The sequence below is a fragment of the Dromiciops gliroides genome, chromosome 5 (assembly GCF_019393635.1).
Source record: "Dromiciops gliroides isolate mDroGli1 chromosome 5, mDroGli1.pri, whole genome shotgun sequence".
Classification (NCBI taxonomy): domain Eukaryota; kingdom Metazoa; phylum Chordata; class Mammalia; order Microbiotheria; family Microbiotheriidae; genus Dromiciops; species Dromiciops gliroides.
Genome location: NC_057865.1, coordinates 137,347,432 through 137,419,520, shown reverse-complemented (window position 1 = coordinate 137,419,520; position 72,089 = coordinate 137,347,432).

The following is a 72,089-nucleotide window of genomic DNA, read 5'->3' as shown; positions in this document are numbered from 1 at the left end:
GATTACTATGGTCATTCACTTTTATGTACCTTGTAAATCATATATTCCACTTATTCACCACTCAATTTCTTAGTACCAGGTTATTTTGATGATTACCACTTTAAAATACAGTTTGAGATCTGGTACTGCTAAGCCACCTTACTTGAAATATTTTCATTGATTTCCTTGATATTCTTGATCTTCTGTTCTTCCAGATTAATTCGTTATTTTTCTAGCTTTATAAAATAATTTTTGGTAGTTTGATTGGAATGATATTGAATAAGTAAATAAATTTCTATAGAATTATCATTTTTATTATACTCAGACTACCCATTAATATTTTTTCAATTGTTCAGAGCTGACTTTATTTGTGTGAAAAATATTTTGCAGTTGTGTTCATATAGTTCCTGGGTTTGTCATAGCAGGTAGACTCCCAAGTATTTTATATTGTCTGCAATTATTTTAGATAAAATTTCTCTATCTTTTCCTGATGGATTTTGTTGGCAATATCAAGAAATGCTGATGATTTATGTGGGTTTATTTTATATACTGCAACTTTGCTGAAGTTGTTCATTATTTTTTTTTAAGTGAGGCAATTGGGGTTAAGTGAGTTGTCCAGCATCACACAGCTAGTAAGTGTTAAGTGTCTGAGGCCGGATTTGAACTCAGGTACTCCTGACTCCAGGGCTGGTGCTCTATCTACTGCGCCATCTAGCTGCCCCAAAGCTGTTCATTATTTCAACTTGTTTTTTTGGTCAGTTCTCTAAGTATATCATCATATCTGCAAAGAGTGATAGTTTTGTTCCCTCATCGACTATCCTAATTCCTTTAATTTCTTTTTATTTTCTAATTGCTGTAGTTAGCATTTCTAGTATAATACTGAATAATATTGGTGAAAATGGGCTTCCTTGCTTCATCCCTGATTTTACTGTGAAGGCTACTAGTTTATCCCCTTACAGATAATGCTTGATGATGGTTTTAGATAGATACTACTTATAGTTTTAAGGAAAGCTCCATTTATTTCTATGCTTTCCAGTGTTTTTAAAAATAGGAGTCTTCTATTTTCTTAAAAGCTTTTTCTGCATCTATTCAGATAATCTAGCTAGAGGGTTTTTGCTGCAAAAGTAATGAAATTAAGATCCTGCTGTCAGGAATATGAAAAAAAAACACCACAAGTGCTGTGGAGGAGAATGTCAACACCTTTGTCTTACTGAATACAAATTAAATCAGAATGCTGTTGACTGACAGTGTTGTATGTGCTTGTTTCTTTCCTTTGGCATTCAACACTCATTTAAGTTCTGACTGGGAGCATAACATGATACTAGACACTTCCATAGCACCCTTGCTCTTAGTTTCTGATGTAGCTTGGGAAACAACATGTCCCCCTGAAATAATGAAGAAACATTAACAAGCAGTAAAGGGGTACTATAAGAATACCCTCACCATCAAACACATACTGAATCCCTACTATATGGAAAGTTGTCCCTCCACAAAAGTTATTCCCTAATCAAATAAATGAGTTGATGTTCTATCTACAACAGAGATTCCTGTTTCTCAAGATGTATCCAACCCTGTAGCAAGGGTTACCATTTGTCCCGACACAAAGTTATTTGAATGAAAAGCCTGAATAGATCTTGAGGATTTCTTACTCTGTCAGATTCAGGACAAAGGATTGGAATAATATAGATAGCTACATAGTTAAATAGGTGTTAGAAGAAAATTTTAATCTTGTTCTGGGGCTATGTTCCTTGGCTTTTTGCTACCTGGGGTTGGTAGCTCATGGTTTATGGCTATGAATAAAAAGCTGTGAGCCTGACATTGTCAAGAAGAGGCTTTCTAGTACCCTAGAGGACTAAGTAGAACTGATATGGCCTTCAGGCAGCAATGTCCAGCAGTGACCACAAGATCAGAAAAGCCCAGAAATGCAAGAGAGAAGTGGAGCAGTGGAGATACAACAGTAGACGTGGTACATGTCCAGGTAGAGATAAAGGTACAGGTTCAACAGAGGACAGCACCTAGCAGGGAACAGACCCAGAGAAAGTATATGAGGGAGAGTAATGGGCTAGAAAGGTAAGGTAGGGCCAGGTTATGAAAGGCTTTAAATGACAGGAGTTTGTACTTGAGCCTAGAGACAATAGTGACCCCTTGGGGTTTGAATAGAAGAGTGACATGGTCAAAGCTGAGCTTTAGGAAAATTACTTTGGCAACTGTGTGTGTGTGTGTGGGGGGAAGGGTTGCTTGATCCTGACCTTTCTCTAGTCTGCATCCTATGCTTCTGCCATTCTGGATGCAGTAGCTAGAAATGGACCCTGCCTTTTGTAGAAACCACTGGATTTTGACTCAAAATCTCTGTGGCCCGACTTAAGTTTTGACTCCAATCCCTTCCTGTACCATTGTCCAACCAGAAGTTGGTCCCTTCCCTTGCTGTGGCCTTGACAGGCCTTCATTAGATGGCTCTGTATCAGATTAGGCTGGTGACAGGCCTCTCACAAGATGTCTGGGGCTTGCTGCTCAGGTGCTGTGCTAGTCCTAGCTCCTGCTGTGGCTCCAGAACCATCTGTCTGGATGCTGTGGCTTCCATCTGCCCTGACTTGTCTCCTCTCTAAGCACCGGCAGGCTCCTGGCACAGTCTTTGTGCAGTCCTGGAGTGGATGGAACGACTCGTAGCCACATATTTTCCATTGGTTTATTGTTGTATCTGGTGGTACATTCTTAGAACTTTACTGAAGCCTTTATGGGGTGAAATAGACTCCTTTAGGACCGTTCATGTCACTATCTTCTAATAAGAGCTAACATTTATATAGCATCTACTATGTGCTTCGCACTGTGCTGAACACTTTGTAACTATCTTATTTGATTCTCACAACAATCCTGGGAGGAAGGTGCTGTTATTATCCCCATTATACACATGAGGAAACTGAAGCAAAGCAGTTAAATGGATTGTTCAAGGTCATATAACAAGTAATTGTCTGAAGTCATATTTGAACCCAGGTCTTCCTGACTCCAGGTCAAAGGCTGTCTCTACTGTACCACCTAACCATCTCTTCTAAGCCCCCTGTAACAAATCTCACCCAGTTAAAAAAAAATAGAAACACTTTTGATTGAAGTTCCCCACTGCCATTTCTACTTCCTAATATCATTCCCATTCCCATACATTCAGATACTGAGATACAGCCTCACTATTTAACCTAGACTTGCTCCTAAACTAAGCTTATAACCCACCTTGTCACCCCTACCCCATCCCTGCCCCAAAACCGTCATCCTCAGAAATGCCCTGGACATTTGAACTTCTACTATTTTTCCTACCAATCTTCCGCTGTTCCTATATCTCTGTTGATGTATTTATAGCAATGCTTTCCATTCTTTTTCTTTTAAATGCAATTTGAAAACCACTGAAATTACAAAGCTGAGCACAGGAGCAAGGACGATATGCTGTTTGTGGAAGATCTTGTTATCACAATGAAAAATTGATTAAAATATCTATCTATGGTTTCCAGAAATGTTGTTTTAAAAAATAAAAAAAAGAATCTGCTCTTAGCAAGATGAAAAACATAAAAGAGAGAAAAAGCAAGAAAAGGAAAGCTGTCAACTGTCTTGCTGAGCATGAATTAAATTGGGTGAGTGATAATTCAAACTCCTCTATTTTCTTCATGCTTTCTAGAGACAACTTTTAGGTTCTTTCCTTGATGGTTCGAATAATGTGGATCTCTGACAGTCCCAAAGTATAGCCCAAGATATGGAAGAGAGAAGATAAATATGTGGGTATAAACAATTTTTTTTTTAATTGTAGGAATGCTTCTGATATTTCTCTGTTGCATATTGTATTAGTTTTAGGAGTAAGGTAGATGCTTTTAATTGTGCTTAGAAAAATTCCCTCTATACTTATACTTTTAACATTTTTTTAAAACCATAAATGAATGTTGAATTTTATCAAAGTATATTTCTGCTTCTATTGATATAATATATATTTTTAAAGTTTGTTATATTTTTAACGTATTGTTAATTTTACCCATGTTGAACAAACTTGTATTCCTGATATAAACTCTGCTTGGTTGTCATTAATAATTTTGTCAATGTAATACAATATTCTCTGGCTAATATCTTATTTAGCATTTGTCTGGATTCCACCTCCCAAATTTTTCATCTTTTTTAATTAAGGAAAATTGTCTGTCATTCTCATTGTAATGGTATATTTATCTGATTTTAAAATGAGCACCATATTTGCTTTGGGTCATTTCCATCTTTCACTCTATTTGTGAATAATTTGTGTAATAGGGATTTTTTTTTAATTCTTAGAAAGTTTGAAAAAATGACGTGGAACAAATTTGGGGTTTTGACAAGGAGACAAGAAGAGGGTAGTGAGCGTGGTATTCTTTGATAATTCATCCCATTTCTATTTAAATTATTAATTTCCTGTGGTGTTAATTTTGGAAATTTGTCTTATAGAAGTAGTGGTGGCTCTTTGTTGAGCTGGAATATAGGTAGTCAAGACTATTAGATGCTCTTATTCTCCCTCTACCCCAACTTCTTTATGACTGGGCTACCTTCTCATGGGCTGTGACTTTCTACTCCCTTGGTCTACTGCCCTCTGGAAGACTGGTTTTCCTTTGAAACCAGACCAAAATAAAGGCAGATACTTGCTTCATTGACAGCCTAGACAGATAACTGCCCAAGTACTGTTGCTGACTTATTTTCCCAATGGAACCCAAGTAAATATATTTTCTCTGTATTGATGAATAAGCCCAGAGGACCCTCAAGTTCCAGATTCAGCTTGGAATGGATATTCTATCAGACCAGAATAATGATAATTTGACTCATCTTCGAATCAACAAGGATACACAGTACACAATTGAGCCCAATAACAGTTGCAGTCAGCAGATGGACACCACTATCAGACCTCTCTGCCCCAACAGTCAGGTTTATTCCAAGTCCTAATAACAATTTGCATGAGGTGAGGGTGTCACCTGGTGGAGAAACAATGCTGCCCCTTCCTGTGATTGCCAATTTTCCCCAAGAGGCTCAATATTTCAGTCTTGAAGTCATTCAAGCAATTTTCAAAATTATGTCTGTGTGACTTGGAGCTGCTCTCTTCCAGATTCAGTTCCCTTTCCCTATTTAATAACATTGTTTTTCTGAATTTTTCCCCAGGCAGCCTTGTTTTTCTTCTTTGGTTAAATTCTTACTCTGCCAATGCTCTTAGTGTACTCATTCTAATTTTATATATAGTAATTGTATCTTAGTGAGGGTCAAAGAAGGACCTAGCCAAGGTTTAGTATACCTGGGAAGTTGTAAAAATGAACTAATGAACTCACTTTTTCAGTTCTGAGCCCCCGGGGGAGCCAGAAATTTCACTCTGACAAGTACCAGAATTTTAAATCTTTCTCTCCCTTCCCCAGAAGTTTCTAATCACCTTCACTCAGTGCTACACATTCAAGCAATAGCAATTCATTGATCAGCATTTTATCACATTTTCTGATTTAAGAAAAGAACTTCTAGCTATTTCTTTTTTATTTTATTTATTATTTTTCTTCTTGCACATTTTAAAAAATTGACGGAAATGTTTGTGAAAGAGTTGGGTTCTTCCAGGACCTACGTGTTAAATTTTGAAGACCACAAAATTCTCAAGTGCTGCTAAATCAGATTAAAATGTAATTGGGAAATGCTTAACAAAATAGAAATATAATGCAACATAAAAATATTAATATGTGGTTTTCTAAGTCAACATGAGCCCACAGGGATTCTTATGGCTCAGTGGCATCCTTTTCTGTATAAGCTTGACACCACCCCTATAGGACCTTTCATGTAGACATTTTCAAAGCTGTCTCTCATAACAAATCTCACTTCATCTGTTTTTTGTTTTTTTGTTTTTTTTGCGGGGCAATGGGGGTTAAGTGACTTGCCCAGGGTCACACAGCTGGTAAGTGTCAAGTGTCTGAGGCCGGATTTGAACTCAGGTCCTCCTGAATCCAGGGCCAGTGCTTTATCCACTGCGCCACCTAGCCGCCCCCTTGTTTTTCTAAAATTATATTACTATATAATAATTTAGGCCAGTTATTTCTACCTTCTTTCATTGCTTACTTTATATTTTCATGTTGCCTATTTGACATTCTGTTATCTTTAGAATACAGATGAAAACTAATGTTTGAAATGAAATGGATTCTCTACAAAAGGGAGGAAGTGTGGTATAGTAGATCAACTGCTGAATTTTGAGGCAAGAGATTTGGTTCAAATGCCATCACCCCTCCCCAGACTCTTAATATGCCTGTGACTCTGGGCAAGTTATGTGATTGCTCTGTTTTATCTACAGAATAGGGATACCTACCTGATAAAGTAGTTGTGAGCCTCACAGGGGATAATGTATATAAAGTACTCTGAAAAACGCATTGTCATATGAATGTCAGTTACCATTTTTTACTTTAGACCAGGTCTAAACCCTGGTCTAAGCAAAATGATTTTTTTAAAGTTAGTTTTATTGTTCTAGGACATGCTGTACCAAAGAATTTTCCTAGATCTGTTGTGGACAACCTAGAGGTCATCATGTGTGCTTCTCATCATGTAAATCATCAAGTAAATAGATGGTTGAAATCTAGAAACAATCTGTTGTTCTGTTGTTGTCATTCAGTAATTTCAGTCATGTCTGATTCTTTGCGGCCCTGTTTGAGGTTTTCTTGACAAAGATACTGGAGTGGTTGACCATTTCTTCTCCGTATCATTTTACAGGTGAGGAGACTGAGGCAAACAGAGTTAAATTACTTGCTTAAGGTCACACAGCTAGTAAGTGTCTGAGGCCAGATTTGAACTTAGGAAGATGAATCTGATTTCCTCTCTCCACTTTGTCACCTAGTTGCTCATAGAAACACCTTGGCTAGTCAATAGTTGTTATTAGGAATGAAAGGAGAGATGGGAACTAATCGACAAGTGTTTATTACACATCTACTATGTGCCGGGAACTTTACAAGGCATTGATGATATAAATGCAAATAATTAAACAATCCCTACTTGCAATGAGCTTACATTCTAATGGAGATGGAATAGAAAAGAATAAGATCTGCATAAGATTTTTGGCAGTGTTGGGTTACACAAGAAAGGGATCAAACATTTAACTGGTTTTCTATAGGGTTAACTGAGATCATTACTGTTGCCCAGATTGCTGGGTGTGGTTATCCAAATATTGCGGCAAGATAAGGAACAGTATAATATAGTAAAGAGAGCATCAAATGTCCTGGGTTCTAGTCCTAGTCTGTCAATAGCTAGGTAACCTTGGGCAAGTCAATTAACCTCTTTGGCCCTCAGATTATTTATTGGAAAAATTAAGCATTTGGCCAGATGACTTCTCAAGTCCCTTCTCACCCTGAATCCATAAACTTGCCATTTGAGGACACAAGAAATGGAGTGGATAGCCTAGAACTATTCTTGTCCCCTTTCAAATACTAAAATTCAGCTCCAGGATTTCTCTTCCTAGTTATAATTTTATATTTCATAGATCTTGACACCTGACTGAAATAGTTTTTTAAAGGCACCAGGTTCCATCTCACACATTTCTAGGGTAGTATCTTTTATAATCTTGAATGTATTTTTTGTTTATTAATTTTTTGGTTATATATATATATGTATATATGTATATATACATATATATATATATATATAATCATTGTAAACATATTCCCACATTAGTTATGTTGTGAAAGAAGAATCGGAACAAAAGGGGAAAACCTCAAGAAAGAAAAAAAGTGAAAATAGTATGACTTGATCTGCATCCAGATTTCACAGTTCTTTTTCTGGATGTGGAGAGCATTTTCCATCATGAGTCCCTTGGGATTACATTGGATCATTGTATTGCTGAGAAGAGCCAAGTCTATCACAGGTAATCATCACACAATGTTGCTGTCTCTATGTACAATTTTCTCCTGGTTCTGCTCTGCTCACTTCACTTGGCATCAGTCCACTTGTCTTTCCAGGTTTTTCTGAAATCTGCCTGATCATCATTTTTTATAGCACAATAGAATTTCATTACACTCATATACCACAACTTGTTCAGCTATTCCCCAATTGATGGGCATCCCCTCAATTTCCAATTCTTTGCTGCCACAAAGAGAGCTACTATAAATATTTTTGTACATATGGGTCTTTTCCCTTTTTTAATGATCTCTTTGGAATACAGACCTACTAGTGGTATTGCTGGGTCAAAGAGTATGCACAGTTTTAAAGCCCTTTGGGCATAGTTCTAAATTGTTCTCCAGAATGGTTGGATCAGTTCACAACTCCACCAACAATGCATTAGTGTTCCAGTTTTTCCACAGCTTCTCCAACATTCTTTATTTTTCTTTTTGATCATATCAGCCAATCTGATAAGTGAGGTGGTACCTCAGAGTTGTTTTAATTTGCATTTCTCTAATCAATAGTTATTTAGAGCATTTTTTCATATGGCAATAGATAGCTTTGATTTCTTCATCTTAAAACTGCCTGTTCAAATCCTTTTGACCATTTCTCAATTGCAGACTGACTTGTATTCTTATAAATTTGATTCAGTTCTCTATATATATTAGAAATTTGAATGTTATTTTTAATTACAAATGAAAGAATAGTTTTCCCTACCCTGAACATTTGAAAATTACAATGCCTAAAATGACTCATTAAGACAAGTTCAGGAAAAAAATAATGATATAATATGAACTGTGTACTTAGGAGCTAGTTTTCAGATATCTCAGGAGAAGAATAATTCATAATCTAAGAAAATCCAGCCAACTTTTCATACTTTACCTAACAGTTACCAAATATCAGGCAATAGTACTGGGCTTGATTTTTATCTCAAACTAATTCTAGCACTAGGTGGAAGAACTTAGCCTCATTTATTAATTGCTATAATTATTAGGCTGCAGGTAGATGAGGAACCATATCTGATTGAAGAATAAAAATGTCAATCAATTAGAATATCCAATAGGTGGCTTTGCTGTCATCTGTCTGCATTGACATTATTGTCGTCAGTCATTTATAGCACTTCTTATTTAAGTTATGCTGTGTGATTCTGGGGTCCAGAGATCCTAGGATTCTAGATATAGATCTAGAGAGGACATTATAGGTCATAGAGTCTGATCTCTTCATATTTAAGAATTTTCCACTTGATAGTATTTTATTTTTTCCAATTAGATGTGAAGATAGTTGTCAACACTTATTCTCATGGGATTTTTAGTTCCAAATTTTTCTTCCTCCCTCCCTTCCCTCCCCCCTCCCCAAGACAGCAAGCAATCTGATATAAGTTATACATGTACAATCATGTTGACATATTTCCACATTAGTCATGTTGTGAAGGAAGAATCAGAACAAAAGGGGAAAACCACAAGAAAGAAAAAACAAAAAATAAAAAAAAAACAAGATTGCATAATTCTGTCTCTGGATGTGGATAGCCTTTTCCATAATGAGTCTTTTGGAATTATCTTTGATCATTGTATTGCTGAGACAATCTCTTAAGTTTTAGATGAGGAAACTGAAGCCCCAAAGAGGTTAAATGATTTGCCCAGTGTCACACTAGGCTGCTAGACATCTAACTGAAGAATTTGAAACCAGGCAACTTCCTGACCCTTAAGTCTAGCACTCTGTTCTCTCTAGTACTTTGTCTTTTGAAATAGATAGATAGATAGAGATAGACAGATAGACAGATGACAGTCAGACAGACAGACCTTTGCTCTCACATATATCATCATCTATTAAGGAGTTCTTGCTCACAAAATCACAGAAGATTCTCCCAATTAGAAAGGACCTCAGAAGCCATCTAACTCAACCAGAACCTAAATAACAATATCCTCTATAATATCCCTAGTGTACCTTGGTCTGTCCTTTGATTGGAGTCCTACCTCCATTACTCAGTAACCTATACTCCTTTGAGGTTCATGCAATTTACATATACCACCTAATCAAAATTCTGGTCGCTATTGTTTACAGACTCCCAGCTCACTCCCTTTCCTTCCTCAAGTTCAGTACCTGGATTGCAATTTTTCTCTCTTCCCCATACCTTGCCTTCATTCCTGAGGACTTCATTCCTATTGATTAACTGTAAAATATACAAACTACTCAGTTCCTCAAACTACTTACTTCCCATGACCTATTTCTTCATTCCACCTAAGCCACACACAAAGATGTGCCTTCATCCACATATACATCAATCACCTCCATTAGTTAGTGATGATGTCTAAAATCACTTAACTGAACATAATCTATTGGCATTCTACCTCTCTCTTTGCATTCCCATTCCAAACCTTACTCTTTGTCCATACCATGAATGCCAATCCCTCAACACCCGATTCTTTCCCAGGCCATCTCCCTATGCACTTGCCATTCTCTCTTCCTTTCCCTAACTTTATGCCTTGGAGATCCAGTTCAATTCCACACTCTCCTCTTCTCTTGGGTCCCTAACCCCCTTAACAAATCTCTGATTATGCCCTGCCAAGTCTCAGCCTTGGATCACTCCCACTATCCACTGCCTTCACTCCTACACATAAGCTGCTATACAAAGGTGAGAAAATCACATAATCATTCTGACTGGGTTAATGTTACACATTTTCAACCCATCTCTCTCTGCTGCTAAGCAACCCTACTATACTTCTCTTATCAACTTACTATTTCATTTTCCACAGTGGTTCTTCCTCACCCTCCTCATGCTTACTCAAATCTTCCATGGCTCCCTCTTCTGCCACCTACTAGGCTGACAACCTTGCCTCATATTTTACACAAAAAAAATTGAGTCAATTTTCTTTTCTCGCATCTTCTCCATCTCCCATCACTCAGCAATCTACCACTATCTTTTCTTTCTCCCCTATCTCACATGAAGAGGTGGCCTTACTCCTTACTAGGGCTAATCCCTCTACCTGCACAAGTGATCCCATTCTATCCCATCTATTCCAATAGATTGCACACTCTGTCAACCCTACTCTCACTTATCTTCAAATTGTCTCCTTCCCTGCTGCCTACAAACATGCCTAAGATCCCCCAACGTGAAATAATCCTCATTTCATCCTTCAATAGTCCTATATCTCTTCTGTCCTATGTGGCTAAACTCCTTGAAAAGACCATCTACAATGGGTGCCTCCAATTTCTATCCTCTGTATCTCTTTGTAACCCCTACAATCCAGCTTCTGACATCATCATTACACCAAAACTGCTGTCTCCAAAAATTACCAGTGATCTCCTAACTGCCAAATCCAATGGCCTTTTCTCAATCCTCATTCTTTTCAATGTCTCTATGGCCTTTGGCACTGGTGATCACCCTCATTCCCTTGATAATCTTTTTTCCTCTGGATTTTTAGGACAACACGGTCTCCTGGTTCTCCTTCTACCTATCAGACCACTCCTTCGCAGTCTCTTTTGCTGGATCCTTATCTAGCTCATACTCTCTAACTGTATGTGTTTCACAGGACTCTGTCCTGAGCCGTCTTCTCATTCTTTACTATTTCACTTGGTAATCTCATAAGCTCCTATGTATTTAATTACCATCTCTAGGCTGATGATTCTCAAATCTACCTATACTACCCTAATCTCCCTATTGACCTCCAATATCATATCTCCAATCACCTTTCAGACATCTTGAACCAGATGTTCAGTAGAGTTCTTAAGCTCAACATATCCAAAATTGAACAAATTATTTTTCCTCCTAAACCCTCCCTCTATCTCCTAACTTCCCTCTTATTGTCAAGGTCAATTCCCAGGCCCTCATGCTCATAATCTAGTTGTCATTCTGGATTCCTCACTATCTCTTACCACCACCAGCCCATCCAATCTGTTGTCAAGGCCTACTGATTTCCCCTTTGCAACATTTCTCAAATACAACCCCTTTTCTCCTCTGATACTTTCACTACCTGATGATTCATGGCCTCATCACCTCGTGCCTGGACAATATAGCAATAGCCTGCTGGTAAATGTACCTACCTTAAATCTCTCCTAACTTCAATCCATCCTCCATTCAGCGAGCAAAAGGTCCAACCATTTCACCCCCTTACTCAATAAACTCCAATGACTCCCTATTGCCTCCGGGATCAAATATAGAATCCTCTGTTTGTCATTCAAAGCCCTCCATAACCCAGTCCCTTCCTACCTTTCTAGTTTTCTTACCCCTTACACTGCCCCTCACATGCTCTTGATTTAGTGACACTGGCTTCCTGGCTGTTCCACAAACAAGACATTCCATCTCTTAGCTCTAGGCATTTTCTCTGGTTATCCTCCATACCTAGAATGCTGTCCCCTCTCATCTTCACCTACTGATGTCCCTGGCCTCCTTTAAGTCTCAACTAAAATCCCCTCTTCTATAGGAAGCCTTTTCCAACCCATCTTAATTCTAGTGCTTTCTTTCTTTTAATTATTTCCTATTTATCTTGTATATGGCTTTTTTGAACATATTTGTTTGTTTGTTATCTTCCCTCATTAGATTGTGAACTGCTTGAGGTCAGGGACTACCTTTTGCCTCTTTTTGTATCCTCAGTGCTTAGCACAGTGCCTATATCTACTAGGCACCTAGTAGGTATTTTTTGGACTGACTAACTAATTGAAGACTTGTAGTAAGAGGGAACCTGATAACTCCTGAGTCAGCCAGTTGTACTTTTGGAGAGTTCTAATTTCTATTTTATTTTTAATTTTTTTTTTGTGGGGCAATGAGGGTTAAGTGACTTGCCCAGGGTCACACAGCTAGTAAGTGTCAAGTGTCTGAGGCTAGATTTGAACTCAGGTCCTCCTGAATCCAGAGCCAGAGCTTTATCCACTGCACCACCTAGCTGCCCCTCCATTTTATTTTTTTAAAAAAAGACATCTCCCTATCTCACTCATGCTGAGAGTATAGTGGCCACTCATGACCTTGATTCCACTACCTGAAACTTTGCCCTGCTCCATTTCTGGCCTGGGTTGGTTTGCCTCTCCTTAGGGAACCTAGTGCCCCTATGCCTATTTCCAAGGTTTCACCATATTGAATTTTGGCCAAGACCCAAATTAGTGCAGATACCCAATTGGCTTAGCTCACTGTAGCTGAGAACTGCTGAGCACAAGAGATCCACCAGCCTCCACCTTTTTGGAGCTAGTCTTATGGGAATTCTCAGCTCTAATTTTAATGAATTTTTTTCCTCAAAATCTACCCATCTCTAACTTGCATTGATTCCTCCCAGTTCTACCCTGTGGTGCAAAGCAGAACAGACCTATTCCCCTATAACCAGCTATCACCATATAATAGTATAGGTGAACCCAACCTTAGACTTCAACTGAGATCCTAGATACTGGCAATAAATTTGTGATTGCTATGAAATCTCTAGAATTATTCTATCCTGGTTATAATACTTTAATTTATGTCTAACTCCCTCAAGTTATTTATGTGGTTCAACTTCTAAGGATTGCTCCATAGACATCTATTAATAGCTGTGCCCTGCTTACTATTTTAATCACTAGGTGGGGCATTGATTGTCATTCACCAGATTCTGATTAGCAAACAAAAGGATGTGAGCTAGGTATTCCCACCTATGCTCAGCTTGGCAGTAATGCAACTCCCCTATTGAATGGAAAGAATGAGTAAGGCTCAACATCCATACAGTTTCTTTGAGAATCAGTGACCTCAGCCCTGCTTCTCTCTATTTGGGGGAACATCAGCCTGTTTTCAAGGGCTGGCTGGATTTATAGATTTATCCAATCTGAAGTCAATTTTGAGCTTCCAACTGCTGGCAAACCCTGATTACTTCTTGAACTTGCTATATTTCCATGAGTCCTAGTTGCATGACCTGGGAACGGTAGAATCAATACTCCTCAGAAGCAGATGAGCATGCTTGGATACTTATCATATATCATGTTTACTCTAAGCATAGAATCAATAAGCAAATAAATAATACATGAAAATGACAAAACAGTTCAGAATAAAACACTCTCCTAGATCTTCTACATCTCTCAGCGAACACAGAAGCTGTTGTGAATTCAGTTGTAAGAAATACATTTGTTTATTTACTCCCCTATGAATAGGTAACATAGTGAGGACAATACCACATAGTTTTTAAACAAAGTGTGACTCACATTTCCAGTAAGACTTGTGTTTAGATGATAACACAGAGATTCTGGGCTAGGTATGTTGGCTCAGCTGAAGGTGTGGCTCTCAGGAGCTGATGTAAGCTAGAACTTATAAAGATTAGTATTTTTTATAGTCTCAGATGTCTAGTTACTGGCAGGACATTCTGACTCTTTCTGGCCTTTGCTAACCATTCGTAGAACAGTGTGAATGGACTTAGAAGACAGGCTAAACAAGGAGTAACCCTTCCATCATATTTCTCTCTGACATTTGAACATGGTGCACCATTTTGTGTCACTTTTCTGTTATCTCACCCCCATACTAGGGCAAAAGGCCCATCAATCTCTGATAACAGATAGGATGGTGACTGCAACATTTGAGAGTGATCATTTAAGAACATAAACAAGTGATATGAATCTGACTAGAGTCAATGACAGTTACCTTCTCTCCATACCTAGTTATTAGAGCTCTAACAAAGAGCAGATGAATAATAAAATAATCACTCCTCATAAATTCACTTTACACAATTTTGAACTTCAAGAATTGATGACATAGATAAATATTTTCCTTCATAGAAATCACTGAACTGAATCCATTTTCCATCTGAAACACATTAGGGAAAGCAGTGATGCCCAGCTCTTTCAAGAATTGTAAATAACCACATACCACTTCTCTATGTGTATATATATATATATATATATATATATATATATATATATATATATATATATATACATATTTTTTTTCAGGGCAATGAGGGTTAAGTGACTTGCCCAGGATCACACAGCTAGTAAGTGTCAAGTGTCTGAGGCCGGATTTGAACTCAGGTCCTCCTGAATCCAGGGCCGGTAATTTATCCACTGTGCCACCTAGCTGCCCCCCCCATTTTTTTTGCCATATGTATATATATGTATATGTGTATATATGTGTATATATATGTATGTATATATATATATATATATATATATATTTTTTTTTTTAGTGAGACAATTGGGGTTAAGTGACTTGCCCAGGGTCACACAGCTAGTAAGTGTTAAGTATCTGAGGCCGGATTTGAACTCAGGTACTCCTGACTCCAGGACCGGTGCTCTATCCACTGCGCCACCTAGCTTCCCCTATATGTATATATTTTTAAAAGGAACAGGAATCTAAGTCTGGAAGCTGTGAGAGAGGAGCCAGGGATATGAAATATTTCAATGCCTTAAAGAACAATGGGAAAGTAAGCAAAGGTCATAATACAGGAGAGATGTTATTGTCTAAAAAGTGACTCAAAATTCAAAAAGTACTACCATAGTTATAACAACCACAACACCTGGAATTGACCTCATGTTTGCAAAGCACCTTAGATATCGTATTTGATACTTATAACAAATCTGTGATATGTGTGCTATCATCTCTCCCTCCAGTTTTCAGATAAGGAAGTTGAGACTAAGGAAGGTTAAGTGATTTGCCCAAAGTCACAAAGTATCCAATGAAGGATTTGAAGTCAAGTCTTCCCGAGTCCTGATTCATAAGTTGGTCACAGTCTTAGGCACCTCTTTGCTGAAAGTTGTAAACTTGCTTTTTAGCATATTCTTCCCCTTTGTAGGAAAAAAAGAAACTCTTCAGTATTATTATAGCTGGTATTTGTATAACACTTTAATGTTTGCAAAGAACTTTACATACTTGATCACTTTACTGTGATTATTACTAACCCCATTTTTCACAGAAGCTCTGAAAAGGCCACACAGCTAATAAATGTTGAAGGTGTGATTCAAATCCCACTTCCTCCTGACTCCTTGCCTGATACTCTTTCTACTGCATCATGCTTCCTCTCAATAATGGAAGCCAGTTGATCAGTCAGTGAGTTACCCAGCATTTATTAATTATTTATTATGTACCCTGTAGGTACTGTGCTAAGCACTGGAGATGCAAAGAAAAGCAAAAATATGGCCCCTTCCATCAAGGAGAAGACACTGAAACGAGGCAACGTGCAAAGAACTAGGTACATACAAGATATACACAGAATAGATGAATGTATCTAAAAGGAAAAGGCATTAGGGGATAGAGGGACCAGAAAAGGCTTACCACATAAGGTAGGATTTGATTTGAATTTTGAAGATAGCTAAGGAAACTAAGAGGCAGAGGTAAGAGGGTACAAGCATAGGAAATAACCAATGCAACTGCATAAAGATGGAAGATAGAGTGTCAAATGTTCAAGGAACTGCAAGTAGGCCATTATATCTGAATCCTAGAGTTCATGGAAGAAAGCAAAGTTTAGGAAAGCTGGAAAGATAGAAAGAGTGTTTTAGAAAAGCGTTAAATGCTAAACAGAAGAGTTTATATTTGATCCTGGAGATAATAGGGAACCACTGGAACTCTGAGCATTGAGTTTCAAGGTCAGAACTGCACTGTGGAAAAATCACCATGGCAGCTTAATGGAGGATAGATTAGAGTGGGGAGAGATATGAGGCAGGAAAACCAATTAGAAACCTATTTGTGGCTATATGAGTAGAGCAAAGAGGAGATGTAGGAGATGTCATAAAAATAGAAATGACCAGATTTGGCAAGGAATCTGGTATGTAAACTGAGTGACAACTGAGAATGGACACTGAGGTTTCAGGCTTGAGTGATTGGGATACTTGTGGAGCCCTCAATAGTTATAGGAAAGTTCATAAGGAAGGGAGTGCATAGGAGAAAGACATTCAGTTCTGTTTTACATATGTTGAGTTTTAGATGCTTATAGGACATCCAGTTTGAGGTATCCAAGGAGCAGTTGTAGTTGTATAGCTATAGCTCAGCAAAGAGACTAGGGCTGGATATGCTGATCTCGGAATTGTCTGAGATGATAAGTAGACCCATGAAACCTGATGAGTTCACTATATATGTTGTATAGAGTGAAAAGAGAAGGAGGCCCAGGACGAGTCTTGGGGTACCCATGTATAATGGGCATGAAATGGATGAGTCACCAGCAAAGAAGACTGAAAAAGAGAGCTCAGACAGCTAACTGGATAACCAAGAGAGAGGAGTAGTATGAAAGTGTAGAGAGAAGAACTTATCTAGAAGAAGAGGGTGATTGACTGTATCATTTGTTGCAGAAATTCCAAGAAGGGTCAGAGTTGAGAAAAGGCTATTAGATATAGTCATTGTAAGATTATAATTTATTATGTGTATAGATGTATACACATAGAGACACACATACATATATGTGTATGTAGCATTATAGTAATTATGAAATCATTGGTAACTTTGGAGACGGCAGTTTCAGTTAAATGATGAGGTCAGAAGTAAGGCTTACAAAGGGTTTATAAGAGGAGAGGAAGTAGAGGCACCTGTTGTAGATAGCTTTTAGCCACAAAGGGGAGGAGACATATAAACCAATGGGAAAATATAATTATTTTTATAAAAAGCTGTTTTCTGGCCATGGATATCAATTTTTAAAGGAAGAATACTGATAGACATGGTGTTAGATATAAACCATTACTTTAAAATGTCATAGTCTGTGTGGCTATTATGGCTACTGTTTCCATACCCATACGATTTTCCTACATCACAAAATACAATGAAGTTTTGTTTTGTTTTGGGTTTTATTTGGCAGGGAAATGAAGGTTAAGTGACTTGCCCAGGGTCACACAGCTATTAAGTGTCTGAGGCTGGATTTGAACTCAGGTTTTCCTGAATCCAGGACTGCTGCTTTATCCACTGTGCCACCTAGCTGCCCCCAACAAAATACAATGAAGAGTGGTTCCACATGTTTCTAAAGTTCCAAAAAAAAATGTGAGCCCTCATAGGGAAAAATTACTGCTGTTATCATACATGGTGATAAACTACCCACAACTCTTGCATATTTAATTTGTTCAGGAGAAGTCTATTGGTTTTATTCTCTATCTAATTAGACTTTATTCATTTTGAAAAATCACCCTTGACAACTTTACCATTTCGAAAGACTGGCTTCATGTTAATCATTTGTGAATAGTGATAGATATTCTTCATTCCTTTATTCCACTATATGACATCTTCCTCTATGAGAAGCGGCACAGTATAATGGATAGAGAGCTGGCCTTGGAGTTACAAAGGCTGGGGTTCAAGTTTTGCTTTAAGCACATCTTGGCTGTGTGACAAGTCACTGAACTTCTCAATGTCTCAGGTATATCTCTAGGATTATAAATTGCAGGGCATGAATTAATCTTCATTGATAGAGGAAATTCTTCACCATGAAGTTACTACACTGATGAAAGCAAAGGTCCTATTTAAAAAAAATAAATGTTTTTATTTAAAGTTTTGAGTTCCAAATTTTATCCCTCCTTCCCTCCCTCTCCTATCCCCTTCTTGAGGCGGTAAACAATCAGATATAGGCCATATATGTGCAATCATGTAAAACATTATCATATTAGTCATTTTGCATAAGAAAACTTGAATAAAAGAAAAAATGAAAGAAAGTGAAAAACAACGTGCTTCAGTCTGTGTTCAATCAATATCAGTTCTTTGGTGGTGGATAGTATGCTTCATTATTAGTCCTTTAGGATTGTCTTGGATCATTCTACTGCTGAGAATAGTTAAGTCATTCTCAGTTCTTCAATGAACAATATTTCTGTCACTGTGCACAACATTCTCCTGGTTCTGCTTACTACACTATACATCAGTTGATACAAGTCTTTCCAGGCCTTTCTCAAATAATACTGTTTGTCATTTCTTATAGCACAATAATATCCTATCACAATCATATACCACAGCTTGTTTAGCCATTCCCCAATTTATGGGCATTCCTTTGATTTACAATTCTTAGCCACCACAAAAAGAGCTACTATAAATATTTTTGTATAAATAGGTATTTTTCTCTTTTTGGAGATATCTTTGGGATATAAACCTAGCAGTGGTATTGCTGGATCCATAGTCCCAAATTGCTCTCCAGAATGATTGGATCCATTCACAACTCCACCAACAGTAGATTAGTGTCCCAGTTTTCCCACATCCCCTCCAACATCCAATATTTTCCTTTTTAGTTATATTTGCAAAGGTCCTATTTTTAAAAAAATGTTCTTCCAAGAAGGCTGTGATAAGTGAAAACTATCTCCATAGGGAGCCATTGATTGAATCCATGATTGATCTACCCCATAACTCAGAAAGTTCCTAAAACCAGATGTGGTAAAAATTATTTGTGGTGAAAATTATTGGAGTTTTAGCTGACTCATTTGGGAGGGGCCACACCTGGCCTACCCTGAAGTTATGTATGCTACTGAGGTCAGAAGGAGAACTCTCCATAGGAAGTTTTTGAAGGACCTCCCCTTTTTTGGGGAGAAAGATTGAACACTCCCTGAAGGGAGACGGAGGCTCTTCCAGAATGCTAGCACTTCTGGAATTGCGCGAGCTGTAGACTTTCCAGGTTTTGGTGAGTGAACACAGAAAACCCTAAATTCCTTTGAATTAGCTTAATTGGAAATGATGTCAGAATTGCATAGGCTAAGTTTAGTTAAGAGAATGTATCTGTATTTCTTTTTCCTATTTTCATATCTTTGATTTTTATTAGTTTCACCTTTGTTGTTTAATTAATTCCCAAGTAATAAAATCTGACCCTTTTGTGAATTAAAGCTGTAAGGCTCCTTCCTTATTGGCCTGGGAGAAATATCTAAAAGGGCAGTTCAGAGGGGAGGGTGAACCTAAAGGTCCCTCATATTTCCGGGACCCCAATATTTTGAGGAATCACCCAATTAATGCTCCGTATATCAAATTTTGGGCCTCACACAGACCTCTGAGCAGTTTCCTTTAGAATTTGTCTTCTGGGACTAATGGTGTCATGTCACTTGTGGGTAAACCAGACATGGAGCTTGCTAATCTATGGAATCTGTATCTGGCTCTTTTCCCTTCTAAATTATACTGATTATTTTATCAAAATCTCAGATATGGCCATAACAGAGGGCAAATGACTTGACCTTTGTTAGAATAGAAAAGTTGGTTAATGTTCATTCCATAATATGATTTACCAATAAACTTCTTCATGGTGATTTTGTACAATGGATGAAAAGCCTCCAAATGCCTTTCCCAATGCATTTATTTTAATAAGAATATATTGTTGCTAGGTGTAGTTGGTGATAACAAACATTAATGGCACTGTACAATAATGGATAAATGAGCTGATTTTCCCAGTTGGTCTTTTTTCCTGAATTTGTTTTTTGGCCCGATTTCCAATAGCATGGTTTTTGTTGTTGTTGTTGTTATTGTTTTGTTTTGTTTGCGGGGCAATGGGGGTTAAGTGACTTGCCCAGGGTCACACAGCTAGTAAGTATCAAGTGTCTAGGGTTGGATTTGAACTCAGGTCCTCCTGAATCCAGGGCCAGTACTCTATCCACTGTGCCACCTAGCTGCTCCCATTTTGTTTTGTTTTTTATGGGACAATGAGGGTTAAGTGACTTTCCCAGGGTCACACAGCTAGTAAGTATCAAGTGTCTGAGGCCAGATTTGAACTCAGGTCCTCCTGAATCCAGGGCTGGTGCTTTATCCACTGTACCATCTAGCTGCCCTTCTGATAGCATGTTGATATCATTATGACATAATAGCACAGGCTATAAAGTCGAAGTACCTGGGCTTAAATCCTATTTCTAATGCTTACCACTTATGGGACCTTGGACACAACACTAAAACTCTTAGTTTCCTTATCTATATGATAGATTGTCTCTGAAGATCCTTCTGACTCCAGATCTATGATCCTATGAGATTAAGAACAGGAAGAATATGGGGCAAAAAGACATTTTCCCCTTTGAAATGGTCCATAACTATGATTTCATTGTTTTAGAGAAGTCTCAGTGAGGAAACTCCCTCTACCAATTTTGATCAGCAGCCAATCTGTGGATTATTATCTCAGAAAAGTTGCCTGGGACCCTAAGAGATCAAATGGCAAGCTTAAGCTGCTACCAGTACATGTCAAAGGTAGGATATAAAACCAGGTCTTCCTGACTCTGAGGCCAGCTCTCTATTGCACCATGCAAGCCCCTTCTTGTAGTACTTAGAAAAATATTTTTGTGTCCTCACAACCACTGGTAGAGTACAGATATTATTATCCCCATTTTATAGATAAAGAAACAAAATCAGTGGTTATTTAACTTTTCCAGATTCACAGAGTCAGTGTCAGGGAGGTCCAGGATGCTTGTGAATGGCTAATGTGGAGTGGGAGGCAAAGGTCAGTAGGACTGAGGAGAGTAAAGGACTTTGACTAGGTAATAGTAAGTATTCTTGTCTGTAACAATGGACACTGAACTAATAGGAAGTATGTGCTTTGCTGTGAGGAGCTGACACTTTATATTAAAAACAATGAAGCAATAAACATATAGCAGTTAAAAGTTCACTTATATTCCTACTATTTAAGATCCTGATGAACTAGGGCATCTCTTTAAGTAGAGAAATTAAACCCTAGCTCAATTTGTCTTTGTTTATCTTCAGTCAATTCAGCCTGATCTACTTTGACCATGAAGATCAGTTTCCTTCTTTTAGCTCTTTTCTTCTTGATCTTGACACCTTTCTCAGGTAAGATTTGATGATATTAAATAAGATGCTTAAGTATATGATAAAGAAAAGACCTTAAATTGTTTTTCAAAACAATTCACATTATAACTATGAATCCTATACATTATTTCATCCAATTAAAGGGAAAGATGAGTGGAGCCAGGGGCCAGGAGAGACCTGAGTTAAAAATCCATTTCTGAAACTTGTGAGCTATGTGATCATTGGCAAGCCACTTACCTTCTCTGATCTTTGGTATCCTCATTTGTAATTTGGAGACAATGATGATATCCATTATAACAACCTTATGTTTATTATGAGGTACAAATAAGATAATACGGTGCTGGAAATATAAAGACAAAAATGAAATCACATGGGGCTGTGGAGGCACGTGCTTGGTTTTGCATGAGACGTCTATGTTTGAAAACTGGCTTAATGATTTATTACCTGTGTGCTCTTGGGCAAGTTAATTAACCTTCCTGGGCCTCAGTTTTCTCATTTATAAAATGAGGGGGTTGGACTAAATGTCCTCTGAAATCCCATCTAGTTCTAAGTCTATGATTTTATGAACAATGTACAAACTTTGACGTAAAAGAAGCCTTTCCCAGTTCTCCTTAATCTTTGAGCCTTCCCTCTATTATCTCCAATTTCTCCTGTTTCTATCTAGTATGTATAGAGTTTATTTGCATGTTGACTCTGAGATCCTTGAGAGTGAAGACTAGTTGTTGAGGTTTTTTGCCTTTCTTTTTATCCTCAGCCTTTAGCACAGTGCCTACCACATAGTAGGTGCTTAATAAAGACTTTTTGACTTGACTTGCTATTAAATGATCAGATAGTCTTTTTTTTTCAGGGCAATGAGGGTTAAGTGACTTGCCCAGGGTCACATAGCTAGTGTCAAGTGTTTGAGGTCAAATTTGAACTCAGGTCCTCCTGAATCCAGGGCTGGTGCTTTATCCACTGCGCCACCTAGTTTCCCCCTAATAATCAGTCTTAATTCAAAAAATATTTGTTAAATGAGCACTATATGTAAGACACTGTGCTAGGCGCCTAAGTATATAAAAATAGGTGGGGGAAACTACACAGCTCTTGCCCTCAAAGAACTTAGTCAGGTAAGGGTGAGACAATGTCATCAAACGTGATTAGTTTCATTAGAAAAGTCAAGCAGAGTGGCCTGAGAAAATTCAAGGAGGGAAGGGTCATTTCTAAAGGGAAGGAAATATTCAAGGGGAGGGGAAAAATAGGAGGATGAGGATCAGTGTTTATAGTGGATATGTCATGACGAAAACCTTAAAGGGTAGGAGGAATAGGATTTGCAACAGAAAAGAACAGAAGTGGAATAAGGTGCGGTGAACACTAGGAATTGTGGATGTTTCTCTTTGTCTGGAGCAGATAGTACATAAAAAAAAAATGTAGTGTTTATTTCTATAGCAAGCTCTATTTATGGATGTTCAACCTCCTTCACCCAGTTCAGATAACAGTGAGACTTTTTGAGATGCCCTCTCACTCCCTCTACTTTCTTCTCTATTTGTATGTACTCTTTTTCTTGTGTACTCCAATTATGAAAAATCGTATGGTGATAAAAGGAAGGCAATGGAGAGTACTGGAGAGGTATAGATAACTCTGGTCTGTGCAACTTGCCTATGAAATTCTAGTCTTATGTACATGCCTTTCTGGTGAATATGGAGGAATTAAATTGTCCTTGTCTCCCTCCTCTTTCCTTTTTTTCAGTTGGGTATGTTGCTTTATTCCATTTTTTTTCTTTTGTGTGGGGCAATGAGGGTTAAGTCACTTGCCCAGGGTCACACAGTTAGTAAGTGTTAAGTGTCTGAGGCTGGATTTGAACTTAGGTCTTCCTGAATCCAGGGCCAATGCTTTATCCACTGTGTCACTTAGCTGCCCCCTGCTTTATTCTTTCATAAGTTTATTTTTTACTGGCCAAGTTTTACTTCTCAAAAATGTCTATGGTCAACTCAGACATATATTTCCTTGTGTACATTTGTTTGTAGCATGAATGTGCAGTGGGAGAGCTCTGGGTGTTCAGTCAATTGACTAGGAAGCTTTTTTAGTTCAGATCTAGGGTCCCAATCCATGGTTCATGTAAGAGAATCTCTAACTGGGGACTTGTTTTATGAGATATCTATCATCTATTTTTGTTACAAGTCTATAAGCTCTCAAAAGCAGAACTCAACAAGGGAATTTGAGACCTTTTACTATCTAAGACTAAAAGAGCAAAACTTTTACTGCTGATTCACTGCCTCTAAAGTAGCTATGGGGCCCTGGGGCTAAACCTTTCAGTTGAAAGAAAGAAAGGAGGAGGAGGAAGGACTAAAGAAAAAAGACCCATCTCTGAGCTGTAGGAATGGTCTGTGGGGATTTTGACCCCAACACTTTCCTGGCTTGTATCAGAAATTGGAGACTGGGTCAGCCAGCTTAATTTGCTCTCAACAGCATCACATCCTTCTACAGCAAAATAAATGTTAGCTAATTTTTTAACCTCTCTGGGTCTCAGTTTCTTAATCTGTAAAAATTAAAGGGATTGGGCTAGCTGTTCTACAAGGTCCCTTCCTCTGAATCTGTGATCTGTGAGTTCTCTTGCAACAAAGATTCAGTATCTCTGGAAACCTACCCTTTCAATAACCTATCACTTTATGTTAAGAAGGTTGTCAACCCAGGCTGGTGCAAAGATGCCATAAAGTTGTTGAAGTTTGTCTTTAACATGTCTAGCCTCTGCTTTCTGTGCCCTTTGTTCCATCTGCCACACTGTCCTTCCCATCTCCATCCTCACCAAAACCTCTTCTCAGGAAAGGATCTGGTGTCAGTTATTTATACCTTAGTATAACTGAGTGTTACAGCTTATGTTATGTCTTTCAGGGGCATTTTTACTTTTAGCCTTATCTCTAATTGTAGGATGAAAGTCATTGCCCTTGTTAAAGGAATTTCAAGCATCAGCCAGTATGTGGGAGAGCTAAGGAGGTAAGGGACCTTTCCCAAAGTTCTTGAAATCATAGCACTGAAGGTGGCCAAGTGTTGCTTTGATGAGGGGAGGAACTGTCTCATTTTTTATCTTTGTACTCCTAGCACCTAATAGTGCTTCAAAGTTCAGCCCCACCACTTTCAGCTGGAGGCCTTTCCTCCCCTCCCTCCCAGTTGCTGGTGCTCCCTCCTCAAATTAACTCACATTTATTTTACATATACTTATACATAGTGTCTACCATGAGAGACTATAAGATCCCTGAAGGTGGTGACTATTTCATTTTTGTCTTTTTTTGTGTGAGGCAATTGGGGTTAAGTGACTTGCCCAGGGTCACACAGCTACTAAGTGTCAAGTGTCTGAGGCTGGATTTGAACTCAGGTCCTCCTGAATCCATGGCCAGTGCTCTATCCACTGAGCTACCTAGCTGCCCCCATTTTTGTCTTTGTATGCCTAGCACTTACCACAATGCCTGGCCCCTTAATTGGGTACTTTAAAATGTTTGATAGATCCAAAATGTGCTGGCAGACTATAGCAGCTCTCAAAATTTTAACAAATCAACTTGCCATCCTACCCGGTTGATAAGAGCAATAATCTGGCAGTTCCACTTAGAAATATCACAAAAACCTATCAAGAAAATATAAGCAAATGTGCGTTTCTCACAGAACTAAAGCAAATATGGCAAAAAAGGAGACATTCAAAATGAAAGAAAAAGCAAAATCATTTGGCGTCTTGTGCTTATTTCATTGCTATTTGCTGGATAGCTTACAAAAATTTAGCATAAGTTCCAAAAATTGTGAGTATAATGCTTCTATACCAAGGGTTCTTAATTGTGTGTGTGTGTGTGTGTGTGTGTGTGATGAATGCCTTTGGCAGATTGGCGAAGCCTATGAAACCCCCTTCTCAGAATGCCATTCTTTTGCTTATATTCATATTTGAAAAAAATGCTTCATTTTAGTTAGAGATTAATAAAAAAGTGAAGATGTAGGTTTTTCTTCTCCATCCAAGTTCATGGTGTCCCTGAAATATAAGCATGAATACCATTGATATAAGATTAATACTGATGGCCTTGAGGCCATCATGATGGTCTTTCCTTAAGGGAGGCTGTAAGCTTATAGAGTATACTCATGCAAAAATACTGACAATAATATTTTTCAAAGATTAGTAGAGATGTGTGTCCCAAATAATATCTTGTCTACCATCTGCTTGTTTTTTCTCCCTGATAAGGAACCCCCAAAATAAGATTTTGCCCTGACTACTGATATACAAATCAGCCAACTCCAGGGGGCTACCCATAATGAGAATATAAGAACCCCACTCTTAGAAGGCTACTTTGATGGGGCAGTGGTTAAAGCACCAGCCCTGGATTCAGGAGTACCTGAGTTCAAATCCGGCCTCAGACACTTGACACTTAGTAGCTGGGTGACCCTGGGCAAGTCACTTGACCCCCATTGCCTGCCAAAATACAAAAAAACAAACAAAAAAACAAAACAAAAAAGAAGGTTACTTTGAAGCTCACACTTCCCTCCAGGGGGAACACACCTTCCCATTGGATCACACCCTTCTTTTTGGGGAAGGGGGGAAGAGCATTAAGTGACTTGACCAGGGTCACACAGCTAGTAAGTGTCAAGTGAAGGCCAGATTTGAACTCAGGTTCTCCTGAATCCAGGGCTGGTACTTTATCCACTGTACCACCTAGCTGCCCCAACACCTTTCCTTCTAAATGAACCTGTGTGCTCCCCAATTCAGCTCTGCTCTTAAGTGAGTTATATTCTATGGTAGTATGTGTGTGTCAGAGTTGTAAAACAACTCCCCTTTTCTCTCTCCAGTTTCTCTTCTTCTTCATTGCTTGCAATAAAGCTTTGCATTGAAATGATTCCCATTGTTTTACATGTTATCTTTGGCATCCAAATTCATTACAGGGTTCTTTTCCTGGACCACTCTGTCTGATCCTCTCCTTAGACATAAACTGGGTCCCCGAACAAGGACTTACTGGCAGCCACATCTACACTGGGGGGAGTGTGATACTGTGATCCCGGTTGTAAAAAGCAAGGCGTCAATAGGAGACTATCCTATGCAGAGGACTGTCACAAAGCAGCATAATGTCAGACCCTTTCATAGAATCACAAGAATGTGTTGAAGCTGCAGTTAGGATAGTTATAGGTTTGTACACTATCTCCAGATAACTCTCAGTAGTTTTGTACTTCTGGGTAAGTCACAACCTCCCTGAACCTCAGTTTCTCTATCTCTGAAATGAGAATAATAATAGCTATGGTACATACATCATGGGGTTGTAGTGAGGATCAAGTAATTTACTGCATTTAAAGTGTTTTGCAAACATTAAGGTGCAATTTAAATGCCAATGATTGTCATATAAATACTGTTTATAACAGCTATCTGGTAAATGATCCTTCTCTTTATTTTCATGCTCCTTTTCCTCAAAAAGACCAAAAGAGAGGAGAAAACATGTAGGACATGCCCAATTTCTTTGCATTGAATTAAAGGCACTTTTATATCAAGTCCCATATAAGCTTTAAAAAAACACACAAAAACCTTACTTCTTCAAAATTGAACAATGAAACTACATTCAACCATCACTTGAATATTGTCATTGCAGTACATTTTAGACTTGAGAATAACTGACATTTTGCCACAAATCTCCTTTCAAATCAGTAGAAATATTTATATTTCTATATTTGGGGAGGAACTTTCTCCTCCCCAGCCCCCATCAGTGACTTAGAGCTTGGATGGATAGTATGAAAGGGAGGAGAAAAAGGAAAGGAAGGCTGCAACTGGTTCTTTGAGTTGAGATATAGTGCAGAAGTGACAAAAGGGCAGCAGGCTGCATACATCCCAGAACACTCTGGAGGGCAGTCAGAACCAGTTTAAAATGTGATGGGGAAATGTTTAACAAAATACAGATACAATTAAAAATCTATTATGTTAATATGTGATTTTCTAAGTCAATATGCCATAGCAGGGATCCTTATGTCTGCATGAGTGGCCCCATTTCTATTTGAGTTTGGCACTACCACAGGACTGTCACAATTGAAATTAAGGTAAACTGAAGCACAAAGTTTTTTGCATGTTCATTTTATCAATACAATGGTTCTCTTGATTCCTCAGGCAGCCAAAAGACCATGAGGTAGAGCTTACTAGCCTTCTAGCCTTCATATAATTTTGGGAAGTACAAGAGAACAAAGAACAGGAAGCATAAAACAATATGATTGGTCACAAAGTCTGAAGCATCATAGATGATGGAAAACATTATGATTGGATGGAGGTCGGAATGCAGGGCTAGCAACAACCCCACCTTCCATCTTGTTGCTACGGAAAGCTCATTGGTGGTGTCCACCTGCATGGCTAGTTGGTGACACAATGACAACAGACCAGGCTTTCTTGAAAGATAGCCAACAGAAAGAAAAGAAAAAAGATAGCCAACGTTGCAGAGATAACAGACTTCCTGGAGCCCACCTGCATCTTTTGAGGTTTATGAGCAAGATAACAGATTTACCTTAATTGTACATGGGGGGGGCAGCTAGGTGGCGCAGTGGATAGAGCACCAGCCCTGGAGTCAGGAGTACCTGAGTTCAAATCCGGCCTCAGACACTTAACACTTACTAGCTGTGTGACCCTGGGCAAGTCACTTAACCCCAATTGCCTCACTAAAAAAAAAAATTGTACATGGGTATGCAAGGCTCATTAGTAACATAATAGGTCTCCTATAATTGTTTATGGGAAGTAAAATGTGTAGAGAGAATATATTTCTTTGAATTAAAGTTATTTATGGGACAATTTAGGGCAGGTATATGGCACAGTGGATTCCAGGCCTGGAATCAGGGAGACCTGAGTTCAAATATGGCTTCAGACACTTACTAGCTGTGTGACCATGGACAAGTCACTTAACCCTGTTGTCCTCAGTTTCCTCATCTGTAAAATGAACTGGAAAAGGAAATGGCAAACCGCTCCAGTATATGTGGCAAGAAAATGCCAAATGGAGTCACAGAGAGTCGGACACAACTAAAACGACCAAACAACAATAATGGGACAACTTAGCTCAGAAAGGAAAGCTGAACTTAACTCAGAGACAAAGAAACAAGGCTCAGGCAGTTAGAGAATAAAATATAAAACAAAAAAGTCAATATTTGATTTTCTAAGTATAGTATAGGGAAGTAGAATGGATATTTATTAAATACCTACTATGTGAGGAACTGGGAACTGGGCTAAGCATTTAATTATTTTATTTTATTTGATCCTTACAACAACTCTGGGAAGCAGCTGCTATTATTATCCCAAATTTACAGTTGAGGAAACTGAGGCAGACAGAGATTAAAGTGATTTGTCTGGGATTATACAACTGGTAACTATCTAAGGGAGGATCTGAATTCAGATCTTTCTGATTCCAGGCCCAGTTCTCTATGTGCTGTGTCACCTAGATGCCTCAATCAAGCATAGGAGAAAAAGCATCGGTCTTGGGGTCAGGAAACCTGGCTTTGTAGTTACTTCTGCCACTCATCAGCTATGTGGTTGTGGGCATTTGACAATGTCATTGTTCCTCCTCTGTAAAATGGGAATAAAAATATTTGTGCTACCCACCTCATAGAAATGTTGTAAAAGAAGACTCTAATTTTAAAGTGCTCTATGTGTGTAGAATTATTATTATCAATATTTTTCTATCTTTTTTAGTCTCTCTAAAACTCACTTCCTACGTGGTTTGCAAACCTTTTCCTAAAACCTGCACTGGTGTTAATGGAACGAGCTGTATTGGTGGTGAAAAGACCTGTATCTTGCATCTTAGAAACTGCTGTAAGACTGAGGAATAAAAGGCCAACTCTTGGGAAATGAAGAAATTCAGAAGTGATGGAGAAGAGGTCATCAATTGTTTTGTCTTATTCAGAGTAAAAACAGCGTTTTCCTCTTTTAATGTCTTACCTCTAATGATTATTTGCAATTTATCTGCTCTAGAGTTTGTTCATAGTTGTCTACAAGTCTCACTCACTGGACTGTGAGAAAGTCGAGTGTCACCTTTCTCTGTATCCCCAGTACTCAGAACAGTGTATAGCATTTATTCAATGCTTGTTGACCGACTGACAGAAAGCTGTTGATTGAGAGCTTTAGCCAAGATGAGTTTCCATCATATAACATTTAGGCTAAGCAATAGTGTGAACAAATCCTTTACAGTTTAATTCAGCTAGGTGGTGTAGTGGAGAGAGCCCCAGACTTGTTATTTAGGAAGATGTAAGTTCCAATTAGGCAGCTTGGTGGCACGGTAGATAGAACACTGGCCCTGAAGTTGGGAGGACCTAAGTTCAAATCTCATCTAAGACACTTACTAGCTGTGTGACCCTGGGCAAGTCATTTAACTACAATGCCTTAAACATCCGGGGCCATCTCCAGTCATCCTGATATATATCTTGCCACTAGACATAGATGACTCTGGAGAAGAGAGTGAGGTTGCTGTTTCCACAGCCCTCCCTCACTTAAATCCAATTCACTGCAAGTCATAACATCACCCTGATGTCATGGGCCTCCTTAAGAATAAATGACAAACTAGTTCCAACTGAGCCTCAGAAGTTTAATAGCTGTGTAACCTGGGGCAGTCATTTAAATTCCCTTTTTGTACAATTGGGGAAAATATGAAGGTACCTCCCTCCAGGGTTGTTGTGTGGATAAAATGAAATAAAATTTGTAAAATGCTTTACAAATCTTCAAGCACTGTATAACTATTAGCTACTCTTATGCTGATGATTCTCCATTCTACCAACCTTCCTCTGATTGTTCACTGTGGCATATAAGTAACCATGGGCTCTTGAAAGTTATGTCAGTGCAGTAAAAACTTATGGACACCATCTAAATTTAAATTGAAATACCGAACCAATTGAAATATTGAACTCTCCTTTGTGACAAAGAAAAACAATTAAACAAAGGCATTTCCAAGCTGGAAAGGCTTTAAGGATGGTTTTGGTTCTAGTTTATGAATAGAGGTCCAGCCTACCTAAGTATGCAAAAGTTTATCATCAAGTAGGTGATAGCAATCAGGTAATTATATTTTTCTACAAGAGGAACTCAAAAAACATATCGACTAAAACTAGGTTGCAACTTGTAAAAGAGTATAGCAATGAGGAAATCCTCAGCATATACAAGGAAAAAAAATTTTTTTGGCAGGGCAATGACGGTTGAGTGACTTGCCCAGGGTCACACAGTTAGTGTCAAGTGTCAAGTGTCAAGTGTCTGAGGCTGGATTTGAACTCAGGTCTTCCTGGATCCAGAGCCAGTGCTTTATCCACTGCACCATCTATCTGCCCCCACATACAAGGAAATTTTTGAAGTAATGTAGTAGTTCATGGAGAAGGGCATTAATTTTTTTTTAATTTTGCAATTATATGTAAAAATTTTTTAACATTAGTATTTTAAAATTTTGAGTTCCAAATTCTCTTCTTCCCCTGCCCGTCCCCCCTCATTGAGAAGACAAGCAATTCAATATAGGTTATACATGTATAGTAATGCAAAATAATTCTATATTAGTTATTCTTTAATATTTTACAAAAAGCGGGACAGCTAGGTGGTACAGTGGATAAAGCACCAGCCTTGGATTCAGTTCAAAACCAGACTCAGACACTTGACACTTACTAGCTGTATTGCCCTGAGTAAGTCACTTAACCCTCATTACCCCACCCCCCCAAAAAGCCAAATCTATAGGATTTAATTATATTTACTTTTTCTGTTCTTTATGATCCAAATGACCTCTACCTTTATCAAATTGCTCATTTCCCAGTTTCTCCAGATGTAAGGTAATGGTCAAATTTCAATTCATTCATTCTAGCATGAAAGGGGCTGATATTCTGCCAGGGAGTATTTGTCTTTTAAAATGAGACATTATTAACCGAAATGATTCATTAATAGAATTTCAGGTAACATAACAAAGTGAAGTTTAAAAAAAAAGTGCTGTTGTTCAGTCATTTTCAACTCTTTGTGACCCTATTTGAAGTTTTCTTGGCAAAGATACTAGAATGTTTTGCCATTTCCTTTTCCAACTCACTTTACAGATGAGAAAACTGAGGCAAACACAGGGTTAAGTGATTTGCCCAGGGTCACACAGCTAGTAAGTGTCAGTTGGAGGTCAAATTTAAATTCACAAAAATGAGTCTTCCTAACTACTGGCCCAACACTCTATCCACTGCACCATCTAGCTGCCCCTGTGAAAAATTTGGGGGAATTTAAAATAAATGTTTGGAATTGGGGGTTCAGTGGTATTAAACTCAAATAGAATGGAGACCATGAATGCATACATAAAGATCCCTGTGGGACGCATATTGGCTTAGTTTTCAAATGAAACATTATCACTTACTACCTATGTGACCTTGGGCAAGTCACTTAACCCTCATTGCCCCGCCCCCCCCAAAGATAACATGATCTATATATTATTGTATTTTTATTTACTTTGTAAAATATTTCCTATAAACATTTTAATCTAGTTCTGGCTATACTCTAGGATGTTGCTATAATGGGCTGCATGTTTGACACCTCTGCTGTTATTGATTTCCTTTGATAGAAATATCATAAAACATATGCAGAAAATAAAAGCAAATGTGTGGCTCTCATTGAATTACTTTTCTGTAATCAATAGAGTTGCTATTTTCCCCACATTGAATATGTTAGAATGATTTACTAAGGTATTTGTCATCAAAACATTACTTCATGCAATAGGGGGTAGTGTAGAATAGTAGAAAGATCGGGGGCAGTTAGGTGGCTCAGTGGATAAAGCACCTGTCCTGGATTCAGGAGGACCTGAGTTCAAATCCAGACTCAGACACTTGATACTTACTAGCTGTGTGACCCTGGGGAAGTCACTTAACCCTTATTGCCAAAAATTTTTTTTAATTTTTAAATCAATTAAATTTTTTTAAAAAATAGAATAGTAGAAAGATCAGAAGACTAGAGGTCAGAAGACCTGTGCTGTGTACACAATAAATATTTATTGAGCATTATATATGTATATATATATACACACACACACACTTAATTTATGTCTTCTATCTTTACTTTACAGTTATTTACTATCTATCTTCCATATTGAACCTTCCCTTGTGATAAAGAAAAATAATTAGGCAAAGACATCTGATAAAGATGCTGTATCTGGCAAGGTATATGTGAAGAGATCTGAGGAGGATGTTTCATTATCTATTCTTCAGGACCTTCTCTGGTCTTTTAGGTGCTCAGAGTTTGAATTCCTGATCTAGCTGTCAATACCCTCTCATCTAGCCAACACTCCATTGACTTTATAGCTCTAAGAAGCCAAAGACAGGAATAAAAAAATTTCATGTAAGCCAAAATACTCATAACAGCACTCGTGCTAACAAAGAACTAGAAACAAAATGTGTACCCACTGATTGGGAAAAAGACTATGAAAACTAATGCATTATAATATTGTGCAATAAGAAATTATGGGCATGAGAATTTCAGAAAAACATAGACATATTTGCATGAACTCAGCATGATGAAAGTAAGCTGAATCAAGAGAACAATATCCATAACTAGTTCAGTAATGTAAATTAAAAGATCATTTAATAAATTTTATGACTGAATAGATAAATGAATTCTGACTGCTATTTGCTAGCTTTATAAATGTACAAGTCACTGAATCTCCCCCAGTTTCATCATCTGAAAATGGGCATAATAATACTTATTACCTCAATGGGCTATTGTGAGGATCAAATGAAATAATATCCCCAAAATATATGAAATGCTGCAAACATGTATGCTTTTATTATTCCCAGGAGAACTTGGTTTTAATATATATAATAAATTATGAATAATTCACATTGAAAGGAAGAAAAACTAAACTTCTTACACTTTTGCCATTAAAAAAAAATCAGGCATCAAGAGCCCTGCAGTTAGTGCTTATATTGTGTATATTTGTGTCCAAAGGATTAATTTTGCAAATGGTAGAAAAGTAAAGTTATAACTCCTAGTCCTATTAACTAATTGCAACATTTTTAAAAAGACATCCTTTTCTACTAAAGGAAAAGGAAAATAACAATTTTCATAGATCCTGTAATATGCCAGAAACGGTGCTGTTTCTTACAAATATTATCTCATTTGATCCTCATAACAACTCTGTGAGGCAGGTGCTATTTTTATGTCCATTTTAAAGTTAAAGAAAACTGAGGCAAAGAGAAGTTAAGTAACTCAGGTGCTATTTTTATGTCCATTTTAAAGTTGAAGAAAACTGAGGCAAAGAGAAGTTAAGTAACTTGCCCAGGGTCACACAGTTAGTAAGGGAAGCCAGATTTAAACTTGGGTCTTGCTGACTCCAAGCCCTTCATTGCATCTACTTCATTACCAGCTGCCTATTTCAAGCTGGTGCTACTAAAATACAGTCTTATTTACTAGGATTATAGATGGATGGAGAAGACAATTTAAAATAGATTTGAAATAAAGTCAGGGGCAAAATTACTAGGGTGTTGCATTTAGAGTTACCAAGACCTAATTTCAAATCTGATCTCTGACAATTGCTAGTTTTATGACCATGAATAGATCACTTATTTACCTTTTAATCTCAGGCAGGTCTCTAAATAGCAATCTGGTAGAAGGAGTTCCCATACTGAGGAAATCACAGGGCAGTGAACTAATTGATGCTAGAAATTGACATCATCATTATTTTAGTCATTGGGCACCAGCCTTTATTAAAATACTTACTATAAACTGGGCACTGTATTAGGCTTTGGGGATATATAGACAAAAATGGAACAGTCCCTCCCTTCAGATTGCTTGTATTCAATCTGGGGAGAACATGTAAGTATACATATATTTAAGTATACCCCAAATATATACAAGGTCATGGAGGAAGGGGAGGGAATGGGTCTAGACTGACAACTTGAATTTAAGGTTATAAAGAACTTACTTCTCCATAGCAACCTCATGAGAGACGTAATTGTCAGGATTATCATTGAATTGCCAATTAGTTTATGGAATTATTAATTGTGATCCAAATAAAGGAAAAATTTTCCTGGGAGGGAACACAAGGTTCAGCTTGCCCATCCTTGTTTTCTACCCACAAAGTCATTGCACTATGATTGTTCACAGGTACATATGACTATGAGTAATGTACAGTCTTAGGGCTCCCAGTTTATGACTAAAGGGATGGGATCACCAGAGGGTTCCTTTGGGTCAAGGTGGGAGTCAGGCACACAGAGGGTTGGGGGTTTTTTTGGTACTCATGGGAAAAGACCACAATTGCAGCAAGTGAGGAGCCAATGCATCAATCACTCTTTAAAAAGGTGGTGAGAGTACAGATGCAAACAGCACGAGGGTATGGAGACAGACTCATGGGGATGGGGAAGTTGGATGGAAGGGGGGAGAAGTAGCAGTAAGAAAGAGAAGGGGGAGGGTAGGGGCACAGAAAATCATTCAAGAAACCCTCAATCAGAGTTGGGAGCACTTAGGCATCATGGACCTGTATAGCAGGTGGAGGAGGACTGGTGAGTGGGGCAGGAGTTTGGGATCTCATTTTTATAGGGTTTTGGTGGTAGGGACAGACCACCACTTATGCATACCACCTCAAGCTTAGTTCATATCTGTATCATCTCAAAGTTATCAGCAACACTTTAGGGGTAGCTCATTAGCATAACATTTTGTGGATATAAATATTTGTCAGTATATGTAAGAAATTCGCTAGTTACAGCAATGCTATGTTAAACCAATTTATCTTTCCTTAAATTGTCTTCTCCTAATGCATTAGACTGGATGTTGTCCCAAGCTTCGTTTTGCTGGTACTGATTATATCACAAATTAGATAAAATAAAATGTATCAGTAGATGCAAGTTCTGAGTAACCATTACAAAAGACAATAAGGATAACTCTAAAATTACCCATTTCAATTTCTCCAGGATTTTGTTTCTTCAAGAAAATTATTTTCTAAGTACTCACTGGAATCCCTTTCATAGTGAACATTTAAAGATAGTGGCTCTATACTGACTAATGAAGGGCAATGCTCAGATATATAAATTAATTTGATTTGGAGAGAAAAAGACAAATAATGAAGTGATTTACACTGAACAGGTCAGATGTCCTTACAACAAATAAATACTATGACAAATGAACCTAGATAACATAATAGAAAGCAAAAAGAACTCCAAAGACCCGGCCATACATCCACTTATTTCAAAGCATATAAAAATAGGTTTTTGTTGGTGAAAAAAATAGTTTAATTAAATTACATAGAGCTTTATAGCCATTGTTTGAGAGAAACCTTGTTAAGACAAGAAAAGATGATGAAGCACATTACCCACCTTCTGGCAGAGAAGTCATGGACCCAGAGTACACAACTTTTCCTTTCAAACATATCTTTACCTACATTCCTGAGCTTAATTCAACAACAGAGGTGTGTAACTTAACAGGGCAATAATACAGCATAGGGTCAGTTACAGAATAGAATCAATTATTAAATGATACAGAATAATTTAAATTTTCTCACTACTATGAACTTCAAAAAGCCACTGGATAAAAGAAATCTGGTTGAAAATACTGCAAAGATCTTCATAGTAAGAAACCTGGTGGAAAGACTACAGAAATCTTGACAGTTATTGGTTGAGAAGCATAAATGGTAAGACTCAAGACCTATTGACTGAGAACACTGATTGGGGAGAACTGTAATCTTCAACTGAGCTGAAGGATTACCCATCTCAGTACCTCCAGTGAATGGAGAGGAAATGCAGGTGTCACTGAAGAAGTCCCCCAGCTGAGGACTATATTCCTTCCTCAGCTGAGGGAGGCAAATAGTTTCTTACTGAAGAAGGCTTTTTAACCACAGTTTTCCCTGGTGGATAGTGGTGGTAGTTTGAAAAGCTGGTACAGGAACTACAAGTATAGTGAACATTGCTTCTAATATTAGTCAGCTATCATTTATTAAGCACCCACTACATACCAGCCACTGTGGTAAGTACCGGTAATACAAAGGTAAACAAAAAAAGGCCCCTGCTCTCAAGAAACCCACATTCCAGTGGGGGGAGACAATATGCAATAAATTGGAGATAATCAACAGAAGGAAGGCACGAATATTAAGGGGATTTGGGGAATCTTGCAGAAGATTGGGATTTTAGCTGAAACCTGAAGAAAAAAGGAAGCCAGAAGGTAGAGATAGGGAGGAAGAGAATTCCAGGGATGGAGAACAAGCAGTGAAAATCTAAAGTTGAGATATTTACTGTACTACACAAGGAACAGGAAGGTCAGTTGCATTGGATTTCATAGGTGACCCTGAAAGAATCTGGAGATGATCAACTGGAAAGTAGTGGCTGGCACAGAGCAAGTCCAAGAAAGAACAGTATGAGATGACATTAGTAGAAGATATCAGCATCTTTACAGCACTGGGGGTGAGTTGCCCCTGTTTATTCATGTGCCCTATTCTTCCATATTCCTGTTTTGTATCCCTTCACCAAGATGCCATGACCACTGTCCATGAAGGTTAACTTTTCCTGTTGAGTATGTATGTGTTTGTGAGGAATTGTTCTCAAAGTTTATAGGGGAAATGTTCTATTATTCTTTATTTACATTGCTATCTAATTAAAATGCCTTTGTTATGAACCGAGTATATCATTTGGCTTACTGGTAAAAATTAAATCTTATGAACAAACAAACATATAGCTTCTAAGCTACAAGTTTAGAGAGGGTTCTGACCCACAAAATAATTAGAACCTGCAATAGATAACTGGTAGGGGAAGGGAGGAAGTGCAGCAGAGCTAGATACAACTCCAACTAACTAGTATATTCTCTCAGCAAAAGAAGTGAAAACAGTAGATGAAACAGGACTTTCCCCAAGTGCTACATGACAAGCAAATGAGCAAAGTATTTTACCTTTGAAAAGGAATAATATTTCTGTTTCTGGAATAAAACAAAAGAGAATTCATCTAATGGGTAGCAGCAGGGTGGAAAAAGCAATGTCAAAAGACATGTGTTTTAGTCCTGGCTGTGCTACGAATTGTCTGTGATCAGATGTAGAACAAGTTTATGGCAGCACACTGAGCCTCAAGTTCCTCATCTATAAACTAGGGTTGTAAGCTAAAAGAGCTTTCCCATTTCAGCTCTAGAATTTTCTTTTTTCTTTCTTTCTTTCTTTTTTTTTTTTTAGTGAGGCAACTGGGGTTAAGTGACTTGCCCAGGGTCACACAGCTAGTGTCAAGTGTCTAAGGCCGGATTTGAACTCATGTCCTCCTGACTCCAGGGCCGGTGCTCTATCCACTGTGACACCTAGCTGCCCCAGATCTAGAATTTTCAGTCTGTAAATATCTCTTTTGCTACCCCCCAAAAATGAGAACCTAATGATGACTTTCTTTGAATTTAATTATATTGGCTGTTGGGATGACATTTCATCTCTGATTGTGTTGAGAGCTGTAAACCACCCCACCCCCATTTATGTTCTGCCGTCAAAACCTTTAAGAAAGCAGAGTTTTGTAGTGCAAAGACCTCTGAACTTAGAGTCATAGATTCTAGACTACTATTTATGACCTATGTAAACTTGATTAAACTGGACCAGTTTCCTTATCTATAAAATGAAGGTGTGAATTCATTCAGGTCCCTTTCAATTATAAATCCTGTGAAGTATATAAATAAGTTACGAAACTAGTTAGATGTGGCAAAATGAAAAGATCAGCTCCACGTCCCAGAGGAATTGGGGCAGGGCTTTAGTGGAGAAATGAGACATTATTATTATTATTATTATTATTATTATTATTATTATTGCAGGGCAATGAGGGTTAAGTGACGTGCCCAGGGTCACACAGCTAGTATCAAGTGTTTGAGGCTGGATTTGAACTCAGGTCCTCCTGAATCCAGGGCCGATGCTTTATCCAGTGTGCCACCTAGCTGCCCTGACTTACTATTATTTTTATTAATAGCAACAGCCAATGCATGTAAAATATTTTGTAAACCTTAAAGCTTTTATTAAATAACAGTTTATAAATACTTGACATTATACTAACATTATCCAAAATGATCTTCACAACAGCTCCCTGAGAGAGAAAATTCAAATATTGTTAGTTGTAGTTTGTGAATGAGGAAATTAAGGTTCATTAGGTTAAGTGACTTATCCAAGGTTACATATCTAGCAAATGGCTTTGGCTAAGGAAGGAATCCAGGTTTCTTTCTTTCTTTCTTTCTTTCTTTTTGGTGAGGCAATTGGGGGTAAGTGACTTGCCCAGGGTCACACAGCTAAGAATCCAGGTTTCTTGGCTCAGTAAGGATTAACTTGGTTGAAAATCCTTAACAGGATGTCTGGAAAGCAGAGTTCTAACCCAAATTCAATGAAGAATGAGTAAATAAGAAAGCGAAAGTGACATAAGTGAAAAGAAATAAGTATAAAATGGAAAATGGTTATACCTTACTTAGGATCACACAGATAAGGAGCAACAGAACCCAGACTGGACCCCAGGTCTTCTAATGCCAAATCCAGTGCTCTTTATACTGCTCACCCTGCTTCTTTCTCCTGGTTAATAAAGAAACTGGAAGGTTAAAATGAGTTGAAATTTTGCCAAACATGTAAAAAGATTTTGTCAAGTAGTTGGAAAGTTATACAAAGAGGAAGAGATTTTGAATTGTAAAGGGATTTAGAGGTCATCTAGCTCTTCCAACCCACTCCCATCTCCGGTTGATAGATGAGGAAACTGAGGCATAGCACCGCTTGTCCAAGTACGGAGGGTCTGAGCTAGGCTTCAAACTCCGGTCATAATTCTAAATCTAGCACTTATCCCACGGCCTCTCGTTATAACAGAAGTGGCAGGTGAATGTCATTTGAACTGAGCTGGGGAGGATAAGAATGGGCACTTTTATTTGCTTGGCGCTTACTTGAGCCGCTTCCTGGTGTGTTCTGGGGCTCTTTCCTGGCTTACCCTTTAAGAGTCATTGCTTGGCCCCGACCCTTCGGGGCTCCGGGCCTTCTGCTCTCTGGATCCTCTCCGGGTTCCATACCCACTGTGACGCAGGAGCACGTTTAGGCTCTAGAGCGGACCCTGCCCGAGGCGCATTTGAGGGAGAGCCCAGGAATCTTCTGGCAGCTCGATGTTCCAGTCTCAACAGCAACTCTCCCCCCATTTCAAAACCATGGCGTCCTTCACCCTCCCAAGCCAGACTTTTCCGTCGCCCCCGTCCCTGTCCCTGTCTCTATCACCGTCTCCTCCGTCATCCCTTCCCTCGTTCTTGCAGTATGTCGAGAAATCGGTGATGTCTGCCCCTTCGACGACTTTGGCTCATCTTCAGGAGTCCGGTAGCAAAGCCCTGCGCAAGGCCATAGCCAGTGAGCAATCCAAGTCCTGGTTAAAGGTAACGTGCCGACCAGCCCTGAGGATCTCTGGACCTCCTCCATGTCCTTGTCTTGGCTCTTGTCCTTCTCCTTTCCCCTCCCTGCTTTTCCTCTTCTCTTTCCTCCTCTGTATGGTCGGCTTCCTCTTCTTCCCCCCTCCTCCTCCCAGCCTCCTCCTTCTCCTCCTCCTCTTCTCTCCCTCTCCTCCTCTTCCCTTCTCCTGCTCCTCCCTTCTCCTCCCCCTCCTCCTCTTCCTTCTCCTTCCTTTTTCCCACTCTTCTCTTTGTTCTATCCTCTCTTTCTCCAACTTTTCTCACCTCATTTCTTTCCCTTCTCTTCTCTTCTTGCTCCTCTTCCTCCATCTCTTCCTCCACCTCTTCCTCCAACTTTTCCTCTATCTTTCCTCTTCTTCCTCCCTCTTCCCCTTTCTCCCCTACTCCATGACCCCCTTTTCATCCCCCTCTACTCCACCTCTTCTCTTCCTCCAACCTCCCCTCTTTTCCCTCTCTCTTCCCTTCTCCCCCTTTTCCCTTTCCCCCCTTCCATAGCCTCCTTTCTCTTCTATGCCTCCTCTTCCTCCACCCCTTCTTCATCTCTTCTCTTCCTTTTCTTCCTCCATCTTTCTCTACCTCTTCCTCCTCATATCCCTCCAAGTATTCCTCCACCTCTACCTCCTACTGTAATGCAGGAAAACATAAATGACAGTGGTTGCAGGAGGTCCAGAAGTCTCTCTTTTGGATTGACCAGATAGAAAAAGAATTGCTTTATTAGACCTGAGAGAAAACTTAAAGATCTTTTTATTGAATAAGGACAAAATTCCAGTGTTAGACACAAAGCACAACCATCACAGTCTTTCCATGTTGTTGGTTTATCCCTAGATTTATCGTGATTGAGTTAATCTCATGTGGTACAATGGCCCTATCCTTAGTACCTATTACTAATTAGTGTTTCTCTATATTTTTTTCTACTGTAAACTCATTTGCCTGAATTGAAATCCTCCTTCAAAGGCTTCATCATGGTGTGGCAATGACTATTCCCTTTTTACAGATGAAAATAACTGAGGCCCCAAGGGGAGAAGTTACTGGCCAAGGGAGTCACTCACAGTAATGGCAGCTATAAATTTAAAATCCAGTCAGGTCCTCTGATTCTTAGTCTCTTATTCCATCCCTTTTGAAATTGTGTGCTCTTTGGGGAAAATGGCATAAATGTACAATATATTCTTATTAGTAGCATACTATACTTTAAAACACAGCCTTTTGTGTTGTTTTCTACCTTTCTTTTGTACTTTTACATCGATAGATTATACATCTTCTATCTACATATGAACACTGTATCTAGTCATTCATTCAAATAATGCGCCTACCATGTGCAATGTGTATATTATGCCACATTCAGTTTTTGAAAGTCATCAGCAATACTTTATGGTATTGTATGACAAGAAAAGACCATCAATAGTGAGGTCCATTGGTGTAAAGCCTTTGTGATTTCAATTTTTTTTCAATGGGCTAGACAGGTTGGGCAATAGTGATCCCTACCTAGTCAGCTGTTATATGTTGAACTGAAGTAATAATGTAAACTACAAAGTAAGCTGCAAAGCTTCAGGAAAAAAACCCAAAACAATAGAAAGACATATTGAAGTCTGTGGAGGCAAGATAGCACTGTTAACTCTTGAGAAGTGACAGCAGCTGAGAGCAAGTAGTAAAAGAGATGATTTAATATAAGCAGAAGTATTAATGTATCCCTTCAAGTGGATCGACAAGACACTAGAAGAAGCAACATGCAGCTAACAAACATAGTTACCAACCACATTAAATGTGTAGCAAGTGTAGGAAAATGATCTTTTCACTACAGTTAAGTACATGGACATTGTTTAATGGAAACAGCTACAACTGCAAATGTAGCAGCTGATGAGGCATCATCTTCAACTAAATAGTACTATGTATTAGCACACACAAACATTAACTAAAGCAGAGATACATTTTCACTTTAATGCAATTATGCTGAAAAGCATTGTACTTGCTTATTTTAAATTTAGTTGCAATTCAATCAAAGAAGATGCAAAACATTTGTATTTTTAAATTATGTGTATACATCCAAAATACATCCAAAATAAAATATTTTTAAAAACCCAACAGAACTGATGAAAGTTCACCAATCATACTCTTTCCTCCTTAGCCTGTCCCTATGTAATAGTTTAATCAGTCTTTCAAAGACCAATGCAAATTTTAGTTAAATATTGCAATTAGAATTTATCTCTGAAAGGAAACTGAATTTATATGTACTTTCCTTTTTTTCCTCAAAGAGATCAGACCCAAGAAAAATCTCATGGTATTATTGGGTGGGAAAGGAGAGGGATATGGTTCCATTTTTCTGAGCTGCACAGATTAATCTCCCATATAAAGCAGCAAGTTGAAGGGCTCAGCCCAATGGCACCTTCCACTGTCACCTGCCACCCATTTCCCCAAATGTTATTTTACTCATCTTTGTCCAAGGTGCTAGGAGAGCACTACTCTTTGAAAATAGGATATAAGCTTCTTTAGTTTTGTAAGAATTTTTACTGCAAATCACCTGTTAAGGCTAAAATTCTAGCTAAACTATCTAAAATATCTAATGAGTGGTCACCAATAAATTATAAGCTTTAGCAAGAGTTAGACTTTTAAGCATTTATTAAGGAGAATAAGAATTTGGTAAAGAGAGGCCTACATTCATCTATCTATTAAAGGGAGCGCACATTTCTAGCTCTGCTCTCCACCAGAGTCCAAAGGAAAGAGCCCCAGTCTGAGCACCAGGCTCCTCCCTTCTTCCTCCCACAAGCAGACGTCACTTCCTGACGCCAAAGAAAAGACCTTCACTTCATGGGGAGCTTTTCTACAGTAAGTCTCCAGCAGGTGGCGTCATTCCAATAGTTACACACCATTGTCTTTCCAGTCATTCAGGTTTACAGCCTCAAAGTCATCCTTGACTCTTCACTGTTTCCTTTACCCTTTGAATGATTACCAATATGCTTGGAATGCATTCCTTCCTCATTTCTATTTCTTAGAATCTCTGGAAGCCTTTCTTAATCCTCCTAGTTGTGGGACTCTCCTTTCAAGTGACCTTGCATCGACTTAGCTGCTTTCATGTTGAATCTTTAAGTAGAATCTAAACTTCTTGAGGGTAGAGACTATTTTTTAGACCCTTGGTATCCCTAGCATCTAGTATAGGTCTGGCAATTTAATTATCGTATTCAATAAACTCTAGTTCCAACATAAACCTGGTTTAGCTTTCAAAATCCTTCACAACCCAGTCCCAACCCATCTTTCCAGACTTTTATACATTACTCCCTCTTCTGTTCCCTGTAGTCCAGACAAGTGAGCTTTCTATGTCTATTTCTCACCCATGACATTCCATATTCTGCTTCTTTTGCATGGCACATGATAGGTACTTACTTTTAAAAATTGAATCACTATAAGGAAACATACTTTAATACTTATTCTATAATTTCATTGGTATAGGAAGTATCCTCAGAGATATCATTTGCAACCTTTCTAGGTTTTAGCAAAAACTGAAGCTATAATCCTAGAGCTTCATTTGTCATCTAATAAAGACAGTTTTTGCTAAGATTTCTAGGTTTCTTGACCATTTGTTCTGGACTAAGATTGAGAATTGGAAGGGACCTTATGGATCCACAGCCCCTTCCCTCATTTTTCATAGGAGAAACTGAGATCCAAAAAGCTTAAGTGACTTGCCAAAGGTCACACAGGTAATAATGAGAAATCTATGCCTAGGTCTTCTGACCCAAAATACGGGGCCCTTTTGGGTAATAGTGTTATAGCATCTTCTTTACTCAAATTCTTCCCAAGAGGTCAGCCCTCACCCCAGGGTTGTGATTTCCTAGAACCCCTTTTACTCTAGGTTTACTTCTATGCTACAAAAAGTCATTTATGGGTATTTCCTCCATAGATATAGATTTCAAACCCTCTGCACATTTGTAGATATACTATATGATTTGATGCGACAGAAAAAATAATCGCCAGTAACCAACCTGGTCATGGGCCTTTCTGAACTTAATTAAGCTTGTCCTCAGCTGATTGACACACAGACTATCACTGGGCCCACACTCAAAACCTTTCCAGTTGAGAAGAACCTTTCAGATCCTGTGCTCTACTGGCACAATTCAAGAACTCAGTGTCTGATCCACACATGATGAAGCACTGAGTAGGACCTCAAGGAAAACAACAGATTTACATCAAAACAAAAATACTTTTTGGCACATATTAATTCATAGCAGGCAGTTCCCCGGGCTTCCTGAGTACAGGTAAAGTTGTATTACCATGTTGCAGTAACCTAATCAGATATATCTAGGGACACAGCAACCACATTAAATCATTAGAATATATATGCTACATGTGTGACTTTAGAATTTTATCCCTCTAGATTGTGAGAAATAATTATTAATAATAGATATCTTGGGGGACCCAGTGATCTCTCCTTTCCAAGTCCTTTTCACCCCCCTTCCCCCAGTCCCCTGCTACCAACTCCAAGGTCTGAGTTCTCCTTGAAAGTAAGATTCATCTGGCTTGAAGGAGTCTTGGGTAGAGACAGATCTATTTGTCTAAATAGCTAAAGGACTTTACTGGTGAGATTTGGCCTGAACAACCACACCTAGGTGGAAACTATTGTGCTCTGATCTGCTTGGGGCAGGGGGGCATGTCTAGATTCTTTCTCTGATGTCATTCTTGCTAAGATTTGAGTGACCCAAGTGGCATAGACTTCATCCACACTTCATTTTAATATAATGTACCTCCAAATCTTGTCAACCAATTAGATTTGGTTGCTATGTGATGGACCTCCTACAGTTAGAAGGGTATATAAACTGTGACCCCACTGCCATTAGGGATCTTTGGTCTGAGAGAGATGGCCACTGACCATTCTTTTTTTAATAGCCTGTCAACCTAATAATAAAATGATTAACTTACCCAGAAACTATGTCTCATATTTTTAATAGTTGCAAGATGGTTTCAGCAAGTTTTACTTGACAATGATTGTAGATGATGGTTCCAGTCATTTAGGTGACATTAATGTATCACTTTTAGGTTGAAAAAGCCTTTTAAGTTGATTATCTCATTTGATCCATATAATACCACTATCAGGTAAATACTAAAGATATTATTACCCTTATTTTACAGAGAGGAAACTGAGACCCAAAGAGGGTAAGTGACTTGCCCTTGGTCACACAACTATTGAATGTAAGAGGTAGGATTTGAAACCAGGTTTCTTCTGGCTACAAATCCAATACCCTTTCCATTTCAAACATTTATTAAGTACTATAATGTGTAAGGCACTGTGCACTCTTCTTGTCACTGACATTAACATCTTCATGTTGTTACCCCTTCTGGGTCAGGCTGGCAAGATTACTATTGGCAGTCTGGAAAGGTTCGGAATACCTGTGTCATTGTTCTCAATATGTGGCCTATTAACTATTGGTGTTTCTGGGAGGTTTTTCCACATTGTCTTTAGGCCCATACAACTTGAAAAAGCAGGATGTGCTGGGTAGAGTTATGCAAAAGCAGAATTGGCTGCCTTAGGAGATAATGGGTTTCCCTTCAGTATAGTGCAAGACTTCAAGTGTAGGTCTGGCAATTTAATTATCCTACTCAATAAACTCTAGTTCCAACATAAACTTGCGTTAGCTTTTAAAGTCCCTCACGACCTAGTCCCAACCTGTCCTTCAAGACGTATACATTACTCCCCCTTTTGTACCCTGCAGTCCAGACAAGTGAGCCTTCTCTGTCTATTTCTCATCCATGGCATTCCATATTCTGCTTTCTTTGCCTTTGCATTGGCTGCCCCTCATGCCTTGAATGCTTTCCCTCTTTGCCTCTACATCATAAAAATTCTCTCTTCCTTCAGGATGCTACTTAAGCACAACTTCACATGAAGCCTTGCTAATCTCCTTAACTGCTAGTGCCTTACCTCAGAAACTACTTTACATTTATTAATATTATCTTTACATTCTGTATATACTTATATGTGTGCTTGTTTTCTCCTCCATTCGAATGTTAGCTCATCAAGAGTAGGGATTGTTTCATTTTTTGTGTGTTTGTATCCTCAGTGCCTAGCATAGTACCTGGTATATATTAGGCCCTTAATAAATGCTTTTTGGTTGATTTTGATTTTGCTTTGATTAATTCAAGCAGAATACAGATGACTGAGTCAGGTACATTGTAGTGGGGATTCTTGTGCAGCTGGTTTTGAGATAACATGGCTTCTGACATCTCTTCTAACCCTGAGATTCTGTGATAATAGAAATACAAGAAAGTGTTAGTATTATCGCAGAAAACATTGTCTTGAATTTTAATTTTTCATTCTTATTAACTTACAAAATGTTTAAAGGCTTTGCTCTTGGGAATTCGTCTTGTGTATTTGACATACTCCCTGCTAAAAACTCCCACAGGCTTAGTTTCCAGCCCAGTACTTTTTTATCCTTTCCTACTAACCTTCATTTTTCTATCTTTTTGCAGCCTGAAATAACCACAGTTAAATAGCAGGTATATTAGTATATTATATACTTATATATTATATTATAATAGTATGTTATATACTGATATATATTAGTATATTAGGCACCTATCCTGAAAGGAGAGAGGGAGGGTCATTATTTACAGTAATTTGAGAGAAAGTTGGGTTTATATTCCACAAGGCCTTTTGCTTGATATAATGATAAATGAATTGAAAACCTTACGTACCATCAGGCTTAGAGCAGACTAGAGTAAGGCTCGGAGACTTGAATTACTAGTACTTCTATAACTTTTGTGCCAGTGATCTCCTCCTGATAGGAAGGGCCCAGGCACAGTTTGGAGACTTTTATATTTTCCTGATTTATTTGTCTACAATTGGTAGAACTGAGGAACTTTAGTATTAGATGCTTCTGATTTATAAGTATGCAGGCTCACATGATATTTTAAAAGGGAACAGTTCTTTTTGCTCCCTCCTGGATTACTGCCTTGTAATGACAGAGGGGCTTGTTAACTCAATGAAACTATGAGCTATGCCATGCAGGGATACCCAAGATGGACAGGTCATAGTGGAGAGTTCTGACAAAACGTGATCCATTGGAGGAGGAAATGGCAAACCATTCCAGTATCTTTGCCAAGAAAATCCCATGGACAATACTAAAGTGATAAAAGATATGAGCTCCTCAGGTTGGAAGATGTCCAATACATTACTGGGGAAGAAGGAAGAATGACTTCAAAGCTATAGTACTAATTAAATGACTAGGTCAAAGCCAAAAGGAAGCTTAGATATGGTAGATAGAGTGCCTGAAGAACTATGGACAGAGGTTCACAATATTGTACATGAGACAGCAACAAAAAACATTCCAAAGAAAAAGAAAAGCAAGAAAGAAAAATGGCTGGCTGATGAGGCTTTACAAATAGCTAAGGAAAGAAGGAAAGTGAAGATATACCCAACTGAATGGAGAATTCCAGAGAATAGCAGAGAGTTTCCTTAAATGTTTTCTTAAATGAGCAATGCAAAGGAATAGAAGAAAACAATCAGATGGAAAAGATCATGATGAAGGGAATCTCTATCAAGAAAATTAGAGATATCAAGGGAATGCTTCATATAAAAATGGGTATGATAAAATTAAAAATGGTAGAGACTTAACAGAAGCAGAAGAGATTAAGAAGAGATAGCAAGAATACACAGAGGAACTATACAGGAAAGATTGTAACATCACTGATAACCATGATGGTGTGGTTACATAGAGTCAGATACCCAGGAGAATGAAGCCAAGTGGGCCTTAGGAAGCATTGCTAACAATAAGGCTAGTGGAGATGATGGAATTTCAGCTGAGTTATTTAATATCCTAAAAGAGGATAGTGTTAAAATCCTGCACTCAAGTACAGCCAGCAAGTTTGGAAAACTTAACAGTGACCACTGGATTGAAAATGATCAATTTACATCCCAGTCCTAAAGAAGGGCAATGCCAAGAAATGTTCAAATTACCAAACAATTGTGCTCATTTCACATGTCAGCAAGGTGATGCTTTAAGATTTGGCAAGCTAGACTTCAGCAATATGTGGACAGAATTAATAGAACAGGCTGGTTTTTGAAGAGGCAAAGAAAGTAGAAAATAAATTGTCAACATTTGCTAGATTAAGGAGAAAAGAGTTCCCCCCAAAAAATCTGCTTCTGTTTCATTGACTACACTAAAGTCTTTGTGTGGATCACAAGATGTGTCAAGTTCTCAAAGAGATGGCAATACAAGATTATCTTACTTGTCTTCCGAGGATCCTGTTGGCAGACCAAGCAGCAATGGTTAGAACTAAACATGGAACAACAGATTGGTTAAGATTGGAAAAGGATTATGACAAGGCTATATATTGTGACCTTATTTATTTAACTTATTATGTCATGTGAAATGCCAGGCTGGATGAATTAAAAGCAGAGTTTGAGTTGCTGGGAGAAATATCAACAACCTCAGATATGCAGATTATGTCACTCTGATAGCAGAAGGTGAAGAAGAAGTATGAAGCCTCTTGATGATGGTGAAAGAGGAGAGTGTAAAAGCTGGTTTGAAGCTTAACATAAAAAAATGAAGATCTTGGCAACTGGTCCCATCACTTCCTCAAAAATAGAGGGAGGAGGGGCAGCTAGATGGCACAGTGGATAGAGCACTGGCCCTGGAATCAGAAGGACCTGAGTTCAAATCTGGCCTCAGACACTTAACACTTACTAGCTGTGTGACTCCGGGCAAGTCACTTAACCCCAATTGCCTCACTAAAAAAAAAGAAAGAAAGAAAATAGAGGGAGGAGAAATGGGAGCAATGTCAGATTTTATGTTTAAGGCCTCAAAGATCATTTCAGATGGCAACTGCAGCCATGAAATTAAAAGATACTTGCTCATTGAAAGGAAAACTATGGTAAATCTGGTCAGCATATTAAAATGACAAGACATCACCTTCCTGACAAAGGTCTGTATAGTCAGAACTATGTTTTTTTCTTGCAGCAATGTATGACTGTGAGAGTTGGAATATAAGGAAAGATGAGCACCTCAGAATTAATACTTTTGAATTGTGGTGCTGGAGAAGACTTTTGAGAGTCCATTGGACAAATCATTCAATACTATAAAAAATTAATTCAGGCTAGTCTCTGGAAGGTCAAATACTAAAGATGAATCTTAACTACTTTGACTACATAATGAGAAGATGGGACTCATGGGAAAGACTCTGATGTTGGGAAAGATTGAAGGCAAAAGGAAAAGGGAATGGTAAAGGATTAGATGGACAGATAATATCATGGAAACAACAAATGTGCATGATAGAAGGGCCTGGTGTGCTGTGTACTATAGGGTCATATATGATTGAATGACTAAACAACTATTTACATGATAAAGAACTCATATCCAAACTCAGAGAGAGTTCAAAAACTTTGTTTTCCTTGCAGTATACCAGAGACTATAGATTAGGTATAAGGACTGGCCTGGATTGGGCCATCAACAAGGGAAAGAACTCAAGCTCAAGACTAGAGATCATCAAGACCAAAAGATTCCAGAGCCCCTTCCTCTTTCTGGTGGATTGATATTTCCCCCAAGGACTTGTACACTCTCCATATGACAAGGTGTTATACTGACAAGGCCTGTAAGAAGGGGAAAGAACTTGAAGTATACTCTTCCTCATAAGGATTACTCCTTTACCAGCAATACTCCTATAGGCTCTCTTCTGCTCTGCTGCCACTATCCTGCATTCTGGAAGATATCATGTGTCTTTTTCTCTGACCCCTTCTCCACCCTGGTTCCTTGCAGAGTTGCTTCTTTCCAGAAGATGATGCCAGACATAAAGTACCAAAATTAGCACACTGGCATCTCAGATGATAGCCTAACAACAGTTCTTTTAACACTCAGGGTCAAAATACTTCCAGTCCGTTGAAAACATCTGTTGTTTTACTGTAGGGTATCACACCTCAACCATGACAGTCTCTCTTCAAGTGGTTGGGGAAATCAGTCTTTTCTTGGATTACTCCAGTGTGTCTTGTTTCCATTTTTAAATGACTTTTTAAAAAGCCCTATAACTATCTACTTCTTACCTTCATCAGTATTTAGGCAGTGGGACTGTTCCCTTCCATGGGGGATTTTCAGCATACTTAAACTCCCTTCCCATTTATCTTTTCAACTTCTCTATTCCTCCAGAGCTGCTGACTTGGATCACACAAATTAGCTGAGGGTTGGTTTGAGAAAGGGGGTGGGGTGGGGATCCCTATATTTGAAGAAGAGGAAGAATGCATACTAATGGAAAAGGAGATGTTTGTAGTTCTGCTATATTTGAAGGATCATTTATTTCATTGGTGTAAACCTTTTTTTCCCCATGGAAACAGATCATAACATCTTTATGACCTGGTAGATGGTTTTTGAAAGGTGCTTAACCAAAACATCAGCCTTTAGCCAGTCTAGTAATGAGCCATTCTGAAATTAGGTAGGTTTATCCTTAGATGACAGACATGACAAGTCATTGTTGGGGGTCTAGTCAAAGCCTTTCCCATTTGGGAAGATCTGCTAGAGTTTTCATTTTATTGGCATGGCCTTCAAGAAGCCAAGATTACGTACCTCTAAACCATGATGAGGCATCAGAGGAAGACTTAAGTAGAAGAAATTAATAATATATTAATTATATTATTAATAATAGAAGAAATTAATAATATATTAATAATACATATTATATATCTTTACATGTAATGGAAAAAATAAAATACCTCATACATTAATAAATAAATAAATAAATAAATTTTTAAAAAATAATAATACATATTATAGTGCTTTATATATTTTTTCTCATTTGGGCTTATCAAGTAGGTTTAGTATCAATAATAATAGTTGATATGTGCTTTTTAAAAAGTTTATAAAGTGCTTTATCTTCTTAATCTTATTTGATCCTCAAAATGAGCCTTTGAATGAAGGATTATTATTTCCATTGTACAAGTGAGGAAACATCTTAAAAATTAATTTACCAATGTTAAATAACTAGTAGGTGTTAAAGGCAGGAGTACAAATTAAAGTTTTCTCTGGTGTAAAGGTCAATACTCAACTATATCAGACTTCATATGATATAAGTATCACCAGCCCCATTTCACAAATGAAGCTAATTGAGACTAAATGGCTTGTCACATGGTCACAGTGGTTAGATTATAAGTGGCAGAAATGGAATGTGTGCATGTGTGCTGGCTCCACCTACATGGAACACCCCCCCAAAAAAAACTCACACTCTTTTTCTAGCTCCCTCTAGTCCTGCCTCTGTTGCTCATTAGCCCTTGTGACCTTGGGCTAACTCCTTAATTTTCTCCTGGCCTCAATTTTTTTGTTTTTTGTCAATAAGATCAAATTACATTATCTTTAAGTTGCTTCTAAGTTTAGAATATTTTAGTTCCAATTTAATTCAAATATTTGTTAGATACTTACCTAATATTTTATCTTATTATAATTTAATATATTATTACATACTATATTAATATATACTACATATAATAGATAACATAACATCATATATTATATATTAAATATTTTAAATTTAATATCTATTTTATAAACATCCTCATTTTAAACACCAAATTAAAGATCTCTTGCTTCCTGTCTTAAATTTGATGCATTTATATAATGGTACCACTTATTCCTCTATAATGAATTGTCTGCAATTTCAAAATATGTTGGTCAACTTTTTTTTGTATGAAAGATGAAAGAGGTATCAGTAAGTCTAATAATAATATGCTTGGGGGTTATATATTTTTTACAGATAAAAGCTCTAATGTTTTGTTTATAATTTAATACCTTTCTCTTCTAACCAATATATATATCTGTATGTCTATATATGTGTAGCTATTTTAAAATGCATGAATTTCTAATAGAAATTGCATAAATTATTTTAACATCTAAAGTGAATAATTGAAGCTTCCTAATTGTCACTTGTTTTCATCTATTCATGAGCCTAGAGTTTTCCACTTCGAACAATTAATTTACAATTGTCTACATTTTTCAAATATATGGCTTTAAGCTTTTAAGTTTCTGACTCAATAAAGTATAGGAACATTATTTTATTTATTTAAACATTTCTATTTAAAGTTTTGAATTTCAAATCTTATCCCTCCTTCCCCTCCTTTCCCCTCCTCCTCCCTTCCTGAGGTGGTAAGCAATCATATATAGGTTATACATGTGCAATCATGTAAATCATTTCCATAATAGTTATTTTATATAAGAAGACTCAAAAGAAAAAATGAAAGAAAGTGAAAAATAGCATGCTCCAGTCTGTATTCAATCAATATCAGTTCTTTCTCTGGAGGTGGATAGTATGCTTCGTCATTAGTCCTTTAGGATTATCTTGGATCATTGTATTGCTGAGAATAGATAAGTCATTCACAGTTCATCAAACAATAATTGCTGTTACTGTGTGTGGATTCTCCTGGTTATGTTCACTTCACTATATATCAGTTCATGTAAGTCTTTCTAGGTTTTTTCTGAAATCATTCTCCTTATCATATCTTCTAGCATAATAGCATTCCATTATAATCATATACCACAGTTTGTTTGGCAATTCCCCAATTGACAGCATCTCTTTGATTTCCAGTTCTTAGCCACTACAAAAAGAGCAACTATAAACATTTTTGTAAAAATAGGTCCTTTACCAATTTTTTGGTTGTCTTTGTGTTATAAACCTAGCAGTGGTATTGCTGGATCAAAGGGTATACATATTTTTATAGCTCTTTGTGCATAGAAGAACATTATTTAAAATTTTTTAAAAACCAACTAAAGTAGTATTAAGATTTTCCTCTGTCTCTTTCTCTTTCTGTCTTTCTAGCTCTTTGTCTCTGTCTATTTCTCTCTGTCTATCTCTGTCTCTCTCATCCTGATTTATTTGGCTCAATCTTCCTTTTATCCTAAATGCATGGCTTTTTAAAAATATACCAATAGCAGGTTTCTGTACATTAAATAGCAGTTTGAAAACAGTTTCCCAGTAATTCATTAATTGAACCTAAAATTGTACCAGGCATGATCATTTCAACTGAGAGTAATCTTTTGAAAAATCTAGAAATTGATTTTTTAAATTAAAATCTCCTTTTTGCTCTTTTTCAGGCTGTTGAACACTACACTGAGCTGTTGAACATTGTGGACAGAGTTAAAGCTCTCAAAATATTTGAAACTGATCTCCCTTATGCTCAGCTGGTAATTTTTTTTAATCCCCCTACCAAACAAGGGTGCTGTTGAATTCCTGTATGAAACTTCCTTATTGCATTTTATGGGTGCTGTTCAATCTTTTTTTTTTCCCTCTGAGACATATTCTGTATTGCTAATACAGTGTAGGGCTTCTTTGTCACTTGAGTAAAGTTAATGAAACAAGATGAAAATGCATTTTATTAGTTATTCAACCTTTTAAAGTGATTGCTCTCATAGATTTAATTACTATCCCTATGTTAATGATTCTGAAATCTACTTATCCTGCCCTAACTTCTCTGCTGACCTCCACTCCCACAAACTCTACCTGCCTCTCAGACATTTCAAACTGGATATCCAGTAGACATCTTAAACTTAATATGTCCCAAACCAATCCCATCATCTTTCCCCTTAAACCTTCCCCTATCCTATTCTCCCCATTACTATAGAGTAGGGTTTCTTAAACTTTTTCCATTTGCAACCTCTTTCCACCAGAGAAATTTTTACATGACCCTGGGTATATAGGCATATAAAATGGGTTTACATAACCTTTTACTGTTGTCAAATTTTTCGTGACCCCCATATTCAGCTATGCAACCCTATATGGTGTCGTGACTCACAGTTTAAGAAGCTAGGCTGTAGAGGGCAACACCATTCTCCTAGTCCCTGAAGCTTACAACCCAGGAGTCATCCTTTTCACTCCTTACTATCCCTCACTGCACACCTCCCTCCCCAAATCCAAACTGTTACCAAGGCCTGTTGATATCACCTTTACTGCATTTCTTGAATATGCTCCTTTCTATGCATTCTAGTGCATGTCCTCATCCCCTCATGCCTGGACTATTGCAAAAACCTGCTGATGGGTTGGCCTGCCTCAATTCTCTCTCCACTCCAATCCATTCAGCCACCAAAGTCATTTTCCTAAATCAAAGGTCAAACTATGTAACCCTCCCCTCTCCTCCATCCCTCTGCCCCACTCAGTAAACTCCAGTGGCTTCCCATTATCTTTAGGATCAAAATCTTCTACTTGGCATTTAAAACCCTTCATAACCCAACCACCTCCTTATTTTACCAGTCTTAAATCATACTCCCTACAATGTGATCTTCTATCCAGTGGCACTGGCATTCTTGCTGTTCCATGAACAAGACATTCCATCTCTCAGCTTCAGACATTTTCTCTGGCTGAATGCTCTCCCTCCCAATTACTGACTTCCTTGGCTGCCTTTATGGCCCAACTAAAATGCCATCTTTTACAGGAAGCCTTTCTCAATCCCTTTTAATTCTGGTGTTTTTCATCTCTGAATTATTTTCTATTTATCTTATATATAGCTTGCTTTGTTTATATTTGTTTGCATGTTGGACTCCCCCATTAAGTTTCAAGCTCCTTGAGGGTGGGGACTGTCTTTTGGCTCTTTTTGTATTCTCAGTGCTTTGCATAGTGCCTAGTACATAGTAGGCATTTAAATGTGTATTGATTGATTGATGAAACTATCTTCATCATTCTTGTTCTCACCTTTACAGGGCATAGCTTACAGGACTTAATGGGATAATCTACATACATAGTATACTTTAATAAGCCCAGAATTCTCATAATTTGTTAAACAAGTTTAGAACCTATTAGGGGAAAAAAAGTAAAATCAATATTGTGATATGGTTATTCCTAGGTCTTCTGTCCAAGATGTTAAAAAGATGTATTGTTTTCTCCAAAAACTGTGTAATACTTTGATAGCTTTAGATTAGCCTTTTGCTTATTAAGTTGTTTTCAATAAATATAAAGTAATATGATTTTAACAAAAACAGAATTAAAAATCTTTTAATGTTGCTTATCTAAAAAGAACCAACTGCAACAGACTGCTAGCTTGAACTGTGACTATGAGCAAGGTTCACTTTACTAAATGACCACTCTTATATTGTCAAGGGGAAGGATTATTACTTCTAAATTTGCAGCCATAGTTTGACTTTGGCCTTACAAGACTTGGTCATATATGTGTGTGTATGCATGCATGCATGCATGCATGTATATGTATATGCATATGTAAATTATGTTTTAAATAGCCTAACCTAGTTATGAAAAAAAGCTCTTTTGCTTTTGACATTTTCACTGGTTCTTAGCCTACTTATAAATGTCACAACCTCAAGGAGCCAATATTAATTAATATTAATACTTAAGTATTAAATAAATAGGTGCTGACTTGGCATGAGAGGAATAAACAGTCATATGGAAAAATTAGATTTTGAGGTTTTTTTTAAAATTATCTGGGGGCAGCTAGGTGGCACAGTGGATAGAGCACTGGCCCTGGAGTCAGGAGGACCTGAGTTCAAATCTGGCCTCAGACCCTTGACACTTACTAGCTGTGTGACCCTGGGCAAGTCACTTAACCCCAATTGCCTCACAAAAAAAATATCTGTGCCCAGTCTCTCTGGCATCTTAATTTTTTTTGTACCTTGGGCCTATGGTGGTTTACTGTGTAGAGTTGGTTTACTATCAGGTGGCAGTTTTCCCTATATGAATTTCTAAATATCTGTTATATGCCATAAGCACATGTTCCTCAGTCTCATCACAGCTGAGCCTATACAGTGTGTGGAATGAATGTGTTAGGAATGAAACCCCAGGATACTAAGACAGTTGCAGATTGACAAGATGCATCATTTGAGTGGAGAAGATTCAGAAGAGACTCTTGATGTACACATTCAAGTACTTTATAAAGCATTAGTTCTGCTTCTTCCATATCTCTAAAAGGAAAAAATACGTTCATCAAAAGAGCTTTTCCACTTATAACTACCTGAATTTCTGAATAAATGACAAACATCTGTGACCAATAAAATTTGAGTGCTTCTAAAATCAGCATCATTTGCTCCTCCATAGGTAATTAGGATAATTGTAGAAATGAACAGAATATGAGTTGCATACTCACTTTACAGGTCAGACTGATGAATATTCAGAAAACCTGAAGTTAAAGGGATGATGCTTTCTTAAATCTTCCTTTTTCATGACATAAAGAATTAGGGCTTGAAACAGGACAATGCTTTAAGAAATTATAACCTATGTTGTCTTTATTTCAAACTACCTTGGGGGTGACAATGTCATTCCCTCCCCACACATATGTTATATCCATGTGTATACCTATATACATATATGTGTACATATATATAGCTAGATTTCATATAATGCTTAATGTTTGCAAAGCACTTTAGATATAATATCTCATTTACCCCTTATAATAATCCTGTTAAGTAGGTGCTATTATTAACCCATTTTATAGATGAGCAAACCAGGACTGAGATTAAATAACTTGCCCCAAAGTCTCACAACTAGTAAGCAACTGAAGTGGGATTTGAACTCAGTTTTTCCTGATTCCAAATCTGGCATTCATTGTATAAAGTAATTGTTGAGTGGTAGGAGATAGAACTTTAGAGAAGTTAATAGGACGTTGTGACCATTGCAAAAGGAGTTAAGGATGAATCCAAGGTTTGAGTCTGGAGGAGTAAGATCATTAAAAGAAGGTAAATTGGATTTTTGAGAGGAAGAAGCAAGGAGAAAATAGTGAAATATGAGTTTAATTTTTAACAACTTTATTTTGGAGTGTAGAAAGGAAAAGGTGAGAGTTTGAGGACTGACAAGAAATATCCAAAATTAAGGAGTTTGGGAAAAGGAGAAAAGGAAAAAATCATAGAGATACAGGGAAAGGTAGGTAGGGATATTAATAGTATCAAATACTGTGACAAGTTCAAGCAGGATGAGGACTGAAAAAATGCTTTTATATTTAAATGGAAGGAGAAAGGGAGGGAATAAGCATTTATATAGCACCTACTCCATTCCAAGCACCATGCTAAATGCTTTACAAATATCTCATTTGATCTTAACAACTCTGTGAGTTAATGTGACTTGTCCATGGTGACACAGCTACGTACTTGTTTGAGGCCAGATCTACACCTCACAACACAATTGCCAATGTTAAATACAAATATTTTTTTGATACTATTTGCACTTTTGATTGGGAAAAAGGAGACAGCTGTGGTTTTTTTTCCCCTAGTCCTTCAGGTTTTCCTAGAGCTGAATGGTGTAGGCAGAGCACCAGGAATCTTGAATTTGGGAATCAATAAGTTAGCACATGCCAGTCTTGTAGACATGAGATTATGGTATTCAGTTAGTACTAACCAGCTGGCTCAAAAAAGGTTGGGGTTTTTTTTATGTAATGAAGTTCCTCCTTTAAATGGGAAGGCATCAATAGGCCAAATATAAAGATGAATTTATCAATGTTGCTAACTAAATTTTTCATTCATTTAGTCAACACTGTTGACTCAGGTCATTAAGCCATATCTTGATTCTTTGGTTTATTGTTTTGGAAGTCCCTAAGGCATCCTTAAGAATAGGAATAATAGGCACAATATAGAATCTGCTTCTTGTTTAGATTATTGGGGTTGTTTGTGTGTCGACTATTCAGTTGTTTTTAAATTAAGTACTTACTTAATGGATTGTTGTTGTTCAGTTTCGGTCATGTCTGATTCTTTGTGATCCCATTCTGGTTTGTTTTGGGGGGCTTTGGGGGGCAAAGATCCTGCAGTTGTTTGCCATTTCTTCCTCCAGCTCATTTTATAGATGAGGAAACTGAGGCAAACAGAATTAAATGACTTGCTCAGGGTCACACGGCTAGTAAGTGTCTGAGACTGGATTTGAGCTCCATAAAAGCAATCTTCCTGACTCTAGCCCCAGCATTCTATCCTTTGCTCCACCTAGATGCCCATATCCTGGACATTTCAATTTTGATTCATTTTCATAAGTTAGCCTACATTAATGTCTGCCTATTATATACCTGAAATAAACCTTGCAATCATAAAGTGGGTGGGGAGAAGAAGAATGATGGGTATATTTAGAATCAAGAGTGTTAAAATACATCATATGCCTTTTTCTAGACAATGTACTTTGGTTTTTAGATTATTTAATTATGGCTAACATTTGAAGATCTTACAGTGAAGATGTTATAAATCACAGTGACATAGGTGAGATGACAAGCTATATAATAGCTCATATGGGGTTTTTTGTTTGTTTGTTTTGAAAAGAATAAGAATAGCCCAAAGTTGTTCATGGCCTAAAGAAAAATATTTCAAATAATTTGAAGTTGTTTGTATCTTTCAGCTATTTGAAACTTATTATCACTTAGCAGTAGCTTATCAAAGCTTGAATCTCCATAAGAAGGCAATAGAACAATTAACACTTGCAGCAGAGATTGCATCTGTGCCTAAGGTAAAACTGATGTCATATATAGCATGTTTTTATTTTCCATAAAAATAAAAGTAACTTAAGTTGGCTTATTCAAAATTAGTTTTTTAAATTTTATTTTTCTCAATTACATCAAAAAATAAATTTTTAAACATTAATCAACAAATTTGGAGTTCCAAATTCCCCCTTGCCCACCATTACCCCACTCACTTGAGAAGGCAAGTCATTTAATATAGATTAAACATGTGAAGTCATGTAAAACTTTTCTGTATTATCCATGTTGCAAAAGAAAACAGACCAAAAAAATCCCAAGAAAAATAAAGTTTAAACACTTTCAATCTGCATTCAGTACATCAATTCTTTCTCTGAAGGTGGATAGTATTTTTTATTATAAGGTCTTCAGAATTGTCTTGAATCATTGTATAGAGAACAGTAAGTCATTCACAGTTGTTCATCAGACAGTATTGCTGTTACTTTGTACACTGTTCTTCTGGTTCTGCTCACTTCACTTTGCATCAGTTCATATAAGTTTTCCCAGGTTTTCCTGAAAGTATCTGCTTGTCATTTCTTCTAGCACAATAGTATTCCATCACAATGATATACCACAACTTGTTCAGCCATTCTCCAATTGATGGCCATCCTTTCAATTTCCAATTCTTTGCCACCACAAAAGAGCTTATAGTATTTTTTTATATGTAGGTCCTTTTCCCTTTTCAATGATCTCTTTGGTATGTAGACCTCTAGTAGTGGTGTTGCTAGATCAAAGGGTATGCACAGTTTGATTACCCTTGGGGCATAGTTCCAAATTGTTCTCCAGAATGCTTGTGTTAGATCTCAACTCCATCAACAATGCATAAGTGTCCTCATGTTTACATATACCCTCCAACATTTGTCATTTTCCTTTTCTGTCATATTAGAAAATTCTATAGGCGTATGGCGGCTCCTCAGAGTTGTTTTAATGTGCATTTCTCTAATCAGTAGTAATTTAGAGCATTTTTAATATGATTATAAATAGCTTTAATCCTTCTAAAAACTTCCTGTTCATATCCTTTGAATATGTATCCATTGGGGAATGCCTCATATTCTTATAAATTTGAACTCCTTTCTCTATATTTTTGAGAAATGAGTCCTTGAATAGAAAACTTACTCTTAAAAAAATTTTCCCATGTGTACTTCTTTCCTTCTAATCTTGGCTGCATTGGTTTTGTTTGTGAAAAAAAATGTTTTAATTTAATGAATTTAATGTAATCAATATTACCCATTTTACATCCTATAATGCTCTCTACCTCTTCTTTGGTCATAAATTCCCCCCTTAACCATAGATCTGACAGGTAAATTTTTCCATGCTCCCCTAATTTGCTTATGATATTACCCTTTATGTCTAAATCATGTACCCATTTTAGCCTTATCTTGGAATATGATATGAGATATTGTCATACCTAATTTCTGCTAGATGGTGTTCCGATTTTCCCAGCAATTTTTGTCAAATTGTGAGTTTTTGTCCCAAAAGCTTGGATCTTTGTGTTTATCAAACACTAGATTACTGTGGTCATTCACTACTATGTATTGTGTACCTAACCAATTCTGCTGATCCAGCCCTATATTTCTTAGAGAGTAACAGATTATTTTGATGATTACCACTTTGTGATACAGTTTCAGATTTGGTACTGCTTGGCCACCTTCACATTTTTTTCTCATTAATTCTCTTGATGTTCTTGACCTTTTGTTCTTACATATGAGTTTCATTATTTTTTTTTAGCTCTATAAAATAGTTTTTGGTGGTTTGATTGGCATGGAACTGAATAAATTAATTTAGGTAGAGCTATCATTTTTATTATTTTGGCATGGCTTATTCATATGTGGTTAATATTTTTCCAATTGTTCAGATCTGACTTTGTTTCTGTAAAATTGTTTTGTAATTGTGTTCATATAGTTCTTGGGTTTGTCTTGCCAGGTAGACTCCCAGGTATTTTATATTGTCTGCAGTTATTTTAAATAGAATTTTCTTTCTATCTCTTCCTGCTGGAATTAGTTGGTAATATCTGAAAATGTTGATGATTTACACGGGTTCATTTTATATCCTATAAATTTGCTGAAGTTGTTAATTATTTCAACAATTTTAGTTGATTCTCTAGGCTTCTCTAAGTATACCATCATATCTCATCTGTAAAGATTAATAGCTTTGGGGCAGCCAGGTGGCACAGTGGATAGAGCACCAGCCCTGGATTCAGGAGGACCTGAGTTCAAATCCAGCCTCAGACACTTAACACTTACTAGCTGTGTGACCCTGGGCAAGTCACTTAACCCCAATTGCCTCACCAAAACAAAACAAAAACAAAACAAACACCCCAAAAAAAGATTAATAGCTTTGTTTACTCATTGCCTCTTCTAATGTCTTTAATTTATTTTTCTTCTCTTACTGCTATAAGTAGCATTTCTAGGAAAATATTAAATTAAAATGGCGATAATGGGCTTCCTTGCTTCATCCCTGAACTTATTGGGAAAAGCTTTTAAGCTTATCTCTATTTCAGAAAGTGTTTGTTAATGGTTTTAGATAGATACTACATATCATTTTAAGGGAAAATCCACTTATTTCTATGCTTTCTAATATTTTAAATATGAACGAGTATTGTATTTTGTCAAAAGTTTTTTCCGTAGCTATTGAGATAATCATATGTTTTTGTTGTTTTGTTGTTTGTATTTATATCTTCAATTATGCTCAGAGTTTTCCTAATATTGAACCAGCCCTGAATTCCTGGTATAAATCCTACCTGTTCATGGTGTATAATCTTTGTGGTATATTGTTGTAATCTCTTTGCAAATATTTTATTTGGAATTTTTGCATCAATATTCATTAAAGAAATTTGTCTATAGTTTTCTTTCTCTGCTTTTGCTTTTCCTTGTTTCAGTATCAGGAACCATATTTGTGGCATAAAAGTAATTTGGTGGGACTCCTTCTTTGACCATTTCCCCAAATAGTTTATATAGTATTAGAATTAACTGTTCTTTAAATTTTGCCTTGTGTACAATAGGATAGATTTCTATTCCCAACTAAATGTTTATGTTCTTCCATCTTTGAGCTAATTCCAAAAAGAGTAAGGTTCAAACATTGCCCACCACCCCCAATCCTATCTTCTCTTTCACTGTAAAAGCTCTTCCTTTCAGGTCTCTTTTATGTGAGATAATTTACCCTCTATTCTTCCTCTCCTTTCTCACCCCTTATTTTATTTTTTGAAATTATCCCATCATAGTCAACTCAAACCAATGCACTCTGTTTATGTATACTCCTTCTATTCTCCTAATAATGATAAAGTTCTTGGAAGTTCCAAGTATCATCTACCCATACAGGAATGTAAGCACTTTAACCTTATTGAATTCCTTGTGATTTCTCTTTCTTGTTTACCTTTTTGTGCTTCTCTTGAATCTTGTATTTGAAAGTCAAATTTTGTATTCAGCTCTGGTCTTTTCATCAGGAATGCTTAAAAGTCCTCTGTTTCATTAAAAAATTCATTTTTCCCCTTTATGGATTATACTATGTTTTCCTTGGCTAGGTTATTCTGGGTTTTAATTCTAGCTCTTTTGCTTTTTGGAATATCATATTCCAAGCCCTCCAAACCTTTAAAGTGAAAGCTCCTAAATCTTCTGTGATCATGACTTGGCTCCACAGTATCTGAATTGTTTCTTTTTTGGCTCCTTATACTATATTTTGGGGTCTCTTTCAAGACGTTATTGGTGGATTGTTTCCATTTCTATTTTACTCTCTGGTTCTAGGACATCAGGGAAATTTTCCTTGGTAATTTCTTGAAATTTGATGTGTAGGGTTTTTTTTTATCATAGCTTTCAGGTAATACTTTTAAAGTTATCTCTCCTTGATCTATTTTCTAAGTGATTTGTTTTTCCATTGAGATATTTTACATTTTTTATTGTTTTGACTTAGTTTTGTTGTTTCTTGATATCTCATGGAATCATTAGTTTCCACTTGCCAAATTCTAATTTTTAAGAAATAATTTTCTTCATTGAGCTTTTGTACCTCTTATTTCTATTTTGCCAATCCTACTTTTTAATAAGTTATTTCTTCAGTGTATTTTTTTGCCTCTTGACATTTGGCCAATTCTGTTTTTTAATTAATATGTTATTTTCTTCAACATTTATCTGTTCCTCTTTTAACAAGCTGTTGACTCTCTTTACATAATCATCTTTCACCATTCATTTCTTTTTTCTTTTTGTTTTTTCTCATCCTCTCTTATTAGATTTTGAAAATCCATTTTTAGCTCTTTCAAGAATTCTTTTGGGTCTATGTCCAGTTCACATTTTTTTTTCTTTCAGGCCTTGCTTGTAGCTGTTTTGACATTATAGTCTTCTTTTGAATTTGTGTCTTGATCTTCCCTGTCACCATAGTAACTTTTTATGGTCAGTTCTTTTTTGTTCTTGTTGTTTGCTCATTTTCCAGACTATTTCTTGACTTTTAACTTTATGTTAAAGTTGGGCTCTAATCCCCAAGTGGAAGTGACATTGTCCCAGTCTTTAGGTTTTTTTCTGCGGCTGTTTTCAGAGCTAGTTTGGGGGAGGGGGGGGCTGGGTCTGTAAGTTTTCATTTCCAAAGTAGTATGATCTGAGAGGTGTGGTCACTATTTTTTCGGGCTGTGTTCTGGTCTTTACCAGGAAGGGATCTTGTTCCCTTGTAGCCACAGGTGTTGGTGCTCCTTTTAGCCCTGGAGCCATGACCAGATCCATTCTCCCACTTTCTCTATCAACCAAAGCCAGTGCTCCTTTCTGCTCTGGAACTGTGACTCAAGCTCCTGTTTTCAGGTCAGAAGCACCAATGGACCTTTCTGCCTTGAAACTGAGACCAGAGACTCTGTTCCCTTTGGAGCAACTACATGCATTCTTTTTACCCTGGAACTGTGATCAGGCCTCCTGCTCCCCTGTGGCTGCAAGTGCTAGAGCTCTAGTGCTTCTCTTTGCCCTGGAATTGTGACCCAGAACTACATATGGGCAAAGCAACAGGGTCTGAATCCAGTGCCAACAAAGTGCCCCCTGTAATCTCTTTTTGACCAGTTGGCCAATACCCTTTAGGTCTGTGGGCTGGGAACTCCCAAAGTTGCTGTTGCTACTCAAAACCATCTCCAAGGCCTGCTGCAGGCACTGTAGTGCTCTAGCCTCAACTACCACTCAAGTGAAACAGACCTTTCTTGCTGACTTCAAGTTTGTGTTGGACTGGAAAATTGTTTCACCTTGACCTTTTGTTGTCTCTGCTGCTCCAGATTTCAATATGAGCCATTATTTTAAAGTTGTTTGGAGAGGTGAATTCTTGCCTCTACTCTGGCAACTTGGCTTTGCTCCTCCTCTCCAGTGGCAATAGAGTTTTTAAAAATTAATTAATTTATTTATTTTGGTGAGGCAATTTGGGGTTAAGTGACTTGCCCAGAGTCACACAGCTAGTAAGTGTCAAGTGTCTGAGGTTGGATTTGAACTCAGATCCTCCTGAATCCAGGGCCGGTGTTCTATCCACTGCACCACCTCTATTGCCCCGGCAATAGAGTTTTAAGACAGATTTTTCTACTGTGTAATTTTTACCATATCATATTTTTCATAGGATGATTGACAGCTATGTTTGATTTCAAAATGAAATTCAGTTTTGTGAGCATTAACACATTTACAAGCCTGAATCAGATAGATATAGCCATAAATAAGCTACCTTCTACATATATTTTCTTGCATATTTCTTAAACTATAACATCCATCATAAAAACCTTTGATGATGAAAATTGAACTTGTGTTTTACCCTCTCTTACTTTCAGTATGTGTTTTTTTATATTATGAGGTGGATTTCTAGCTCAAGGCAAAAGCAAATCCTTTCTTATTGTAACAGAGTATTTTTCTACTCTCACTGATATTCTGATGATCTTTATTAAAAACATGAGAAAATAATTCTTATGCATGCTATTCCAGAGGTAGGCAGGCTCAAAGCTAAAAAGTGTGGTAGAAACTATTTCAATCCTTTCTTTTTACATATGAGGAAAGTAAGGTTAAGTGATTTCCAAGGTCACATAGCTAGTCACTGGCTGATACCAGAATCCAGGTCTTCTGGCTCTTTTTCTTTTTTTTGCTCTATAGCTCTGATTAACTGAGATGATCACTCACTGTAAATTATATTGTTTTCATCAGTGCAGTAAGAACAATGTCACTAATTTTTATGAATCAGTGAGTAAATTCTATATGCTTATGTTAACCATTTTTAAAATAGTGAAAGCATCAACCATGGTCCTTTGGTTTTATGGACTAAAACAATGCTACACCCCCCCCCCCCCCGCAATAAACCTCTCAGCCTCCCCTATAGGGCAAGGGTTTGTTCTACTACAGCTTTTGGCTTACAGTTTGAAGAATTGGGCTCAATTTGTTTTTTCCTCCTACTAGAAGCCAAGCAAAATTATCCTAGGCAGGCTTTTCAAACACAGTGCAATTTCTCACTCTTTTTAATTTATTTAAATTTAGAATGATTTGAAAAGAGCAGACTTGTACCCATAAAATGGTAAAACTATATTTGAATATCTACATAAAAAGATACCATTTAAAAATGATTTATATTTATAGAGTACTTCACAGAGTACAAAGCACTTCTCACCAACCCTGCACATGAGGAAACCAAAACTTAGAAAGCTTAAGTGACTGAGCCTGTGGATTTAGCTTAATTCAAGTCTCCTCTCCTGACTTCAGGTCCAATGGTCTTTATACTATACTATACTATACTATACTATACTATACTATACTATACTATACTATACTATACTATACTATACTATACCATACCATACCATACCATACCATACCATACCATACCATACCATACCATACCATACCATACCATACCATACCATACCATACCATACTAGACTAGACTATACGGTGCTGTACTGTACTATACTATACTACACACACACAAATTTATACATATATATGTGTGTATCTATGTGTGTATACCTTCAAGTATGTTTTTCAATATTTATAATCAAAATATTACCTAATTAGCAGGATAATTGACATTACAGACAACAAGAAACAATTTTACCCTCTACTTATAATATATTTGTGATCACAGATCATATATTTCATGGAGTTAAATAGTTTAAGAATTTTTTATACTTTTATTGATTTCTTACAAATTTAAAATTAATTATAGTCAGTAAAAAGGATAAATAAATAATCTGTGGCCTTTGAAAATATATTGTGTTTTCAGAAATTATAGTTGGGGAACTAGTTGATAGTGCTTTTTTTTTTTTCCAGTGAGGCAATTGGGGTTAAGTGACTTGCCCAGGGTCACACAGCTAGTAAGTGTTAAGTGTCTGAGGCCGGATTTGAACTCAGGTACTCCTGACTCCAGGGCCGGTGCTCTATCCACTGCGCCACCTAGCTGCCCCAAGAGTACTTTTAAATGACTCTGAAGATAATGAATCTGAAAGATGATTTTCATCATTCTCAGATTTGTACTATGGAAGTTGAAATTCTGTGGTCTTTTTCAAATTATTGTATATAGATTTATATTTGAAAGATAAAACTTATTTCACCAATAAGCATACTTGATCTAGATGTTTAAAAAATGTTGGTTGGTTGATTGATTATCATGTGTTCTAGTGGCTACATTTCCCTTTTTATCCTGGGTACCTGTAGCTCTATTTCATTCTGTTCTCATTTGTGGTTGTTGGGCATACAGATTTGACTTTAACCAAGTATCCAGTAAAATATCAAGTACTTGAGGGCAAGAGTTCTTTTTCATTTTGTATTGCTATTCCTAGTGCATATCACAGTGCCTTGCATATGGTACATGAGTAATCTGATTTTAGCATTATGAGAAACTGCTGTTATGGGAATTCCTTCCCCCTATTGCAGACAGCAATCATTTATGATTTAATAGATAAGTCTTAGAGAGTTGCCTGGGGCACACTGAAGTTCAGAGATTTGCTCAGGATCACATAGCTAGTAAATATTAGAGGTAAAATTTAAACTCAGGACTTCTTGATTCTAAGCCCAACCCATTTATCATCAAGTTGTTTTATAATTGCATATAGAAAGCATTTGGTAAATGCTTTTTGGATCTGATTTAGTCTCCAGAATCACTTTACAATGGGAAGAGAACTCTCAAAAAATCCAGGGTCAGGACTTGAAGCATGAGGAAAGTGAACACCCCCTAAAGGACCTTTAGTGTTCCATGCCTAATGGCTGCCACCTCACAAAAAGTTCTAGTTTAAATGCCAAGCTTAGGAACCTGGGGATAGGCAACTAGTTCAGGGATCTGGAGATGGGGAAGATTAGCAAGATGTGTCTAGTTCTTTTCCAGGCACTGTTCACAGTTGTACAACTGTATATGTATTGATAATATCTGGTATTAGTGAAATGAGATTAAAATTTGTTTCCTTTTTTAAAATTGACTTACTTTTATAAGCATTTATTATCTCTCTTAGCCACTATCTCTCCACAAATGGAATGAGAGAGAGAGAGAGAGAGAGAAACATGAGCACCCAGAGAACACAATTACATGGTTCAGTAAAACAAATGTCCACATTGGCCATGTCCAATAATGTATGTTTCATTCAATATTTTAAGTTCATTACCACTCTGTCAGGAGGTGGGTGGCATGTTTCATCTTTAGTCTGCTGGACTTCATGGTTTATCATTGCCTTGATCAGAGTTTTTTAAAAGTTGTTTTTCTTTATAATGCTGTCATTATATAAATGGTTTTCCTAGTTCTCTTCCTTTTACTCTGCATCAATTCATTCCTAGGTTTCTTGGAAACTTGTTCTTCATTTCTTATACCACAATAATATTCCATTACTTTCATATACAGGCATATCTTGGAGATATTACAGGTTCAGTTTCAGACCACCGTAATAAAGTGAATATTGCATAAAGTGAGTCACACAAATTTTTTGGTTTCCCAGTGCATATAAAAGTTGTTTACACTTTACTGTAGTCTATTAAGTGTGAAACAGTATTATATCTTTTAAAAAACATACATATCATAATTTAAAATGTTGTATTGTTAAAAATGCTAATCATTGGGGCAGCTAGGTGGCGCAGTGGATAAAGCACTGGCCCTGGATTCAGGAGGACCTGAGTTCAAATCCAGTCTCAGACACTTAACACTTACTAGTTGTGTGACCCTGGGCAAGTCACTTAACCCCAATTGCCTCACCAAAAAAAAAAAAAAACCTAAAAACTAAAACAAAAACAAACTGCTAATCATCATCTGAGCCTTTAGCAAGTCATTATCTTTTTTGCTGGTGGAGGGTCTTGCTTCAATGTTGATGGCTGCTGACTGATCAAAGTAGTGGTTGCTAAAGTTTGGGGTGGCTGTGGCAATGTCTTAAAATAAGACCCCAGTGAAGTTTGTTGCATCAATTGACTCTTCCTTTCACAAAATATTTCTCTGTAGCATGCACTGAGGTTTGATTGTACTTTATCTACAGTAGAACTTCTTTCAAAACTGGAATCAATTCCCTCATACCCTGTTTCTGCTTTATCAACTAAGTTTCTATAATATTCTTCAATATTCATGTGTCGCAAGGAATAGGGAGACCTAAGGAGAAGGAGAGAGACAGAGGAATGGCTGGTTGGTGGAGCAGTCAGGACACATACCACATTTATAAATTAAGTTCACCATCTTATATCGGGATGGTTCCTGTCCCCCCAAAACAAATTTACAGATCACCATAACAGATATGATAGTAATGAAAAAGTTTGAAATATTGTGAGAATTACTAAAATGTGACACAGAGACATAATGTGAGCATATGATGTTGGAAAAATGGCACCAATAGATTTGCTCCATGTTGCCACAAAGTTCAATTTATTAAAAAAAAAATTCAATATATGCAAAGTGCAATAAAGCAAAGTACAATAAAATGAGGTATGCCTGTACTATAATTTTAGTTATTCCCCAATTGATGGCTATCCCTTTAGTTTCTGGTTTTGCTACCAGGAAAATGGCTACTCTCTTTCATATGTGTGTGTTTGTGTGTGTGTATATATATACCATTCATATACACACATATACATAAGTACATACAGATACATGCACACATACACCTTTGATCTCTTTGGGCATAGGCCTAGTAATGATACAGCTGGGTCATATGTACAATTTAATAACTTTTGGGACATAGTTCCAAATCCTTTCCAAAAGAGCTGGACCAGCTCACAACAATACTAACAGTGCATTAGTGTGTTTGTTTTCCTGAAACCCTTCCAACATTTGTCAGTTTCCTCTTGTCATTTTTGCCAATCCAATAGGTATGTGGTAGAAACTCAGTTGCTTCAATTTGAATTTCTTTCATTAGGGATTTGGAACATTTTTTTCACGTGGTTGTTGATAGCTTAGATTTCTTCCTTTGGAAATTGTCTTTAACTATTAGGAAATGGCTCTCAAATTATCTTAAAATTGGCATCTGCTTTTCATGTTTTTTGTGATATACTTCTACTTTGCACTATATGCATTCAATAATAACTGTGTAGGCCCTACATATACCTTTTACATTTCAGAGTTGTTGGTGATTTGGATTCTTGTTTTTCCTCCCTACAGATCTATAGTGATTCTTATAAGTGTATTATATTGTTAGGTATAGTTTCTTTCCTAGCCTTTTGGGTTGTAATGTTTTTTTAAATTCTACACAACTAAAACAAAATTTTAAAAATACAATTTATAGGAAATGTGATAGTATAATAATGACATGTAATGCCTACAAGAATTGCAGTGGTCTTGGGAATAATATCATAGAAGGTGACTGAAGTAAATATTAATGGTGATTTGAAATAAATAAAAAGCCACTGGTGATGATATTATTTTTAAGTCAGTGGTGTGACTTAATAGCATTAGCTTTATGATCAGTATTACATGTATATATATATATACATATATATGTGTGTGTGTGTGTGTGTGTGTGTGTATTTTAAAATTCTAAATGTGGGTTCTAATCTGTTCCCCCAGTTTTGGGGGAAACTGACTAAAATCACTGATAAAACGAGTTTAGGTTTTTAAGGGTTTATTGAAAGATAGAAAGAGAAAGATTGAGAACAGAATTCCTACAGCCTGGCAATCCTATCTTTCTTCAATTTTCCTGTGAAGTCCTCAGGAGTCTCTGCACTGCCACTGGTGAAGTCAGGAACCAAAAAGCGACAGCACTCTCTGCACAGGCTCTCCTACCTCCTTCCTCTCCCCTCCCAGAAATGGGAGATTCTTCAACCTGGTTGGTTGACTGGGCCAGAAGTTCAAAGTTTTTTTAGATTCTGAGAATCATGCTTTCTTTAAGTACTCTCAAGTACCAGCCAGATGTGCTTAGAATCTAGTCAACTACTAATTTAGTCAAATCAGCCAGTAATCCACTCAGGTGGGCTCCTGAGTATCTGCCAAATCTCATCTATCACATTCCATTATCTTGACATATATATATAAATTCTAGATATACCTGTACAGTTATTTTGTAAAATCATAATACCTTAGATTTTGAATTTTTTCTTTTTGTTTCCAGAATGGCTGTGAAGTTGGGTGTAACTATGAAACTTTCTATCATACCCCAATATTTTCTAGAAGAGCATTTTCTCATGTCATACGTGGTAAGATGCAATTATTTATCCTTGAACTGGACTGTTGGTATTTCTAATGTTCTTTTAATAGAATGTAAGCTCCTTGAGAGCAAGGGATCATTTCATTTTTGTTCCTGTATCTCTTTTATTATGGTACCTTGCATTTAGTAGGTGCTTAATAAATGTTAGTTGAACTGAAGTATAATAATTTTTGAACTAGTAGGTATACTTCAGCCAATAAAATATTAGCTACAGAGAATGCATGAAAGTTTAAGCATTTAGTTGACACTTGGAAATTTGGGGGAAATTAAAAATATTCATCTTTACAAGAATGTTTTATGCAGTTGTTGTTTTTTTTAGTGAGGCAATTGGGGTTAAGTGACTTGCCCAGGGTCACACGGCTAGTAAGTGTTAAGTGTCTGAGGCCGGATTTGAATTCAGGTACTCCTGACTCCAGGGCCGGTACTTTATCCACTGCGCCACCTAGCTGCCCCTGTTTTATGCATTTTTAACAGATGAACAATTACCTTTATTTTTCCCATTGCCAACTGAAAGAGTATTAACTGAGTGCTTCATATTTATAAATATCCTACTTAAAAAGATGAGAATTTTCTTTATTCTAAGAAAATCAATGCTAAGTTTGCCAGCACAAGGGTAAACTAGCCCAATTTTTTCATCATTGAAAGGGAAAATCAAGTTCATCATTTTTTGTCCTTTATTCTGATTTTTTAAAGTGAATATTTTTTCCTTCTTAATCAGGAATATAAATCAGCAAGTATTTAGTGAGCATTAATTGTGTCCTAGACAGTTATGCTAGGAAATGAGGATATAAAGACCAAGAAAGAAAATAGTTCCTGCCATCAAAGAATTTAAGACATATATATATATATATGTGTGTGTGTGTGTGTGTGTGTGTGTGTGTGTGTGTGTGTGTGTGTCTTAATATGTATAGATATATAGATAATACATATATATACAAATATGTATGTATTTTACATATATATTATTCAATCCATCAATAAACATTGATTAAGTAGCAACTATGTTCCAGGTACTATGCTAAGTGCTAGGGATAAAAAAGATGCAAAAGACGGTCCCTGCCCTCAAGAAGCTTGTAATCTAAAGGGGGGGACAACATGCAAACAAATATATACTATTTACAGAATAAATAGGAAATAATTAACCTAAGAAATGCACCAGGGGGACAGCTAGGTGGCACAGTGGATAAAGCACTGCCCCTGGATTCAGGAGGACCTGAGTTCAAATCCAACCTCAAACACTTGACACTAGCTGTGTGACCCTAGGTAAGTCACTTAACCCCCATTACTCTGAAAAAATTATATCCTCAAAAGAAATGCACTGTAATTAAGAAGGGTTGGGGAAGGCTTCCTATAGAAGGTAGGATTTTAATTGGAACTTAAGGAAGGTTAGTAGTCAGAATACAAGAGGGAGAGTGTTCCAGGGATGATGGACAGCCAGAGAGAAATGTCTAGAGCCAAGAGGTGGGGTAGAGTGCCTTGTTTGTGGTGTGAGAAATAATTATTAATAATAAATAATAAAAACCCAGTGTTCTCTTCTCTCTTAGTCTTTATTCTACATACACACACACACACACACACACACACACACACACACACACACACTCCAAAGGGGAAAGTTCTCCTTGAAAGTAAGATTCATCTGGGTCAAACCAGACCCAAGCTTATAAAGGAGTCTTGGGTAGAGACAGATCAGTTTTTCTACATAGCTGAATGACTTTATTGATAAGATCAAACCACATCTAGGTGGAAGCTACAATGCTCTAATCAGCTTGGGTGGGGATCTTACATTTTTTTTTCTCTGACATCATATTACTAAGATTTGAGTGATCTGAGTCCCATATCCCTGACTTCATTTTAATATGCCACACCTCCAAATCATGTCAGTCAATGATATCTGATTGCTATATGATGGACCTCCTACAGTTAGGGTATATAAACTGTGACCCCTCCACCATTAGGGGTCTTTGGTCTGAGAGAGATGGCCAAATGACCATCCTTTTATTAATAATCTGTCAGCCTATTAATAAAATGACTAAATTACACAGAAACTGTATCTGTAATATTTTTAATCATTACAATGGAACAGCCAGTAGCCCAGTGTCACTGGTTGAAAGAGTATGTGTTGAGGGGCAGCTAGGCGGTGCAGTGGATAGAGCACTGGCCCTGGATTCAGGAGGACCTGAGTTCAAATCTGTCAGGCTTAAATTTACTAGCTGTGTGACCCTGGGCAAGTCACTTAACCCCAATTGCCTCACTAAAAAAACAAAAACTAAAACAAAACTAAAAAGAGTATGTGTTGGGAAGTAAGGTGTAAGAAACCTGGCAAGTTAGGAGG